This window comes from Nomascus leucogenys, chromosome 10 (genome assembly GCF_006542625.1).
Source record: "Nomascus leucogenys isolate Asia chromosome 10, Asia_NLE_v1, whole genome shotgun sequence".
NCBI lineage: Eukaryota > Metazoa > Chordata > Mammalia > Primates > Hylobatidae > Nomascus > Nomascus leucogenys.
In genome coordinates, this window is record NC_044390.1 from 65,928,221 (window position 1) to 66,000,309 (window position 72,089).

At 41.7% G+C, this 72,089-nt stretch overlaps 1 protein-coding gene across 1 annotated transcript; it reads left to right on the forward strand.

Annotated features, from left to right (window-relative positions):
- Nucleotides 1-16,418: 16,418 nt before the first annotated feature.
- Nucleotides 16,419-47,865, forward strand: FPR3 (formyl peptide receptor 3). The gene is made up of 2 exons (XM_003269855.4): nucleotides 16,419-16,593; nucleotides 45,410-47,865. Exon 2 carries the CDS (start codon nucleotides 45,420-45,422, stop codon nucleotides 46,479-46,481), a length of 1,062 nt encoding a protein of 353 aa, XP_003269903.2. The 5' UTR covers nucleotides 16,419-16,593; nucleotides 45,410-45,419; the 3' UTR covers nucleotides 46,482-47,865.
- Nucleotides 47,866-72,089: the final 24,224 nt, after the last annotated feature.

Genomic DNA, 72,089 nt, shown 5'->3' on the forward strand with positions numbered 1-72,089 from the left:
ATCCTACCACTTTGGGAGGCCGAAGTGGGCGAATTGCTTGAGCCCAGGAGTTCGAGACCAGCCTGGGAAACATAGTGAGACTTCGTCTCTACTGAAAATACAAAAATTACCTGGGCGTGGTGGTGCGTGCCTGTAGTCCCAGCTGAAGGACTGGGGCTGAGGTGGGAGGATAGTTTGGGCCCGGGAGGCGAAGGCTGCAGTGAGCTATGATTGTGGCGCTGCACTCCAGCCTGGGTGACACAGCGAGACCTTGTCTCAAAAAGAAGACGAAAAAATGAAAAATAAGTCAATCGAATTCGGGTCCCCTTTTCTTTATACCAGTAAAGCTTCATAGCTCCTGAAATTAGGCTTCTTGAAGCAGGACACCTTTCATATAGGTGCTGCAATTCTCTAAATTCATACTTGCTAGGACAGGGAGGACAGGGTCAAAGGCAGCAGGAGGAAGCCATCCCCGGCATGACTGGCTCGGGTCTCCTGGGTCTCCTGGGCTCGTGAAAACGAACTCATTAGACATCGAGCGCCATCTTGTGGCAGCTAAAAGAAAACACGAGGAAATGCAAGTCTTGCTTCACTCAGTTCTGTGACCGCACTGGGAGATAACCCTTGGAAAGCTTGATTATTTGTGGGCTAGCTCGCTCAGAATACATTTCTAAGCACATCTGTACAAGTAACCTTGTTCTTTCAATGCAGGAAGTCCCCTTCATTCCAAAATGTACGTTCCAGAGACGGTGGAGGCTAGAGATCTCTCCCGTATCTCAACCCATTCTGAGTTACCAGTCTCATCAGACGAAAGAAAATCCATGTAAATGCTTCATGATCTTAGGATGCAGGGGACTGTTCAACTGTGATTCCATTCTATCTTTCCATCTCATGCTTTCTCCAGCTCCAAACACCATCTAGTTAACTGCGTCCCAAATGTTGACCTCCACTGATGCTGTTTCATCAGAATCAGTTGGGGAGGTGTTTGTTTGTTTGTTTTCATATGGGTTAGGTCACTGCAACATCAAAGCGTCTTGATTTATAAAGTTTGGAGCAGAGCACAATAATCTGTATTTAATCACAGATTAACTTTTTTCCCTTTAGGTATTCCCTGGTAAATTGTAACGTGCAATCAGATTCCCCTGTTTTCTTTTTTTGTTTTGTTTTGTTTTTGAGTCAGGGTCTTGCTCTATGGTCAAGGCTGGAGTGCAGTGGTGCAATCACGGCTCACTGCAGCCTCAACCTCACCAGCTCAAGCGATCCTCCCACCTCTGTCTCCCGCGTAGCCGGGACCACAGGCACATGCCATCACACGGGGCTTATTTCTACTTTTTTTTTTTTTTTTTTGTAGAGAGCGGGTTTCACCAGGTTGCCCAGGCTGGTCTCAAACTCCTGGGCTCAAGTGCTCTGCCTGCCTCAGCCTCCCAAACTGCTGGGATTACAGGTGTGAGCCACTGCGCCCAGCAATGATTCCCCTGCTTTCTAGCAGTTGAATAAATACTCTCTTAACTAGAGGACATAATAAGAACTAATATTAGACCATGAGAATTAGAACTAATATAACCTCTTGGAAACATGGATATATCTTTATGGTCCACACCATAGAAAAAATGGTCTTTTTTATATGCGGTGGTAACACAGCCATTGGGAGGGAAACATGGGGAGAAGTCCTAGTTAGGAAAGCAAATTTGGAGAGTGAGGCTGTGGTCTTGAAATCACAGGTGTGGGCAAGCTAAGCTGTCAATACTCTGTTCTTCTGAAAGAAGATGTTCTCAGCAACAGTGAACAGAATTAATAATTCATCAGAAAAAGTCCTCATGTCCTTTACACCTCAATTCTTACCACAAATCGCAAACCAACTAAATCTGGATCCGATTTTTGTATGTACACGCAAAGCACATAACTGTTACTGAGAAACACAGTGAAAGAGGAAGGACAACCCCTGATACAAAAAGAGCCAATATTGACTCCAAAAATTATGACTCCAAAAATTATGTCCCTTACTCTCACTCCCTCAGGTCCTAACACTAACTTCCTGTCCCAATTTGTAGGGAAGTAGGTGCTCAGCGGTTCCTCTTGCCCAGTGTGTTCTCTTCCAGTTGAAATGGCAATCTAGGCGTAAAGTTTGGAAGATAGAGTCAAAGAATTAACTACTAATGATGGAGATTTTGTGAGACCCACACAGAGTTGGGAGGCTTGCTGGTTGATAAAACTCCTGGCAATTCATAATGTTTCACCTATTCTAAGTCACACTTGAGCTAATATTATACCAGGTTGTCTCTGTGTTAGTTATCTATTGCTGCAGAGCAAATCACTCTCAAAACAGTGGCTTAAAACAATAGTAATCTAATTTGTTATCTGTTACAATTTCTCTGGGTCAGGAATTTGGGAGTTTCTGGCTTGAGTGTTTCTGGATTGAAATCTCTCATGAGTTTGTAGTCAGATGTGAGCTGAGGCTGCTGTCATCTGAAGGCTTGACTGAGGCTAGAAAATTCACTTCCAGGTGACATAATCCCATAGATAATGAGTTGTTGCTGGAAAGTTGCTTCCTCACCACAGAACTGCTGGAGTATTCTCATAACATGGCTGATGGTATCTCCCAGGGTGAGTGATCTGAGGGGGAAAGTGTTAAATGGAAGTTTCATTCTTTTTATGAACTACACTTGGAAGGGATATAGCATTACTTCTGCCATACTCCATTGGTCAGGGCAGTCACAAGTCCTGGTCCAGATTGAAGAGGAGGGGGAAAAGCCCTCACCCCTCTGTGGGAGGAGTGTGAATTACCTGTACAGACAACATGTGGGATGAGATAAATATGTGACATAGATATCAGTGGAAAATATAGTCTGCCACTGTCTCTAGAGATCATTCTAGATAGTCAAATCACAGTAAACATTTTACCAGTCATGATGGGTATCTAGACTATGGGAATAGGAATGTAATTTCAAGCCCAGTTTTAGGGAAGGGAAAGATTTTAAAAGTTTATATAGGTCATGCTGTTGTACATCAAGTACAATTTCTTTCCAGTTGGCACCTCTTATCCCATTATTGTTACAGTCAAAAAACCATAAGAAGTAGATACATTCAGAGAAATCTAGTTTCTATCCTTGATCATTCTAACATGTTTCCTGCTTCTACAGTTTCAGTGGCAGGAATGGAAGCTGTTCCTGGGATCAGCAACATAGATTTTCACTTGCCAAGGCCAATCTGGCCACACTCACTGCTGAGTGCCCCATCTGCCCACAGCAGAGATGGACACTGAGTCCCTGATATGGCACCATTCCCTGGGTAATCACCCAGCTCCCCAGTGGCAGGTTGAACACACTGGACCACTTCCCTTGTGGGAGAAGCAGAGCCTTGTTTTTATCGGGATAGATGTTAACTCTGAACATGAATGTGCTTTCTCTGCACATAATGCTTCTGCCAAAACTATAATCTGTGGACTTACAGAATGCCTTGTCCATCATCTTGGTATTCCATACAGCGTTGGTTTGATTGTGGGATTAAATTCACAGCAAATAAACTGTGGCAATGGGTCCACATTCCGGAATTCACTGGTCCTACCATATTGTCCATTTTGAAGTAGCTGGCTTGAAGGAATGGTAGGATGACCTTTTGAAGCCTTACCCAAGTACCAGCGAGCAGGCAATATCTTGCAGGACTGAAGCAATAACCTTTAGGAAGCTATATATACTCTAAATCAGCACTCAGTATATGGTGCTCTCTCTCCCATAACTAGAATCCAAGGATCCAGGAACGAAGGGGTAGAAATGGGAATTGTACCACTCATTATTACCCTTAGTGATCCACTAGAAAAATTTCTGCTTCCCATCCTCATGACCTTATGCTGTGTTAGCTCAGAGGTCTTGGTTCCAAAGGAAGAAATGTATCCACCCAGCGACACAACAATGTTTCTACTGAACTGGAAGGTACCGCTGCCCATCACTACTTTGAGCTCCTCTTGCTCTGAATCAGCAGGCAAAGAAGGGAGTTACTGTATGGATGGGATGACTGATCCTGGCTACTAAGAAGGAAATTGATATGCTACTATATTAAATAGAGATAATGAAGAACATGTCTGGAATACAAGAGACCCATTAGTACCACCTTGTTCTGTCACTGTAAAACTACTACAACTGTCCATGTAAAACTACAACTATATCAAGCAGGACTGCTAATGCCCCAGATCTTTCAGGAATGAAGATTTGGGTTTCCCCACTAGGAACAGATAATGACCAACTGAGGTACTAGTTAAGGGAAAATGGAATATGGAATGAGGAGTGAAAGATGGTAGTTATAAATACCACCATGATCACAGAATCAGTTACAGAAATGAAGACTATAATTTTAATGAATATTTCTTATTTTGTCATGAATAAATTTGTGTGTATCAAAAATTTTTGTTTTCTTTCCTCTTTTATCTCATTATCACCTAACATAAAATGTATTAATAATAGGTAATTTTAAATCATGGTGTTTATGTTAGAGGAGATCAAAAAGAAGAGAGAAGGTCGGGTGTGGTGGCTCACACCTGTAATCCCAGCACTTTGGGATACCAAGGCGGGTAGATCACTTGAGGTCAGTAGTTTGAGACCAGCCTGGCCAATGTGATAAGACCCCGTCTCCACTAAAAACACAAAAAGTAGCCTGGTGTGGTGGTGTGCAGCTCTAATCCCAGCTACTTGGAAGGCTGAGGCAGGAGAATCCCTTGAACTCAGGATGTGGAGTTCGCAGTGAGGTGAGATTGCACCACTGCACTGCAGCCTGGGCAAAGAAAAAGAAGAAGAGGAAGAGGAAGAGGAGGAGAAGGAGAGGAGGAGGAGGAGGGGAAGGGGAAGAGGAAGAGGAAGGAGAAGGAGAAGGAGAAGGAGAAGAGAAGAAAGAGAAGGGAAGAAGCATCCACTTCTGAAGAAAGAGTCAGTGCATTTTTGGCTATAAGGAAGATAGGTGTAACATGTTAGGAGGAAAGGGGACTTTGTTCTTGCCTTTCTTTGGAAAATAAACATGATTTAAGGAAACGTGTATGGGTGACCGGATGACAAGAATGGACTGTGAGGGTTAGCTTTGTGTATCAATGCGGCTAGGTATAGTGTCCTCCTCATTAAAAATTATTATAGATGTTGCAGTGAATTCCTTTTCAGATATGATGAACATTTACAACCAGTTGACTTTAAGTAAAGCAGACTAACCTTTATAATCTGAATGAGCCTGAAACAAAAAATTGAGAGGTTTTAAGAGCAGAATCAAGGTTTCCATGAAGAAGAAGAAACTCTCTGTGGACAGAAGCATCAACTCCAACCTGGGAGTTTCCAGCCTTCCCTTCCTGATGGTCTGCCCTGTGGATTTCAGACTTACTGAGCCAGCTTCCAAAGTCTCATAAACCAATAAATCTCATATATATATATATATATATATATATATATATATATATATGTTCTATTTACCTGGTAGAACTCTGACTGATATATAATACGTTTTCAGTGTTTTCCCCCCAGAGAGGGGGGGAAAATAGGTCTACTGCTCTGTAAAAAAACTGAACATAATTATTATTGCTTTAAATTTTCTCATTTGATTCTTTACCATCTGACACCCCAGGTACTTACACTAATTATTTTTATTTATCTATGGAAACTCTGTAATTATGAACTGTGTTTTGAAACGCCAACAATGTCTACTTAATTTCTCATTGAAATAATAAGGCTTTATATTTTGCTCCATTTAAAAACTGTCATATTAGTTTTATCGCTTCTGTACTTTCTATTAAAAATCACATATTCTGAGAAAAAACAGAGGAATGATAAAACTTTAACTAATATATGTGAGTAGGTAATGAGAGGAAGAGATGGAGGTGATCTCTCTTTCTCTCTCTGTCTCCACTGTATCATTAAATTTTATTTTGTTATTGCCATCAGCATATATATATATATATATAAAATATGTTCTCTAATCTAACTGAAAAAAAAAAAAAAAACCTCCTTGTAGCACACACCTCCTCCTGAACGTTACAACCAATCTCTGTCCTCCTTGACAGCAAATACAAGGGCCACTTCCACTTCAGTTCTCTACTTCCTCATTTCACATCTTCACAACAACCCATTCTACGTGGGTTCGTTTCCTGATTACTGCACCGGGACTACTCTTATTATGGACAACAGTGACATCTGTTGCCATGTTACCGCACTGCAGGTTCAGACATTTGGTGCTTGGCTAAGAATCCAATGGGGGTAAAATCTACCATCTCTCAGGTAACAATGGAATCTTAAGCCCCTAAACACATATGACTCAGTTGACCAGTCCTTTCATCTTTAAATATATAATGTTCCTGGTGACATCACACGTGTTTGGTTTTCCTCCCACCTCAGTGACTTCTCTTTCTCAATTTCCTTGATTGGCCCTTTTCTGACTTTTAAATATTGGTGTACCCAAGGGCTCAATTCTAGACCCCCTCACCTATTTGTGTCAATGTAGTCATCCTAGGTAATGTGTTCCTATAACTTGAAATCCCACCTGTCCATTGATGACCCCTCCCAAATCTCCATCATAATCCACAACCTCTTCTCAGGATAAGTCCTGACTGGTATCTACCTCCTGGATGCCTCTGCATGTTTCCCATAAACTCTCGTTATTAAAACCCACTCATGCTCTCAAGCTGACACCTCTGCCACCTACTCCACCAGATTTTCCCCCTGCCAGTTCCTGCACCGCTGTTCTCTGCCTTCATTTCAATGTTGAGAAACAAGTGTTCCTTCCCAAGTGTTCCTCTACCAGTCCTGCAAAACTCACACCCTCGTTAACTTAAGAATTTCCCTTCTTTACTTGCTCCCTGTGTCTCCTGCAGTATCAATACTTTCTCTATATTCTATCATTCCTATTAGCACTCTGATACTCTCTAGAATCTTTTTTATTATTTTATTTTATTTTATTGTTTTGAGACAGAGTCTTGCTCTGTCGCCCAGGCTGGAGTGCTGTGGCACAATCTCGGCTCACTGCAAGCTCCGCCTCCCTGGTTCACGCCATTCTCCTGTCTCAGCCTCCTGAGTAGCTGGGATTACAGGCGCCCGCCACCACGCCCGGCTAATTTTTTGTATTTTTAGTAGAGACGGGGTTTCATCGTGTTAGCCAGGATGGTCTCGATCTCCTGACCTCGTGATCCACCCGCCTCGGCCTCCTAAAGTGCTGGGATTACAGGCACGAGCCACCGCGCCCTGCCTAGAATCTCTTACATGTTCTCACTCCTAAGTGGGAGTTGAACAATGAGAACACATGGACACAGGGAGGGGACTATCACACACCGGGCCTGTCGGGGGCTGGGTGGCTAGGGGAGGGATAGCATTAGGAGAACTACCTAATGCAGATGACAGGTTGATGGGTGCAGCAAACCACCATGGCACATGTATACCTATGAAACAAACCTGCATGTTCTGCACATGTACCCCAGAACTTAGAGTAAAAAAGAAAAGAAATTATTCTTCAACTTCACATTCTTCTACTCACTCCAAAGAGTCTATTGTACTCCAAAGGGTCTATTAAGTATGCCCTTAACAAGCTCCCCATCCCCAGAGATATGTTCTTCATCTGGATTTTATTTTCCACCAGCTGGGTCCTTGCTCTGGGAAGTTCTAGGTCCTGATCTCCTGGAGAGAGTCACTGTCATGTAATTTTCACAGCAGAAGTTACCCCAAGGGACAGGAGGAGGAGTAAGAGAACTGAAACCAGTTGGGGAACAGGAAACAGAAACCAGAGCTCCTTCTGATTTTTAATGGCCCCAAGAACACACCAATATACTACTTGTTTTAATAGTACTTGTGGATTGGGGTGGGCCCATTTAGAAACTAAAGTACCCGCCTGTGTTTCTCAACCTCAATCTTTGTGGGATGCAGAGGTTCAACCCTCTCAACATAAAGGGCCAAGGAATCTGGGTGTCCAGGGCCCTTCTCTCTCCAAGGGTCAAGGTAAAGAGAGGAGCAAGTACTGTAATGATGTCAGAGGCACTGGAACCAGAGCAGCTCCATGTTGAAAAGCGGCTGGGTGAAATGAGGCTGAGACCTACTGGGCTGCATTCCCAGACGGTGAAGGCATTCTAAGTCACAGGATGAGACAGGAGGTCAGCACAAAATACAGGTCATAAAGACCTTGCTGATAAAACAGGCTGCAGTAAAGAAGGCGGCCAAAAGCCACCAAAACCAAGATGGCTACGAGAGTGACCTCCGGTCGTCCTCACTGCTACACCCCCACCGGCACCATGACAGGTTACAGATGCCATGGCAACGTCAGGAAGTTACCCTATATGGTGTAAAAAGGGGTGGTGTAATCCACCCCTTGTTTAGTGTATCATCAAGAAATAACCATAAAAATGGCCGACTAGCAGCCCTCAGGGCTACTTTGTCTGTGCAATAGCCATGCTTTATTCCTTTACTTTCTTAATAAACTTGTTTTCACTTTATTCTATGGAGTCACACTGAATTCTTCCTTGTGTGAGATCAAGAACCCTCCCTTGGGGTCTGGATCAGGACCCCCTTCCAGTAACAGAAGAATTAGAGGGAAGCATGAAAGGCAGAATGAAGATGAGAAGGATGGAGACCAAAACCACAGAGAGACTGAAAGGAGGCAGAGAAGTTGACAGGACAGAGCATCCACACCCAGGCACTTTGCCAAGATTAACCCCATAATTTTTGGCTCCAGTGGAAGCTCATTTGTAGGTTTCTAGTGCAAAGAGGTGGTGGGCTTTCTGAAATACTAGGTTCTATCCAAGGGTATCAGAGTGGTATGGAGAGAAATGGGAAGCAGAGACAGAAATAAGGTAGTCCTCCTAAAAGCATTATTCCCAAGGCTTTGTGTCATTAAGGCTGTTTACAATTTTAAGTAGTTTACAATTTAAAATTACACCTAACAATGGCTTAAATCAAAGACAACATTTATGGTTTATTTACTTTCCAAGAATTTTGCAAGTGAGTAGTACTCAGTTACTTTCTGTCTGAATTATATCATTAAAAAGTTTATTTTAATCTTTTCACTTTTTCATCACTATTTTGGCGTTTTTTTTTTTTCCTGGAAATTGCCACCTCACGGCCCCAAGATAGCTGCCATAGCTCCTGATCTCACAACACAGCATCTCATGCCAGGAAGATAGGGATGAAATGAAAAAATACTGAAGATTTTAGATCCGAGGCAAGATATGTTCAGATTTATTTTATAAAAATTTATTTTTGGGTCCTAATAACCAGAAGCATTTTAGAAGATTCCCAAGGAAGGAAGGGTAAGAAGTATAGATGTGTCTAAGAGGCACAAGGAAACCAAAATATTTTGTGTGTGTGATGGTTGGGAGGGGGGAATTAAAATAAGGGAAATGGCAGAGAACACTATTATGCATAAAGGAGAAGGACCCAGATGTCAAGAGAAAAAAAGAGGCAAAGGACCCCACAGAGACTAATTGCCAAACACATTTGCAAGTCTTTTGAAGTCCAATTGTTCTTCCTAAAGCTGGGCTCCTGGATGCCTCTGCATGTTTCCCATAAACTCTCGTTATTAAAACATAAGAGGCTGGGTATGGTGGCTCACACCTGTAATCCCAGCACTTTGGGAGGTCGAGGTGGATGGATCATCTGAGGTCAGGAGTTCGAGACCAGCCTGGCCAACACGGCGAAACCCTATCTGTACTAAAAACACAAAAATGAGCCGAGCGTGGTGGCGCATGCCTATAATCCCAGCTACTCAGGAGGCTGAGGCAGGAGAATCACTTGAACCTGGTTTCATGCGCGTCCGTGTGAAGAGACCACCAAACAGGCTTTGTGTGAGCAACATGACTGTTTATTTCACCTGGGTGCAGGCGGGCTGAGTCCGAAAAGAGAGTCAGCGAAGGGAGATGCATTATCATTAGTTCTTATAGGTTTTGGGATAGGCAGTGAAGTTAAGAGCAATGTTTTGCGGGCAGGGGGTGGATCTCGAAAAGTACATTCTCAAGGGTAGGGAGAATTACAAAGAACCTTCTTAAGGGTGGGAGAGACCACAAAGTACATTGATCAGTTAGGGTGGGGCAGAAACAAATCACAACGGTGGAATGTCATCAGTTAAGGCTATCTTTACTTCTTTTGTGGATCTTCAGTTACTTCAGGCCATCTGGATATATACCTGCAAGTCACAGGGGATGCAATGGCTTGGCTTGGGCTCAGAGGCCTGACACCTGGGAGGTGGAGGTTGCAGTGAGCTGAGATCATGCTACTGCATTCCAATCTGGTTGACAGATCAAGACTCCATCTAAAAAAAAAAAAAAAAACCAACAAAAAAACAAAACATAGGGAAGTTTTCTTTCTTGCTATGAAATGGCCCACGATTAACAAAAATGCCTAGAAGCAAGTAAACAGAATAAGAGTCTTAAAATGAACTTTCACTCCGATGGGTCAAAAATCATCTAAGGATCATCTCAATCAGCCATGTGTGAGACTCAAAGTATGATTCATCCTGAGGCTAATTCCTCTTCAGCTGTAAGCCTGTTAAATCAGACAATTACGTGCTTTCAAAAATACAGTGGTGGGACAGTCTAGGATTGACATTCCCGTATCAAAAAGGAGAAACAGGAAGGAAGAAAGGGGAACCAGATCCTGAGGAAGTCCAAAACAATGTGGCAAATACATTTTAAGGCCTCAGTACAATGTTCTTTGACTCCATGTTCTGCTTTTTGGACACATTGGAGCTGGGGTTGGGCCACCACAGCTCTGGGCAGAACCACCATCATGGCTTTGCTGGGTGTAGCTGATGCAGCAGCTCTCAGGGGTTGAAGTCAGGTGCTGCAGCTCCCCAAGGGTGGTATTGCACACAGGTGGCTACACAGTTCTGAGGTCTCAGGGGCAGCCTCACCCCCAGGGTTCCACTGGACATTGCCCTAGTGGAGGCACTCTGTGGTGGCCCCATCCCCACTGCTGTACTGGGCACTCTCTTAATGCCATCATACTGGGGGAGGTACTCTCTGTGGAGAGACAGAGAGTCACTGGAGACCCTCTCTGGGTCTCCATCCTGGAGACAGCCCTCTCCCTGAGTTGCATGCCTGCGACTCCAGGTAGCGTCTTCCTTCATAATCTAAGGGGAGGCAGCCACAACCCCACAGCTCATGCACTCTGTGCCCTGGTGGAGATGACACCACACAGATGTAGCCTTGGCTTACAGCCTGTGCCATCCAGAGAAGTGGCCTGAGCCGCACTCTGGCGTGCTTGAGCCAAAGCTTGGAAGGCCAAGGAGTGCTATACTGGAATATGGGGAATACAACCTTGAAATTGTTTGCATTCTGTGCCTGTGATGGGCAGGGAAGATGTGAAGATCTGTGAGATGCCTTCAGAGTCATTCTTCCGTTGTCTTGATGAATACTCTCTGGCTTCTATCCATACTAATCTCCGTATCAAATGTTCACTTACCCACACCATTGGTGTTCTCCCCTGAACATATTTTTGCACTTTTTACAGGCTGAGAATTTTCCAAATCTTTAGGTTCTACTTCCCTTTTGATTACAATTGCCATTTTTTTTTTTTTGAGATGGAGTCTCACTCTGTTGCCCAGGCTGGGGCGCGCAGTGGCACGATCTCGGCTCACTGCAACCTCTGCCTCCCAGGTTCAAGCAATTCTGTTGCCTCAGCCTCCTGAGTAGCTGGGATTGCAGGCGTTCGCCACCACACCTGGCTCATTTTTGTATTTTTAGTAGAGACAGGGTTTCTCTATGTTGGCCAGGCTGGCCTTGATCTCCTGATCCACCTGCCTCGGCCTCCCAAAGTGCTGGGATTACAGGCATAAGCCACCGTGCCTGGCCTATAATTGCCATTTTTTGTGTTACTCTTTTCCTGCGTTTTACTACAAGCAGTCAAGAGAAGCCATGCCACACCCTCAATGCTCTGCTTAGATGTATCTTCCACCAAACATCTTATTCCATCACTCAGAAGTTCTACCTTCCACAAAGCACAAGGACACAGACACAATTCAGCCAAGTTCTTTGCCACTTTATAACGAGGCTGTCCTTTCCTACAGTTTCCAAAAATGTTTCTCATTTTCATGAGATCTCATCAGAATGACCTACCTCTACATTTCTACCAATGCTCTGATCATTATTGCAATCTTCTTCTGAGCCTGTAGCAGAATCACCCTTAATGTTACATTCATGGAAATGTAGAGTTTTTTCTAGCACTCACATATAAACTCTTCCAGCCTCTCACATTACCCAGTTCCAAAGCCATTTCCACATTTTTAGGTATTTCTAATTATAATACCTCTACTTCTTGGTACAAATTAGTCTTTTAGCCCATTTGAGCTGCTATAACAAAATCTATTAGGGTAAGTTATGATCAACATACATTTATTACTCACAGTACTGGAGGATAGAAAAACCAACATTAAGGCTGGGCACAGTGGCTCATGCCACCATAATCTCAGCACTTTGGGATTGCTTGAGGCCAGGAGTTTGAGACCAGCCTGGGCAACATGGCAAAATCCCATCTTTACTAGAAAAAAAAAAAATTAGGCGGGCATGGTGGCACGTGCCTGTAATCCCAGCTATTTGAGAGGCTGAGGCACGAGAATCCCTTGAACTCAGGAGGCGGAAGTTGCAGTGAGCCGAGATTGCACCACTGCACTCCAACCTGGGTGACAAAGCAAGACTCTGTCTCAAAAAACAAAAAAAAAGAAAGAAAGAAAGAAAAAAAAAGAAAGACCAAGGTTAGGGCGCCCACAGATTCCATGTCTGATGAGGGCCCATTACTCATAGACAGTGCCTTCCATATGTCCTCACATGGTGGAAGAGACAGACAAGCTCCCTCAAGGCTTTCTTATAAAGGCACTAATCCTATTTATGAAGGTGCAACCATCACGCTCTAATCTCCTCCGTATGGTCTCGCCTTTTAATACCATAACCTGGGGGGTTAGGATTTCCCATACAAATCTGGGGAGGGGAGAAACAAACATTCAGACTGTAGCAGATGCAGCAATAGTAACTTTAGGAATGTGGAATTTATAAAGAGCACTCATTCTTCCCCATTCCCCATAGCCATCCAGTCTCCAAGGCTGGTCTACTCAGCCTGGACAATCTAAGCTATGCCTCCTCTTGATCACACTACACCTGCCCTGGGTAGCTCTTCAAGAACCTTACCTTGATCTCTGGCGACATTCTCCATTCTAATATCTCTGTCTCCAATTAGAAACATTCTCAAAGCCATCCCTTTGCAGAACTACAGAACGATATTTTTCAGAAGCACACACCTGACAAGTCACTCTCCTGCTTAAATGGTTATTCATGTTATTATGAAGAAATTCCAAGTCCTTCTTGTAGCATTCAAGACCCTCCAACAGATGGCCTCTGCCACTTGCCACACACTCAGTGTTTATTGCTGTCTGCCTCATCATCTATGCTCCAATAACCACAGGTAACCTGCTATTTCTCGGTCCTTTCCTATGTGCTTTCACTCTCCTCTGCCTGGAATGTATTTTTTTTTTCTTCTTTATCTGAGTCTTTAAGACTCATCCCAGATGTTACCTGCATTGCACTTGGAAGTGACCCTGGACCCTGTCAGTCTCAGTTAGTTGTTCCTTTTGGGAAATCTCATAATGAACCAGGCATCTGTCTATCACTATGTACCCCCACTCTACTGTGACTGCTTAGGGAAATGGCAGAAGACACCATTGTGCACAAAGGGTGCAAAAGACTATGCTTAGTCACAGTAGAGTCACTCTGTCACCTCTTTACCTGGGTAGTCGGCATCTCCAGGGTAAAGCACATGTCTGTTTAAGCTCTATGTCTGCAGGAGCCAGCAAGGGAGCACCTCTTCAGAGACCTCACCTGTGCAATACGCACCACCCTTTATTATACTGATAAGTAAATTCCATTTTAATCAGGTGGCAGGTAGCAATGTGCCACTGTCCTAGGAAATCAATCGTGATTGGCCTAAGCCAATATGAAGAACTTCTTTGTCTTTTTTTTTTTTTTTTTTTTGAGATAAGGTATTGCTCATTGCCCAGGCTTGAGGGCAGTGGCATCATCATGGCTCACTGCAGCCTCAACCTCCCTGACAAGGCAGTCCTCCCACTTCACCTCCGGAGTAGCCGGAACTGCAGGTCCTCACCACCACACCCAGCTAATATTTGTTTTTTTAGAGATGGGGTCTCACTATGTTGCCCAGGCTGGTCTTGAACTCCTGAGCTCAAGCAATCCTCCTACCTCGGCCTCTCAAAATGCTGGGATTACAGGCCATGAAACACTGTCCCTGACCTTTATTTTTATGTATTGGTATTTTTGTTATTTCTTGGCCATTTATTGGTCTAGAGATGGCATGCTCTGGCAATGAAAGACAAGGAGAGGTCCTGAAGAGACTCTGGACAAGGTTTCCCTCTGTGATACAATGAAAGAGGCATGTGAATGAGTCACGTTTTCTGCCTGTCTCATGATTCTGGCTCAGGAGGGCCTGTTGATGTGATGTCCAGAACAGTGGCAGCCATTCTGTGGTCACTTTCAAGAAGGCCCTAGAAGAAAACCAATATGATGATGGAGTGGAAGGGTGACATTGAACTCAATTTTTGTTCAGACTCCAGATCTATCCCCTTCCAAAACTTTTTTTAATACTAAATTTCTCCATGGTTTATGTGCTTCAATGGTTTACTCTACCTTATCACTGAAAACATCCAGTGAATCACAGAGGAAATAGAAAATAGTTGACTCTTGTTTTGTGGCTCTCCACTGTTTTTCATGGTTCTATTCTTTGGGCTTAAGAGCAACATTCTGATGGTGTTTAAAAACTCAGAAAGAGCCCATCTCCTCAGATCAGTAGTCCATAGAGCATCTCCCTAGGAGCAGAAGGTTAGGGGGTTAATCTTGGCAATGGTGTGGAATGAAAAGTGTCTCTCATTTACCTTCCTTACCTCTCTCCATGCTCCTAGTTACTGCTTCTTTTTGTAACTCTGAGGTATAAAATACCTCAAAGCATATTTGATTTTGTTACATATTTCTGGCACAGGGCTCTTAAAACCCTTGGAATTTCCTGAGTGATAGATTATTTGTTATTCATAAACAGCCCCTTTTGATCACAGCTGAGTTTATGCTAAGGAGATGATGGCCTTAGGCTGGGACTGGTCACCAGAAAGACCAAGGGATTAGAGGGTTGGAGCTGTCAGCCCCACCTACTGACCTCCAGGAAGGGAAGGCAGGGACTGGAGATTGAGTTCCATAAAAACTTGAACAATGAGATTTGATGAGCTTCCACACTGGTGAACACTCAGGGGTGCTGTGAGAGTGGCTGCCTGAAGAGAGCATGGAAGCTCTATGCACCACCCAACCCCTTCCCTGCCACATACCTGCCATATGCCTCTTTCTGATGGACTATTCCTGAGGTATATTCCTTATATAAAGCAACAAATGTAAACAAAGTGCTTTCCTGAGTTCTGTGTGCCATTCTAGCAATTTATTGGTGTCATTGGAACACCCAATTTATAGCCTGTCAGTCAGAAGTACAAGTAGCCACCTGGGACTTGCAACAGATGTCTGATCTGATCTGAGAACAGTTTGTGGGAGTGAGCCCTTTAACTTTTGGGATCTGATGCTAAATCCAGGTAGACAGCATCATAACTGAATTTTAATTGCAGGTGGCCCAGGTGGTGTCCCCAGAGAACTGGAGAATTTTTTGGTGTGGAGAAAAACTACATTTGGTCAGAAGGATTGTGAAAGTAGAGAATCGAGTTTTTGTTTAACCGTGCATCTTTGTTTTTTATTGTTTTCCTCTCATTCTTCTCACCTTGGTAATTGTTTCTTTCACTTTCCTGAATCTCTGAAAAGAAAGGGCCTGGACTCTCAGATTTCTTGGCCTTTGATATTTGGAAGGATGAACTCCAGTCTCCCACAGAAGGCTAGAGGCGAAGGAACATTCAGACATATAAGTTTCTAAGATAAATCGTCTGAGAACATCTCCAAAGTGTCTTTTGGGAATGGTAAGAGACCCTGAGTTTGTGTCAGGGTTGATTCCAGCTCCATTGTCCCCGTGTCCTTCAACTAAGTCTCTGCTGAAGTCTGTTCTATAAAAACAGGAAGTAAGTGGCTTGGACTGACCAATTGTACTAGGTTCGACAAAGCAAACCAAATGCAGTCAGTCATACCAAAACTCCACATCACCAAACCAAAACTAATTTATCTGAACTTTTGAGAAATCAGGAGAGAGAAAATGGACACATTCCTAAAACAGGCCAGTTTCAGTGGGCATGAAAATGAAGTTCTCTCTGCTTTCATCTTTACAAAAAAAAAAAAAAGGAATCTGTGGTAACTTGACTTCAATCAATCAGTTGTTCCTTATTGCTGTCTCTCTATTCCTGCTGCACAAAAAAAAAAATGCAACATCCAAATGACCAATCAGGTTTTTGTTCTCTGTTTCTGCTTTCTTTAGCCCTCCTATCCCTATAAAACCAACTTCCCTGGCTCTAACTATCAAAACATTCATTTTATTTTATAGCACGAAAGGCTGTCCGATTCCATCTTTATAACCAAAGCCAATTAAGATCTTAAAACTAAACATATAACCTCATCTTTTGACAAGTCCTTAGAGGCTGAGTTGCTCCACAGGAATCCAGGAACTGGGCACAGGAAAAGGATCTCAGCTGGTGGTAAGTTGGGGTCTGAAAATTTAAAAGTTATTGTTGAAATGCCTGCTATATGACAGAGCCCTTCTAACTCTGGAGTAGTGTAGTCTGGTGAAGAATCCACTTCGTTAGTATGAAAAAAATGTTAACTATTTCATTAACAATGTTTAATTTGGTTACATCTTCCAGTAACATTCTTTTTTTTTTTTTTTTTTTTTTTTTTTTTGATGGAGTCTTGCACTGTCGCCCAGGCTGGAGTGCAGTGGCACAATCTCAGCCCACTGCAACCTCTGCCTCCCGGGTTCAAGCGATTCTCCTGCCTCAGCCTCCCAAGTAGCTGGGATTACAGGCACCTGCCACCACGCCCAGCTAATTTTTTGTATTTTTAGTAGAGATGAGGTTTCAATATGTTGGCCAGGCTGGTCTTCAACTCCTGACCTCGTGATCCACCCGCCTCGGCCTCCCAAAGTGCTGGGATTACAGGCGTGAGCCAATGTGACTGGCCAATTCTTTATCATATATGTAATTAAATAAAATGTATTACCAAAATAATGTCCCCAAAGGTGTTTTACTTTTTTAAAAACAGTGGCTACAAAAAAATTGTAAGTCCCATATGTAGCTAAAGTTAACACATTATATTTCTACTGGACATGTAGCACTGTAGAGATGTAGCATTGAAGGATCTTGATAGTCCTATGGAGCTTACGTACTAGTGTGGAGGGTATTCAAGAGACAAGATAAATGAACAAACAAATAAAGGAGAAAAGTATCTGGTGAGATAGGCTGTACCTGGGCATTCTGCTTTGCAGAGTGGGTCAGGTGGGATCTCTCTGAAATATTTGACCTGAAATATGAATATTCAGAACGAGCCAGGTGCAGGAAGCTCAAGACGAAGAGCACGGTAGGCAGAAGGAATAGAGAAAGCAGAAGCCCTGAGATGACAATGAGCTGCAAGTTCAAGGAATTAGAGCCCAGTGGGTGGAGCCCAGTGTGTCTCATGAGAGTGCAGAGATGAGGTCTGAGGGATGCACAGGGCACATGTGGCCATGGATAAGGGAACCTAAGATAAGGGTAACTTAGAAGTCTGGAAGCCATCGGAAGGTATTGAGAATAACATCACCATCTTATTGGACCTTTTTAAAGCTCATTTGGTTTCTGTCTGGAGAATAGATCTTAGAGGAGGGGGCAGCAGGACCAGGAAAAAGCTATTTGCAAGGCTTGTGCAAATATCCAAGCCTGACAGGGCCATGGACACTGGTCGTGGAGATGGCAATGGTTCTGGCTGTGCATTCAGCATGTTCTGCAGATAGAATGAATAAGACGTGGATGGCGTTAGGTGGTGAGGAAAAGAGAAATAAAAGGTGAGTTCCAGATCTGGAGCTTTAACAACTGAATATTTAATCTCCAAATAGATACAGAATATTGGAAGAGTGGCAGGTTTGGGAGGCAGAGAACATCAACAGCTTGGTAAAACCATGTGAGGTTTGGAGTCTATGGGACTCCCATGGGGAGAGGTTTTATCAGACTTGAGTGCCAGGGATAGGCCACGGCTGATAATTTAGATGAAAAGACAGCATAATGGTTTAATCCCAGAGACTGGATGATATCATTTATAGAGGGTGAGATACCCCAACATTTAGAGTCAAATTTAGAATAGAAAACACCGTAAATTGGACTAAAAAGAGGAAGAGAATTGAGCTGTAGAGATGACCAAGAGTGTATTGTGTGTACATATCTCTTGGATATATCTCATGGCATAAGAAAATTGTGTTTGAAAAGGGAGAAAGTGATCCAGTGGGTCCTGTGTCATTGGGATATCAGGTCTTAAAAACAGAGAAGGACTCACAGGAGTTGGCAGCCTGGGGGTCATAAGCATCCTTGGGAAAATGCATTAGGTGGAGTGCTAAGGACAGAAGTCAATATGGAGTGGATTAAGGAGAACGGCTGAGGCGAGGAAGGAAAAGGAGGAATTAGAGACATTCTCTTTGGATGTTTGGCTGGAAATTCCCCTTACAGAGAGGTCATTTGGCTAGATAGGGTTGAAGCTGGAAAGAAATATGGTTCAAAGGAGGTTTCTCTTGAAAGAGAGGGGGCGTGATTATGTGATAGAATGATCTAGTAGAAATACAATTTTCAATTTTTTTGATATAAAAAATGATCTTTTATCCCTCACCACATCCCACCTCAATCTAAGTCTTAACTTTCTCATCTGTACAATGGTTATACGAATTAAAACTAGCATTAATCAATATTCACCGTGTCTCCGGGTGTGTTCAGTGCTTACACATATTAACACATCCTATCCGCAGAGCCCATGAGAGGAGTTGTGAGGGTTAAGGGAGAAGCTCTTGGTGTGTGGATAATGTTCACAAGTAGAAGCTACTATTGCTATAAGCATCGTTCTTGTCCTGACCCTGAGCTTCATAGTGCAGGGTTCGGGATTGTACCCCACAACACAGCACACAGCCTGGTGAGGGCTAAGAGTTCTAATTTGTTACAGATTTACCGACCTATCCTAGATGATTTCCATGTCTATTCTTTTTTTTTTCTTTCTTTTTTTTTGAGACGGAGTCTCGCTCTGTTGCCAAGCTGGAGTGCGGTGGTGCAATCTCAGCTCACTGCAACCTCCGCCTCCTGGGTTCAGGCGATTCCCCTGCCTCAGCCTCCCGTGCATGTCTATTCTATTTAATCCTCCCCTGAAAATCACTCTTCATCAAAAAACCATTTCAGTTCTGCAGAGGGGAAAATGGGGACTCAAAGAGATGTCACTGATCAAGAATTTACACTGTTGAGGTGTCAGAGATAAGATTAGAGTGGAGATCTAACTGACTTCAGAGCCTGGTACTCTACACCGTTACAGTGACACTCAACTGGCAGGGGGAGGGGGTGGGGAGGTATTTTGCCCCCCAGGGGATCTTTGATAATGTCTTTTGGTTGTCACTCCTGAATGGGGAGTTGCTACTGGCATCTGTGGACAGACACCGGGGGCACTGCTAAACATCCTACTGTGTACAGAACAGTCTCCCACAACAAAGAATTAACCAGCCCTAAATGCCATTGGTGTCAAGGTTGAGAAACCCTGAGCTACACTAAACAATGTCCCTGGGAAGACCTCAGTGAAAGTGACTGGTAATGACAGGAAAAAAGGAGGAAATGAGTAAAAGAAATAGGAGAAAAAAATTATTATATGAGGGCAGGACCCTATCCTGGTGATTTTGGGAGAACGCCTTTCAATGGCAGCACTTGAGCGTGCAAAGGTAGTGGCTCTGTTCGGTCTGGTTTACAAATCTTGCTGTCTCCACTGATTGGCTAGGCATGATGCTGAAAAAGCTACAGGAGTCCCTGGGCTATGGATTCTCCCTAGTAAAAAAGGGATGATGATGGCTGCCTCACAGTGTTATTATGAGTATTAGATGTAAACAAGTACTAGATAATTGTTATCATTCTTAAAGAGGCTAAATAGCCCAGGGTGGGAAGATTCTCAGATTTTCATGATCATAGAAAATTGCTGTAGCTTGGCTGGGCGCGGTGGCTCACACTTGTAATCCCAGCACTTTGGGAGGCTGAGGAGTTCGAGACAGCCTGGCCAACATGGTGAAACCCCATCTCTACTAAAAATACAAAAAATTAGCCGGGCGTGGTGGCGGTGTCCAGCTACTGGGGAGGCTGAGGCAGAAGAATTACTTGAATCCAGGAGGCGAAGGTTTCAGTGAGCCGAGATCACGCCGCTGCACTCCAGCCTGGGCAATGGAGGAAAAAAGGGAACCATTCGGACATTTGCCCCTGAACTTGAAGTGTGCCACACCCCACTCCCACTGCCAGTTGCCACCCCCGTCAGCTCTCTTTCTGCCTGTTCTCTTCCTCCTCTGAGTGTGGCCTCCAGATGTCTCATGTACCTCCCAGGGTCTGTGAATACTAAAACCTCTCAAACTTTAACACTGTAGTCGCATCATTGAAGCCGCACCCACAATCCGACCCACGATGTGAGGTTGCCCGAAAGCAACCTGGGCAGTTGGATCCCCTCTTGATGTTCTTTTGTCCTGGCCTCTGGTGGCTGCTGAGGACGGTCACTACCAGCTGAGTTGATAGAGAAACTTGAAGAGCTTCATTTAATACCACTGGCATACCAGGCAGGCTTTTGGCTGTGTCTTGGACACAATCCCAATGTCTGTGTGTGGATGACTCACGCACTTCCTGCATCAGACAGCCCAGTCGGTCTGGCCCTGATGGCACTACTGCTTGCTGGTGCTTGATTCTGCTGCTTCGTGCAGCTTAGTACTGCTGTCCTCAGCTGTTACCTTGGAGATTCTCCAGAAATTCCAGTGGCTGTGGATGGCTGAGGCTCCAGGCTCCCCAGCAGCCGCTGGAGGACAGATCCTACTGTAATGAGGGTGTTTCCCTGTGGGACATCAGACACCCTTTCTGGGATCAGGCCCCTGCCAGGGGGCCACTACTGGAGGGCATGTTGCCCCTTGAGCCATACATGCTTCTCTGGTGACCTAGGGCCGCAATAGTGGTCCGGCCTGTATTGGCTCTAAGCTACAAAGTACTGGCCTCCAGCCAGAGTGAGCTGGCCACCTGGTGGCCCGTGGCTCGATCCTCAGCTCTACCTCCATCTTGCTGATGATAGCGCCATGGGCCACCAGGCTCCTGGGGAGCAGCAATTCTCTCATAGTGAAGTTGAAGAGGATGACAGAATGCTGGCTTCACTGGGTCAGTGAAGGGGAGCTGGGTGAAAGGATCCAGTTGCCTAACTCTAACCTGTGACACGGCAACTGCACCTGAGTCCCCAGGGCACCTTGCAAGAGCAGGTGCTGCTGAGGCCAGCGTCTCCTTGGTTGCTGCATTCCTTGGTGCTATCACTTCTCATTCTCCCAGCCCCTCAGAGATCGATCGGGTCACCCTGGAAAGAAAAGCGGCTGCCTACAAGGCCGGTGCAAGTGGAGCTCATTGTTCGGTTTTGAAGAGAGGTTAAAGAAAGACACACAAAGACAGAGTGTCTCAACAGCAAATGCAGGCATTTATGTCCAGCATAAACCTGCAGAGGTGCCAGTGCCCACCCCTGCTTACAGGCTGGGGCAATTACAGGCCTGGGTGGGAGAGGTCTGGAAGTGGAGCGTGGCCTGTTGCCTGGGAAAATGTTGATAACATGTTCCCATGATGAGGCGGTTTGGCACTTGTTCCTGCAGAATGTGATAGTGATGTTCCTTGGGCCTTTGCCCGGCAGGGTGTGATAAGGATGTTCGTGTGCCTTGTGGTCAGGTGGTTAGGCAGGATGTTTCTCATGGCCCGAAACCCCATGGAATGTTTCACTTTGACCAAGGTCTGCAAAATGGTGGGGGGCTTACAAAGTGGTGCAGTTTGGACTAACTCTAATCACCATTTTTTTTCTTTTTTGGTAACAATGTGTAAAGTGAAAACAGCAGAGTGCTACTCCATACCACTGGGACCTTGTCCAGTAAACATCCAGAGAGTGAGGATAGGAAATAAAAAGTATATAAATATTAGATGCCTAGAAATGCAAGTCACTTTAAAGATTTTATGTGAAATAGAAAAAAAGAGAGGAGAGGGACTCACTGTCTTGTAATGGGTCCTTCCCAGAGAGAGGTGACTGTCCAGTGGCACTGGGCCATTTTCCTCCTTCCCCTTTTTCTTATCAGCTAGGACAGAAACTAAGAATTTTGGCTTCAAGTGGCTAAAAGATTGATGGGAGAAAAAAGAAAATAGAAAAAAATAACAGAGAGACTGACGCTCTAGGCAGTTACAAGTCCAAGAAAAAAGAGAGAAACTTTTAACTTTAAGTGTTGAGCCCAAACCAGGTCTAGCAAACACAATGCTGGCCCTAGATTATTTATTAATTTATGAAGAAACTTCTAGATATGGTGGTGACAAAAGGAAATTAAATCCATTATATATGCATATATTTTAATGTAAATATATAATAGATAAATTATGTATACATAATACATAACCAAATTCAAACAGTTTTATAATTTGATTTGACTGGAAATTCAAAATCCATATATTAATTTTTGTAGTAAAAGTTTATGTAAAAAAAGACAAAAAGGACACTGATTGGCTTTTGTTCCTCTACAATATAGGTTCTAACTTAACTTTTAACATTAGTGGCCGAACGCGGTGGCTCACGCCTGTAATCCCAACACTTTGGGAGGCCGAGGTGGGCAGATCACCTGAGGTCAGGGGTTCAAGATCAGCCTGGCCAACATGGTGAAACCCCATCTCTACTAAAAGTACAGAAATTAGCCAGGCATGATGCTGGGTGCCTGTAATCCCAGCTACTCAGGAGGCTGAGGCAGGAGAATTGCCTGAACCTGGGAGGTGGAGGTTGCAGTGAGCTGAGATTGTGCTACTAAACTCCAGCCGCATGAATTGCTAAAAATTTATGGACTTAATAGTGGGCTCAAATTATAGTTATACACAGGGATCCCATTAAATTTACTTACTCTACCCCCCATAATCTTGAGAAGCTAACTAAAATTTTGAAAAATGAGTAGACCTCATTTTAGCTGTAGCGTCGCCTAAATTTCCCATAGTCATACAGTCATTGCTCTAAAATATTCTATGTTGGACATAGATTCTGTGACACAATTAATATCAAATTAAAATTAAAGTAAGCTTTTGGCACTTACAAATTGGCTTGATCAAATGGGGCCCCTTAGTCCCACAGTTAAGATAACTTATTACGGCCCAATAGAAGTTGAAACAGCACCTTCAAGGATTAAAATGTATTATATAAAACCTAATTAATAAAAGCGTGATTATCAACACCACATCTCCATTTAGCAACCCAAAAGTTCTTCCTGTTCCCAAATCTAAAAAAAAAAAAAAAAAAAAATTCATAAAAATGCCTTATGATGGATGACTACAGCAGATGGGCTATTGAGGGCTGCCTCAGCCCTTCAGCCCAGACCAGTGACAGAGCTACCAACACTGCTTCACCTCCTGCAGAGGTAGAGGTACAGACAATGTGAGGAGGGGGTCAGGGATATTTTTTAGCTCTTTCTCATCCTACCCTCATGCCAGTCCCAGCTTCTTCTACCCTTGAGTCACATTAAGCCATTCAAGGATGAGTGGATCAAGTTTTTAATCAAGAAAAAATACTTCCATGCCCCCTGATTTGAGAGTAAGAAATAGAAAAATGAGGCTATTGTGGGTGTCATTTCTAATTTCTGGACCTCAGCCTGTACCCTGGGGTAAGTGGAAGTGGAAAAAAACTACAAGAAAACAGAAAGAGTGGTGGGGATTTGTAAGGCTTGGATGAGATAGTATATATTAAAAGGAAAACTTAATTACTTTACCCTTAAGTATAATGTTTGCTGTCACCTTTTTGTATCTTTCTCTTTTTAATCAGACTGTTGAAGGTGTCCTCTATTCTTACTTTTTAAGAGTTTTCTTCTTCTATAGCTTAAATTATGGATGGATGTTAAATGTTTTCAAATGTATATCTGCCAATATTAACATGATTATTTTTATTCTTTCATTTACATCGTTACAAATTAGGTTGATGAATTCTTCAATGTTAAACTACCTTGTGTTTCTGAAATGAATCACGCTTCCTCATGATGTATCTTATATATTTGTAATTGATCTCCTAGATTTCTTTAGAATTTCTGTATTTATGTTTATGTAAAGATGGCTCTGTTATTTCACTTTTCTCTACTGTCCTTGTTAGGTTTTACATCCACTTATAATGGTCTCTTGAATGGAGCTGGAAAGTGATTTTCTGATTGTCTTCTGTAGTATTATATCTTTTTAAACAGTGTTACACTTAAATTTTTTTTTTAATTTTCAAAAAAAAATTTTTTTTAAGACAGTGTCTCACTCTGTCGCCTAGGATGGAGTGCAGTGGAGTGATCTCAGCTCACTGCAACCTCTGGCTCCTGAGTTCAAATGATTCTCATGCCTCAGCCTCCTGAGTAGCTGGGACTACAGGCAGGCGCCACCACGCCCGGCTAATTTTTAGTAGAGATGGGGTTTCACTATGTTGGCCAGGCTGGTCTCGAACTCCTGACCTCAAGTGATCTGCCCACCTCAGCCTCCCAAAGTGCTGGGATTACAGGCATGAGCCACTGTGCCCAGCACCAAAATTTATAAAAAGTGTTTATTAAAAACACTTTTAAAAACATTTACATGAAGTCAACTGGGTCTTGGGTTTTCTTTCTGGGAGAGATTTTAAATATGGGTTTAATGTCTTTAACAATTATTACATTGTTCAGTTTTCTTTTTCATATCTTTCACTTTTGGTAAACTATTATTTTCAAGAAATTTGGTCATTTCATCTGAAGTACGACGTTTATTGGCATGAAGAGGGGTAACAACTGTATACAAACTTCATATGGTTCCTTTCATATAATAAGAATGTAAGCTATCTGAGGGCAGGGATTGTGGTCTATATTGCTTACAGATGAATCCTCACCCTCTATGTGTAAATAGTGTCTGACATGTGGTAGGCACTCAATAAATACTGAATTAATGAATCAAAAAATAATGTCACCTAGATATTTAAGTGAGAAACATTTGATGTCTAATTAAAATTATCTCCGGCCCTCATAACATGAACCAAGTCATGTCTAGTAAATTCTCATCCTCATGTGCACAATATTTATAAATTCCCAGGTGGCTTCCATTTTCATGAACACCTTAAATTTTGAGTTTCCGCCTCAATAGAATACTCTCGCTAACAACTGCCTAATGACTTTGTATTTAAATAAATCAGCTCATAACTCAGCCCTTTACCTTGCTTTCTCCACATAAACACTCAGAAATGGTCAGTTCTGTATTGTGTAACATACTTTCCTGATGCACTGGCAAAAGACACCACTCAACATGAATATCAAGGAGTCCTGTTATCAACGTCCTCTCTCACTCCACTGCTTTACTCACTCATTTTTCTCCTTTCTCTAGAGTTCTGTGCATTTCCCAGGCAGAGCAGTTTGCCCATTTCGTTCACACTTTTGACTCCTATAAATGCTTTCAATTTCCAAAAAAAAAAAAAGTATATTCTTTAACGCCCAACTAAGTTGTGGCCATAGAAAATGAGGAACAATGAAAACAATGCAAGACAGAAAGTCAGGAGCCACGAAGGACAGCGTGTCACCTCTAGATAGGAGAGCCAGGGCTTCCAGATGGGCTAATTAATAGACTTCCTCCACTGCCAGGACAGGGGATTCTTACCTTTCCTTCCCACTGGCCTTGGTTAATTGCAGTAGAACAGTGCCCGCTACATCTCCTCGTTTTTCTTTTCCTCATTAGGAGTTTCCATTGTGGATTCCCAATTCTCATTGCATCGTGGTATACTGGGGCTTTGAAGAAGAATATTCTTTTAAGTTATGGGACACTTATCACAAAGAAACTTCAACATAAAACGTTGGGGATATCATCCTTGGGAAGGATGGCTCTACTTCTTCTGTTTGGAAGAAGAGTGTAAAGGGATCTTGAGTACCCGAAGGCATAATTCTGGCCAAGACTGACAGCTGCCTAACCAACGTTCATCACCCTTCTTCACTGCAGTGTATGCTTTTAAGGGTCTGTTGCCTCAGCATCCAGTCTGAATACAAGCTTAATTTTCTCATACAAGGCTCAGGGCTCAGTCACCCTTGACACAGTTTCCAGTTCTACACCACAGTCACGAGTCCAAGAAAAAAAAAAGAGGAACTTTAAGTACTGAGCAGAATCCAGGTCTAGGAAACATAATCCTAGCCCTAGAATACTTACTGATTTATGAACAAACTTCTAATGGGAGGGTGATAAAAAGGAAATTAAATACATCATATGTATATATGTATATAATATTTTCATGTAAACATATGACAAATAGGTGAATTATGTACATTTAATATATAACCGCATCAAAGTTTTACAATTTGATTTCATTGGGAATTTAAAATTCATCTATTAATTTTTACACCAAAAAAATTATATAACAAAAAGATAAAAAGGCACTGATTTGGTTTTGTGCCTTTACAACATAGGTACCTAACCTAACTTCAACAACAGCAAAAATGCTCAAATTGACAAAAATTTATGGACTTCACATTGGGGCTCAAATTATAGTTATATATGAGGATCTATCGAGCACCCGATTCTGTCGGCTGTTCGGGGCACCACTATGTAACCTGCCATGATCCCTGGTGGACTGAACAAACGGGGCTGAACGCGGGAATAAAAGACAAGAGACAAAAGACCACATTTGGAAGAAGGGGTCAGGGGGCACCTTGCCTCTAGTGGACAAGGCCCTGAGCTTTACATGGCCCTCTGTATTTATTAGACAAAAGAGATAGTGAGAAGGGGGGTGGAAGAAGAGGTCAGTTGGTTGGTCCAGAGTAGGCTTGCAAGACTGCATTCTCTAGATGTCTCAGTAGATAACTTCAAAGAGCTTGGCACCAGGAAGCGATTGCCCTCAGCAAACCTTCTGGTGGCAGGCACAGTGGTGAGTTCGCTCACATCCTGTATTCATGATAAACAGTTTGCTGTTTGATCATATAGCCTCCAATGGAATACAGAGTTGGTCACGTCCCATGGGCCTTTGGCTCCCTGCATATCCCCCTTTCTGTTTATGAATTAATTGAAAGAATGTAAGGCCAGGCTGGGCAGCTCTCATTCGCCGATTGGCGGTCCCTCCGATTTTACAGACTATAAACAGAAGACAGAGACAAAACGACATTATTCCAAGAACTACATATAAGATGTTACTGTGGTGCCTTAGATAGGTCCAAGGGTTGAGGCTCTCCAGGTCTTCCTGGAATTCAGTCCAATCTTCTAAAGAAGGCTGAAATTCTTGAGTTTGCCTATTTAAATCAAGAATTTTGTTTTGTAATTCACCAATATCAAAGGTGATGTTGGATGTGAAAGCTCCTTGCAAATGGGCTTTCACAAGGTCCCACGGATACTCACTTTCGTTATATTCTAAGTTGGTTACACAAATATGAGTGTGATTAAAATGACAGCGCAATTGCTGCTGCAACTTCAAGCTTTGTACTTGTTCCCCTAACCACAGAACCGTGGATTTCAACATTGCCACTTCAGTTTGTAACTCAGTGTTAATTTTATTCTGAAGTAGCCTCGCTTGGTTGGCTGTACGTGTCCAATTCTCTACGTACTGAGCCATTTGAACAGAACTGTGTAGAGAAACAGACGACATCACAACAGAAGTTATTAGTGTGACCAAGGAAACGATAGCAAAAATTATCATGCCTAAGGCTCTCCGGGCACAGTGAGTAACCTGAGGTAGAAGATGTTTCACAAAATGCAAAGCAGGTGTGGCAGCCCAAGCCTCGGACAGATTAACAGGAATCCCTAGCCCAGGGATGCGACCTAAAATCATCAAAGTAGAGATATTATGTGTTCACAAAGTGCTATGATTAATGCAGTGATATAACTGGCAAGATTTACAGGTCAATTGGGTATTGTTTACCTGGAGCTGGTCCTTCTGAGCTGCCAAAAAGACATAAGGATTAAAAACACAAACCACAAATTGAGTGGTGATATTCTTTACAAATGCAACATTAAGACTGTGTCGTGACTCCAGTCGGCCTCCTCTCCATCTTTGCACTCAGGCTCAGCTGACTCATGGCTCATACCGGAGGGACCAGGCCCATGGTTGGCCACCCTGTGTTTCTCCAGTCTCCCATTCCATGGTTGCACGCACCTTGAGGGCACCCACATGGCTTGTCCATCTCCTGTAAACACACAAGCACACCCTCTTCCCCATGTCAGTAAATCCACTGGGCCTTTCCATTGTCCTTCTTCTGGGGATTTCCATAACACTTTCAGATAAACTTTCCTCTTTTCCTCTAACACTTGCCAATGTCTTTCTGCTGGAGTCTTACCATCCATACCAGGAGTCAAAAATTTTAAAGTAAATAAGGCTAAATGTAGTTTTGATTGAGGTGGTAGTTGGCCTCCTATACCCCCTTTTTGTCTTTTCGACATGCGTTGTAATGTTTGATGTGCCTATTCTATAATGCCTTGTCCTCTAGGATTATAAGGAATTCCTGTTTTATGGGTTATAGCCCAAAGCTGTAGGAAATTTTGAAAAAGCATGACTAGTATAAGCAGGTCCATTGTCAATTTTTAATTGTTTAGGTATTCCCATATGAGCAAATGATGACAGACAATGTCGCTGTACATGACCAGCTGTCTCACCTGTTTGGCATGTACCATGCAGCATATGAGAATAAGTGAAACAAATTAAACAGTTCTGGGTCTAGTGTACTTTTAACTGTCGCAGTTTCTATGCGACTGGCTAAATTTACAACATAAGCTGAACAAGAAGAATTTCCTTGCAGGGTTTGGTAAAGATGTCTAAGTTGATAGGTAGCAATACCTAACATCGGGCGTAGCCAATTAATATCTCCTGATAATTGTTGAAAATCATTTAAAGTCTGTAACATGTCTTTATGGTTGACAACGTTGATTGTAGCCTGCCACAATCCCTGGTGGACTGAACAAAGTGGGCGAGCGTGGGAATAAAAGACAAGAGATAAAAGAGTATATTTGGAAGAAGCAGTCAGGGGGCAGCTTGCCTCTAGTGGACAGGGCCCTGAGTGTTACACAGCCCTCTGTATTTATCAGGCAAAAGAGATAACGAGAAGTAGGGGTAGGGGGTGGTTGTTGGCTAGCAGCTTGATTCACGGCAGGCTTGCAAGACTGCATTCTTAAAACAGTAGGCGCTAGATTTCTCAATAGATAACTCTCAGTAGATAACTTCAAAGAGCCAGGGAGTGAGGCCCTCCACAAACCTTTTGGTGGCAGGGCAGTGTGAGTTTGCCCACATCCTGCATTCATGATAAATAGTTTGCTGTTTGATCATATAGCCTCCAGTGGAATGCTGAGTTGGTCAGGTCCCACGGGCCTTCGGCTCCCTGTAGCTGATAGGATCTGAAGCTGTGAGCTGTAAAACCTCACAGCTGACTGCAATTAGCTCTGAGCATTGAGCTGAAATCCCAGAGATCATTATTGTTTGAGTATGTTTTGGTCCATAGACGGCGGCATGACCTTTGGGAGAGCCATCAGTAAAATAAGTCTGTCCACCTGGAATAGGTTTGTGATGAGTAATCACAGGAAGAATGAAAGAATGGATTTTATAAAACTGTAAAATTTTGTCTGAGGGTAGTGGTTATCTATCGCGCCCATGAAGTCTGCGAAAGCAGTTTGCCAGGCAGTCAACATTTCCCAAGCTGCAGCTTGTTGCTGAGAGTCTAAAGGAACAATAATTTTGTCAGGATCATATCCTGTAAGCATTTTTGATCTATGTCTGCCCATAGTCACAATTTGCGTAATTAAAGAAAGATAAACTTGCAAGGTTTTGACTGTTTGATTAGATAGAAAGAACCATTCTATTACTGTTACAGACTTATCTATAAACTGGCCCAAAAGTCCTGTTGGGGAGTAAGGGGTAGGAAGAATAAACAAAAGCAAAGGTTTTTGTGGTTGTAGCCATGAGGCATGTCTCTGCTGTAACATTTGCTCTACAAGCTGTAATTCGGCTTCTGCCTCTTTAGTTAGTTGCCGCAGAGAATTTAAAGAAGAATCTCCTTGCAGGGTTTGGTAAATAAGTGTAAGTTGATAGGTAGCAATACCTAACATCGGTCGTGGCCAATTAATATCTCCTAGTAATTGCTGAAAATCATTTACAGTCTGTAACGTGTCTTTATGGAGAACTACTTTCTGAGTCCGTACACTTCTCTCTGTAACAATAGTTCCTAAGTATTGGTATGGGGAAGTTGTTTGTACCTTTTCTGGAGCTATTTTGAGATTCCATTTAGTCAAGGCCTGCTTTGTTTCTCTGAATAACTGATGTAGGTTTTGATCGGTAGGAACAGCCAAAAGAATATCATCCATAAAATGAATGATGTAAGCAGTAGGAAACATATTCCAAGGCTTCTTTAATGCCTGTCCTACAAAATGCTGACATAGCGTAGGACTGTTAAGCATGCCTTGGGGTAAAACTCTCCATTGATAATGAGAAACAGGTTCTGTTTGATTAATAGAAGGCACAGAGAATGCACATCAAGGCTCATCCTTCTCATGTAAGGGTGTAGTAAAGAAACAATCCTTCAGATCTATTACTACAAGAGGCCAGTCTCTTGGAATAGCTGCTGGAAATGGTAAAAGTTTTTGTAAGGCACCCATCAGTTTTATGGGTACATGAATAGCTCTTAAATCATGTAGTAGTCGCCATCTTCCGGACTTTTTTGAAATAACAAACACTGGAGAATTCCAGGGTTATGTGTCCGGCATCCCATTGTTCTTTTACTAGCTGCTGAAGTTGCATCAGGTTCTCCTGAGATAGAGGCCATTGATCCACCCATACAGGTTTGTCACTGAGCCATTCTAATAGTAAGGCAGCGGGCAGAGGAGAAATATCAATGACCCTCATTTGAAATCCTGACGTCCTAGCCCTTTTCTATCTGTTTTTCCAGTTACTGATATTGGGTTAGGATTTCCTTGAAGAAATTTTTCTAAATATTTTCCCCTCTGATATCCCGTGTTCTTCAACATTTTAAATCCTGGGTTATCAAAGTTTTCATTTGTAAGTCTCATATTCCATGTTATAAGTAAGTCTCAACCCCATAAGTTGATAGCTATATTTTCAACATAAGACTGAAAAGTACATGACTGTCCATCCGGACCAAGACAAGGTAAAATCTCAGTGCTCTGTTGAACACTTTGAGCTGTTTCTACTCCCACTAGGGATGTAGAAGTTAATTCCAAGGGCCAGGATGGGGGCCAACTGTCTTTAGATATTACTGACACATCAGCTCCCGTATCCATAAGCCCATAAAATTTCTTTACTTTAATTTGTACTACACAGGTGGGTCTATTAGAGGCTATGGGTTGGGACAGATAGATTTCCCATGTAGTTGTGCTCCCAAACTCTTTATTTTCTCATTTCTCCTTTCATGGAGAGAAGCGTGTGATTTGCAGGGAATAAGCAACAATTGAGCAGTATATTGTCCCAGCTCAAAACCCCACAGATCTTGTGACATTAAAACTACTTGAATTTCTCCTTCATAATCAGAGTCAACAACTTCTGGGACAACAGTAATGCCCTGTAAGTTAAGGCAGATTTTGCCTAAATTAGTTCCACATATCCTGCTGGTAATGGTTCCCAAATACCAGTGGGAACTTTGATGGGTTTGTCTTCCCCAACTAACATTACCCATTCTTTGACTGGGAGATCTAATCCTGTACTCCTTGTGTACCTGGGGTGACGGAATCAATGTGCCTCTGGGAACCCATGCCAGAAACAGGGTTGAGGTCTGGACTGGGAATGCTCTCATTGTTTGTGGGGCCTGGGTCCAGACCCCTGTCTCATTTCCCAGCAGGGGGGTGCCATTCTGATGAAATTTTGAGCGGCACTGATTAGCCCAGTTATTTCCTCTGTTACAGCAAGGACAAAGTCCTGGCGTTTTTTCTGCTGGGTGGGGCACTGCATTGTAAGGTCCTTTCTGTCCTGAGATCTGGTGGCATTCGTTTTTAAAATGTCCAGGTTTTCCACAATTATAACATTTTCTCATTTTAGGGTTTGACCCTTGGCTCCTTTTAGATTTGTCAGCTCCTAAGTTAGCCACTGCTTGTGCTAATATTGCAAAGCGACGAAGCTCAGTTCCCACATCTTGACAAGCTCTGAGAAAATTTCCCAAGTTTTTTATACACCTCACTGGTGCCAGTGCATGTTTACAATCCACATCTGCATTCTCAAAAGCTAGAGTTAGCACTTCTGCAGCCACGGTATGAGGAGTCTGACACTTAACTGCCTCTTGTGATCTTGCAAGAAATTGCACATAGGGTTCCTGTGACCCTTGCATGATATGTAAAAAGGATTGTACTGGGACTCCCTCTTCAGGAATTGTGGCCCAGGTGCATTTAACAGCCTGTGCACACTGCTGATAAGCAGCGTCTGGGAGTGCCATTTGACTTTCCAGGTCTGAGTAAGGGCCATTACCTAATAGCATATCCTCTGTAATGTCTCCATGTCCAGCAACACGGTTCTGTCTAGCCTGGTCTGCACACATTTCTTGCCAATTTAAATTCCATGTCAGATATGCACTAGCGGACAAACAAGTTTGTGCCAAGTGTTTCACATCAAAGGGTAAAAGACGCATAGCACCAAACACAGATTCTAGCAATCCTAAGGTCAATGGGCTCTGTACGCCATTATTCACCGCTCTCGCTTTTAATTCCTTCAACAACTTAAACTCTAGTGGGGTGTGTTCATGAATAACCTGCTGTGGATTGTTTGGATCAGGCCTAATGGAAATAGGAAAAGTGCAAGGTCTAAGGGCTTTCCAGCTATGGCAGCAGAGCATAAAATTCTTTGTATTGGGGTCTCTATTTCTGCTACCAAAGGAGGTGGTACAGATGTTTCTGTAACTGGAGGAGGCGGTATAGGCCAATTTTTATCCTCCCTCTCCTGTTTTTTATTTTCAGTTGGAGCTGTGAGTGGGGACAACAGATTCTTTCAGATTTTTAGATTCAGCCTGCTGTCCCACAGAATAATAAGGAGATAATGGCAGAAGTACAGTATGAACTAAACTCCAAGTGGAGAAAACAGAAGGATCAATTTTAAGACCTTTTTGATGAGCCCATTTTAATCCTTCTCCTGCTCTGTCCCAATTTTCCACATCAAGGGTGCCTGCCTGTAGAAACCATGGGTTATGTGTAATAACGTCCTGCAGCAGCTTAGTTAATGTCTGAGAACTAACCTGAGCACCAGTTTGTTTCAACAAAACTTTAAGCAACGGCACATAATTTTTTTTTTCAGTAGACAAATTCTGCCCCATATTACCCTGATTCAGAAAACTTCCCATTTCCAGTACTTCTTTAAGGCACTGCTCCCAGTACCTCTTTAGGCACTGACCTCATATCTGCTGCCGGCCGACTCATCCCAGGGTCCCCGTTTGCCTTGTCAATTTCAGTTCCTCCGTTCCAGGAGATCTTCTTCATTCACATCCTCATAGTCCCGTGTTCAGACTGTCGCCTATTTGAGTGCCACTTGCAGGGCACCCGATTCTGTCGCTGTTCGGGGCACCACTATGTAACGTGACATGATCCCTGGTGGACTGAACAAAGGGGGATGAACACGGGAATAAAAGACAAGAGACAAAAGAGTATATCTGGAAGAAGGAGTCAGGGGCCACCTTACCTCTAGTGGACAAGGAGCTTGGCACCAGGAAGCGATGGCCCTCAGCAAACCTTCTGGCAGCGGGAGTAGTCGTGAGTTTGCCCACATCCTGCATTCATGATAAACAGTTGCTGTTTGATCATAAAGCCTCCAGCGGAATGCTGAGTTGGTCACATCCCATGGGGCCTTCGGCTCCCTGCAAGGATCCCACTAAATGTACTCACTCTGCCCATATTGTCTTGAGAAGGCAACTATATATAAAATTTTGAAAAATGAGTATACCTCACTTTACAGCCTTGCCTACATTACCCATAGTCATACCTATTGTTCTAAAATAGCCTGTGTTGGAGTTAGGTTGCTCTAAAATAGAATATGTTGGAGGTAGACATAATAAATAATACATTAAAATTAAAGTAAATTGTTTGCACTTAGAGATTGGCTTGATAAAATGGGATCACTTAGTCCCCCAGTTAAGATAGTTAATATGGCCCAATGTAGGGTGAAATATGGCCTTCAATAATTAAAATCTGTTACACAAAACGTGATTAATAAAAGGGTGACTATCCACATTGCATCTCCATTTAACAGCCCAAAGTGCTTCTTGTTCCCATATCTGAAAATAAAAAATATTATAAAGAATGTCTTACGATGGGTGACTACAGCATTAAGGGTATAGTCCCATCTATCAGGGCCCCCATATCTAACATCTAGTATTATTAAAAATTGCTAATACTATTCAATCAAGAACGGGTAAACATTTTGCTCTCATTCATTTGGCTAGCATGTTCTGTTAAGTGCTGATTTCTACAGATCCTCAGCTACAGTTGCCTCCACCTCTGAAGAAACACAATACACCTTTCCAGGCTACCTACGGGTACCCTCACAGCTTTGTCATCACACACAAGCTTTGCAGACAAGAGCTTAATGACATCCACAATCTCCATAAGCACAGATACAGCATTACGTTGAGGACATCCTCCTCCAAGAAGATTCACTTGATACACACGTTATGGTCATTTAGACTAATTTGTCTCTTAGTCCATTCAAGGTACTATAACAAAATTTATTATGCTGGATAATTTTTAAACAACATAAATTTAGGCCAGGCATGGTGGCTCATGCCTGTAATCTCAGCACTTTGAGAGGCTAAGATGGGTGAATCATCTGAGGTTACAAGTTTGAGACCAGCCTGGCCAACATGGTGAAACTCTGTCTCTACCCAAAAATACAAAAATTAGCAGGCATGGTGATGCACTGGTAGTTCTAGCTACTGGGGAGGCTGAAGTAAGGGAATTGGTTGAACCCTGGAGATGGAGGTTGCAATGGGCCGAGATCATGCCACTGCACTCCAGCATGGGTGACAGAGTGATGCTCTGTCACACACACACACACACACACACACACACACACACACACACTCCATAAATTTATTGATCACAGTTCTGGGGGCTTTAATTTAGTTAGTTTAGTTCTGGTCACTTGATGATGGACTCATCATCAAGGCTAGCAGATTCAACATCTGGTGAGGGCCATTACTCACAGTGCTTTCTATGAGTCCTCACATGGTAAAAGGAAAAGACAAGTGCCTATAGGACTCTTATAAGGCACTCATCCTACTTATGAGGGCAGAACAATCATAATCTAAAACCCCCACCTTTTAATACCATCACCTTGGTATGAGCAACCTCATTTTTATTTTTGGCCCAGGGAATGATCTAAGGATGTCATGTTTCAGTGGTGAAAGATAAGGACAGGTCCTGAAGAGACTCTGAAGGAGTCTTTATAAAGGAGGATGAGATGTTTTCCTTTTTTTTTTTTTTCTTTTTGAGATAGAGTCTCACTCTGTCACCCAGGCAGGAGTGCAGTGGTGTGATCTCAGCTCACTGCAAGCTCCACCTCCCAGGTTCACGCCATTCTCCCACCTCAGCCTCCTGAATATCTGGGACTAGAGGTGACTGCCACCACGCCTGGCTAGTTTTGCTTTTGTATTTTTAGTAGAGATGGGGTTTCACTGTGTTAGCCAGGATGGTCTCAATCTCCTGACCTTGTGACCCACCCACCTTGGCCTCCCATAGTGCTGGGATTACAGGCGTGAGCCACCTCACCTGGCCAATGTTTTCCTCCTTTATAAAATGAGACAGGCATGTGAATGAAGTCAGTTTTTCTGTTTGTCTTCATCCTTCTGGCTCTGGAGGGCCGGTTGATGTGATGTCCAGAACAGTGGCAGCCATTCTGTGGTCATTTTCAAGAAGCCCCTGGAAGACAGCCAATAGGATGGTGAAGCGAAGGGCTTAAATGAAACCCAATTCTTATTGAGATTCAGATTCTCTCTCCTTGCAAAACTTTTTGTAATAATAAATTCCTTCTTGGTTTATGTGCTTCATATGTTTACTATACTTTATCACTGAAAACATCCTTTTGGTATAGTGATTCGGGGAGAAAAGAGAAAATAGTTGACTCTTGTTTTCTGCCTCTCCACTTATCTTCATGGTTGTGTTGCTTCAGCCGGAGGACAATGTTCTGATATTGCTTAAAATCTCAGAAAGGGCCCATCTCCTCAGATTTAGACCTTTAACTCTTCTCAGATTAAGATATTTGAACTAAATTTGTGGTAATTTTGTCTATTAACTAATCCTTAGAGCTGTGTTGCATGTCCCACAAATTATCTCCCTCTGGAGCAGAAGGTTAAGGGGTTAATCTTGGTAATGATATTGGATAAAGGGTACTCTCTCATGCATCTGCCTCATCTCTCAAGGTTTTTGTTTTTTGTTTGTTTTGTTTTGTTTTGAGACAGAGTCTAGCTCTGTCACCCAGGCTGAAGTGTAGCAGTGTGATCTCGGCTCACTGCAACCTCCACCTACTGGGTTCAAGTGATTCTCCTGCCTCAGTCTCCCGAGCAGCTGGGACTACAGGCATGTGCCATCATGCCAGGCTAATTTTTGTATTTTTAGTAGAGATGGGTTTTCACCACCATGTTGGCCAGGCTGGTCTTGAACTCCTGACTCAGGTGATCTGCCCACCTCAGCCTCCCAAAGAACAGGGATTACAGGCATGAGCCACCGCAACCGGCCTAAAAACCACTTTTTTTGTTTGTTTGGTTTGGTTTGAGACACAGTCTCGCTCTGTCCCACAGGCTGGAGTGCAGCGGCACCATCTCAGCTCACTGCAACCTCCACCTCCTGGGTTCAAGCGATTCTCCTGCCTCAGCCTCCAAAGTAGCTGGGACTACAGCAGCCTGCCACCACGTCTGGCTAATTTTCGTATTTTTAGTAGAGGCGGGGTTTCACCTTGTTGCCCAGGCTGGTCCTGAACTCCCGTCCTCAAGTGATCCACCCACCTCGGCCTCCCAAATTGCTGGGATTGCAGGCGCGAGCCACCTTTTATCACATCTCATTTTATGTTAGTGAGGTTATTTAGGGCGAGGTCCCTTGATAGGCTCAGGTTAGGGCTGACCACCACAAAAATCAAGTGACTAGAGGGTTGGAGCTTTCAGCCCCACCCGTCGACTTTCAGGAAAGGGAAGTGGGGACTGGAGATTGAGCTCTCTAAAAAATGTTGGCTGGGTGTGGTGGCTCATGCCTGTAATCCCAGCACTCTCGAAGGCCGAGGCGGGTGGATCTCAAAGTCAGGAATTCGAGACCAGCCTGGCCAACATGGTGAAACCCTGTCTCTACTAAAAATACAAAAATTAGCCAGGCATGGTGATGCGCGCCTATAGCCCCAGCTACTCGGGAGACTGAGGCAGGAGAACTGCTTGAACCGGGGAGGCAGAGGTTGCAGTGAGCCAAGATCCCGCCACTGCACTCCAGCCTGAGGGACAGAGTGAGACTCTGTCTAAAAAAAAAAAAAAAAAAAAAGTTAGAGACCAGGCACGGTGGCTCACACTTGTCATCCCAGCACTTTGTGAGGCCAAGGCGGGCAGATTGCTTTATGCCCAGGAGTTTGAGACCAGTCTGGGATACACGGCGGCGAAACCCTGTTTGTACAAAAAATACAAAAAATTAGTCGGGCGTGGTATCTCACGCCTGTAGTCCCCACTACTTAGGAGGCTGAGGCTGGAGAATCCCTTGAGCCCAGGGAAGTGGAGGTTACAGTGAGCAGCGATCATGACATTAGACTCCAGCCTGGGTGACAGAATGAGACCCTGTCAAAAAAAAAAAAAAAAAAAAAAACCCTCTTGAAAAATGAGATTAGATGAGCTTCTTGAGTTGGTGAACACATAGAGGTGCCAGAAGGCTGAGTGCCTGAAGAGATGGAAGCTCCATGTACCACCCCAACCTCTCCCTTGCTATATACTTGCCCTATGCATCTATTTTGACTGTTTTTGAGCTGTATTCTTTTCTCCTTCTTTTTTGAGACAGAGTCTCAGTCTGTTGCCCGGGCTTGGAGTACAGTGGCACGATCTTGGCTGACTACAACCTCTTCTTCCCGGGTTCAAATGATTCTCGTGCCTCAGCCTCCTCAGTAGCTGGAATTACTGGCATGTGCCACTACACCCAGTTAATTTTTGTGTTTTTAGTAGAGACAGGGTTTTGCCACATTGGCCAGACTGGTCTCCAAATCCTGGCCTCAAGTGATGCGCCAGCCTCAGACTCTCAAAGTGCTGGGATTACTGGCGTGAACCACCATGCCTGGCCTAAGCTGTACTCTTTAGAATAAACCAGTAAATGAAAGCAAAGTGATTTATTGTGATCTGCGTGCCATTCTAGCAAATTACAAACCTGATGAGGGGGTCACAGGAACCCCTGATTTATAGCCCATCAGTCAGAAGTACAGGTGGCCACATGGGACTTTGATTGGTATCTAAAGTGAAGACAGTCTTGTGGGAGTGAGACCTTTAACTTGTGCGATCTGACGCTAGCTCCAGTTAGACAACATCAGAAGTGAATTTAATTGTAGAATAGACAGTGGTGTCTCCAGAGAATTGGAGAATTGCTCTGTTTGGAAAAAAGCCCACACATATGCTGTTAGAAGTATGTGTGTAAATAGAGAAGTGAGTTTTTGCTTAACCATGCATCTTTGTTGTTTATTGTTTTCCTCTCATTTTTTCACCTCGGTAATTTTTTGTTTCTTTTCCCTGAATCTCTGAAGAAGAAAGGGCCTGGACTCTCACATTCCTTGACCCCTGTTATTTGGAGGGATGAACTCCAGTCTCCCACAGAAGGTTAGAGGTGAAGGAACATTCAGACACATAGGTTTCTAAGACGAGTAGTTTGATGACATCTCCAAGGTGTCTTCTGGGAATGGTAAGAAACCCTGAGTTTCTGTCACTGGATTGATTCCAGCTCCATTGTCCTCTTGTCCTTCAGCAAAGTCTCTGCTGAAGCCTATTATGTAAAAATCACAGGACACCATTGGTTTAAACTGAGCTACTGTACTACACTCAACAAACAAAACCAAAATAGAGTCACTCATACTAAAGTTCTATGTCACCAAACCAAAAACTAAGTTGTTCATCTGGCTTTCCAAGAAATCATAAAGAGAGAGAGAGAGAAAAAATAGCCAAATGCCCAAACAGGTCACTTTCAGTAGCCATGAAAATGCCTCTGCTTTAATCCTTACAAAAGAAGTAACATAAGCAACCATGTCAGTCAATCTGTTTTGTTTTTTTTTTTTAATTATTGTTTCTCTATTCCCACTGTACGGAAAAAGCAACTTTGAAATGACCATCCAGCTTTTTTTTCTTTGTTTCTGCTTTCTTTAGCCCTCCTCTCCCTATAAAATCAAACTTCTCTGTTCTACTCATTAATAGATGCGTTCTGTTTTGAAGGATGAGGTGTTGTCTGATTCTAGAATTACAAATAAAGCCAATAAAAACTTTACACTAATTAGTTGTAATTTTGTCTTTTGACAAATCCTTGGAGCTTGTGTTGCTCGACAGGAAGCCAGGAACTGACCACAAGGAAAAGAACTCACCTGGTGGTAAGTCAGGGTCTGGCAAATTAAAAATTATTGTTGGAATGCCTGCTCTATGACAGACATTTCCTAAACTCTGGAGCAGGGCTGTGCAATGAAGTATCTACTTGCCAAATGCAGCTTTTGAGTGCTTGCTATTTTTCTCATTTAACCTTAAGTGTGCTATAAATATAAAATGTACTTCATGTCTTCTAAGACTTAGTATGAAAAAAGAATGCCATTTATCTCATTAATAATTTTTATTCTGATTAAATGTTCCAATGATATCCTTTTTGATATGTAGGATTCAAGAAAATATATTATTGGTGTTAATTTCCAAAATGTTTCCTACTGTTTACACATGGCTACTTGAAAACTATAAGACACAAATGTGGCCTGTGTTTACAGATCACATTATGTTTCTATTGGACAGTGCTATGCTAGAGACATAGCACTGAAAGAAGGTGCTACTTGTGGAGTTTGTATATCAGTGCCTAAAGTTTTACGATAGAAAATAAGTGAATGGACAAATAAGAAAAGCATCTGGTGAGATAGGCTGGACCTGGGGCAGCTGTTTTGCAAATGGGTCAAGAGGACATCTCCGAGGACAAGATATTTAAGCTAAAATATAAATATTCAGAAAGAGCCAGGTGTGGAAAGCTCCAGAGGAAGATCATAGTTGGCAGAAGGAAGAGAGAAAGCAAAAGCCCTGAAATGGCAAGAGGCTGGCATGGTCAAGGAATCAAGGAGTCCACCATGGGTCCAGCACAGTGTGTCAGGTGAGAGTGCAGAGATGAGGTCTGGGGATACACAAGACAAATCCCAGGGTGCTTGAGAAGTGTGAGTCAGAAATGTGGAAGCCATAGAAGAGTGCTGAGAAGAATAACAGCATTGTCTTATTTTTCCTTTTGAAATATAATTTGTCTGTGTCTGGATTTTAGGAGAGGGAATAGCAGGACCAGGAACAAGCTATCTGCAAAGTTTGTACAAATATCCAAGCCTGACAGGGCCATGAACATGGGTAGTGGAGATGGAGATGGCTCTGGCTGTGCATTCAGCATCTTCTGTAGATACAATCAATAGGACTTGGATTGTATTGGGTGGTAAGGAAAATGAAAGGTGAGTTCTACATTTAGAGCTTTAATAACTGAATATTTAAACCCCAAATAGATACAGAATATTGGAAGAACGGCAGGTTTGGGAGGAAGGGACAAACAACAGTTTAGTTTGGGCAATGTTGGGTTTGGAGTGTCTATGGGACTCTCATGGGGAGATATCAAGAAGTCAGTTGGTTAAATGAGACTAGAGCTCCAGGGGAGGCCAGTGCTAATAATTCAGATGAGAGAATAGCATGGTACTTTAAGCTGTGATACTGAATGATATCACCTATAGAATGTGGGACACCCTAAATTTAGAGACATTTAGAGCAGAAAACACCAGTAAATTGGACTGAAAAGAGGTGGCCAGTTGAGCTGTAAAGACAACCAAGAGTGGATTGTGTGTACATCTTATCATCTTATGATATGGAAAAAAATGTGCTTGAAGTAGAAGAAAGAGATCCAGTGGTTCCTATGTCACTGGAATATCAAGATAAAAACTGAGAAAGGTCCACTGGATTTGGTAGTCTGGAGGTCATGTGTGTCCTTAGGAGAGTGCATTAGCTGGAGTGCTAAGGACTAAAGTCAATATGGAATGGATTCAGCAGAATAGGTGAGGTGAGAAAAAAAAGCAAGCAATTAGAGACAACCATTTCTAAAGTTTGGCTAGGAATTCTCTTTACAGAAAACACTTCTCTTAAAGAAATCGGGTTGAAGCTTGGAAAGAAATATGGGCCAAGATTGGTTTCTTTTTAAAGGGAAGGGATAGATTAATGTTTACTTGGTAACAAGAAGGATCTAGTAGAAATAAAATCTCGAGGGTTTCTTTTTAGCAGAAAGCAGAAGGACAAATACCAGTTCTTGGGAAGATGAGAGACAGTGGGACGGAAAGCAAATGTAAAGAGGGAAGTCACTGGGAAAAAGAAGTCTTTATTCACAATAGCAAGGGCAGGTAAATTGAGGGTTAGGAAAGAAAAGGCTAAAAAATGCACATCTAATTGTTACAATTTTCTCATTAAAATATCAGCCAAGGCCATCAGCTGAGAGTGGAATAGTAGAGGAAGTTGGTTAGTTTGAGGAGAAAGCAGAAGGGCTGAATGTTATTTTAATGCATCAGAAATTACACGTGCTGGAGAAGCACAGATGCTAACAAGGAAGTGCTGAGTTTCCATTTGAAATCTGTAATCATACATCCAGTTGTGCCTCTCAATAACTGTGACATTGAACAAGTCACTTCCCCTTTCTGAGCCATGGTTTCCTATGGCTTATACAAGAACGATATTCGTCCCAAAGCAAGGATGTTGTAATTAGAAATAATAAAATACACATTGGTTGACACACATTGGGATTGCACCAAATAGCAGCCCTCATAATCAGTACAGGTATCATCTCCGGTTCACGGTTCTCTTCCCCACTTTATAAGTAGGGTGGATGCAAAATTTTACAACATTGTCTTGTTGGCCTGATCCCACCTGTCACTGCACATTCATCTTTTCCTCTTGTGTCAACATTTCCAAATGACTTAGAGATTATTGATACATCATACTGTCTGAATGTCTTCTAGGATATTTGGAGAGTGGGTAGAGAAAATCTGAGTCTGTTGAGGAACTAGGGAATGGGAGAGGGTTAACCATACAATTCTGTTGAAATCAGTCTGGTTGAGCTCCAACCCTGGTTCTACCCCTTTCTGACTGGGGGCTTTAAATAATTAATGTAACCAATATAAGTCAACTTCCTCATCTGTACAATGGTTATACTAATTAAAACTAAGATTAGTCAATATTCACCATGTCTCAGGGTATGCTCAGTGCTTACACATATTAACACATCTCATCCACAGAGGCTGTGAGAGGAGTTGTTAGGGTTAAAGGAGAAGCTCTTGGCATGTGAGTAATGTTCATAAGTAGTAGCCACTATTGCTATGAGCATTGTTCTTGTCCTGACCTTGGGCTTCATAAGGCATGACCCAGGATTGAGCCCCATGACACAGCACACAGCCTGGTGAGGACCAAGAGTTCCCATTTGTCACAGACACTCAGTCTAGCCTAGAAGATTTCCATGTCCAGTCTCATTTAATCCTCACCTGAAAGTTAGACTTCACCACAAAACTGTCCTTGTTCTGCAGAGGAGAAAAGTGAGGCTCAAAGAGATGTCACTGACCAAGAACCCATATTGGCGAGGTGCCAAAGATAAGAGTAGAGATCTAACTGACCCCAAAGCCCAGTGCTCTTTACTCTGTAACAGTGATGCTCAACTGGGGGGAATTTTGCCTCCCACGGGACCTTTGACAATGTCTGTAGACACTTTCGGTTGTCACTCCTGAAGGGGGAGTTGCTACTAGCATCAGTGGATAGAGGCCAGGGGTGCTGCTAAATATCCTACTGTGTACAGAACAGTCCCCCACAACAAAGAATTATGCAGCCCCAATTGTCAGTAGTGCCAAGGTTGAGAAACCTCGAGCTACATTAAACAATGTCCCATGAAAGACCTCAGTGAAAGCGACTGGTAATGACAGGAAGAAAAGAAGGAAGAGAGAAAGGGAAAGGAGGAAAAAACCATGATACTAGGGTATGACCATATGCTGGAAATCTTTGGGGAACTCCTTTCAAATGCAGCACTTTAGAGCTGCAATGGTAGTGGCTCTAAAGTTGCTCATCCTGAATTTCAAATCTTGCTGCCTCCACTGACTGCTGGACATGATGCTGAAAAAAAACCTACAAAAACCCCGAGGCCATGAATTCCCTCTGGTACAAAAAGGGGTAATGATGGCTGCCCACAATGTTATTATGAGTATTATATGTGAACAAGTGCTAGATAATTGCTGTTACTTTTAGAGAGGCTGGATAGCCCAGGGTGGGAAGAGTCTCTAATTTTCCTGGCCATAAAAATCACTGTATCTTTTACACAGAGAGATTCTAGAGTTGGGTTCATGAATATGCATTTTAACAAATACCTTGGATGTTTCTGATACAGCCCACAGACCACAGTATAAGCAAATTTGGTCAAGTGGCAAAGACAAAAGGGACACAGAGACCTTTGGGTTGAGTTGGATGCAACAGCTTCCCATGTGACCTGGTGCAGAGGCAGGGACTGTAATTTTGTGATTCTGTTTCTTAAAAGCAAGGAAATAGATCCCAGAAAGATGCCAGGATATCTTCCTATAGTGTTATTGCCCAGAATTTAGTCATGTTTCCACGAATAAAGCAATCCGTTGCAAGGCAAAAGGAATTCTAGTTAGAACAAATTAGAAAATCAAGATATGCCCGCAAAGATGGAGAAGGGATACCTTCCCCGAAAGAGTGAGTAATTGAACAAAATTGGGATTTGATTTGCAGAGAAGAAATGAGGAACAGTTATTTGTGGGGGGAGGGGGCACCACCAGCAATATCTGTCAGAATTGTTGCATAGAGAAAGGGCTTAGAAGTCAGACTAAGCTAAATTAAAGATCTTTGTCTACTGTTTCCTACTTAAGTGACCAGCAGATTTCACAATTGCTCTCAACATTGAGTCATTCCTGTGGAAACTACAAACAATAAATATTACAGAGCTATTATGTAGACCAAACTACAACCCATATGTAGCAATTAACACAGTGAATAGTCTCTGATAAGAACCCTACAAATACTAGCTAAATATTCATGCTCATTCTGTTTATCCCACAGACCTTGAAGATATACAACGAATGCTAATTCACTGCATCCCAAACAGGCAACTTTATATCAAGTAGGGACAATGAAAAGCAGAAGGGAGAAGTAAATATAGGGCCCCCTTTGTTGACTTCATCTAGCACAGAATCTATAGGATGTAATGTATTTCTGCTCTTTTTTTTTTTGTGGGGGGGGGAATGGAATCTCACTCTGACACCCAGACTGAAGAGCAGTGGCACGATCTTGGCTCACTGCAACCTCCGCCTCCCAGGTTCAAGCAATTCTTCTGCCTCAGCCTCCTAAGTAGCTGGAGTTACAGGCTCTTGCCACCACACCTGGCTAATTTTTGCATTTTTAGTAGAGATGGAGTTTCACCATGTTGGCCAGGCCAGTCTCCAACTCTTGACCTCAAGTGATCCACTCTCCTCAACCTCCTAAAGTGCTGGGGTTACAGGCATGAGTCACCACGCCTGGCCTATAGCACGTAATATAGGTCTACATATTACAAGTAATGGTTCAAAATCCTCTTCAGCTAACTCAACCCAAACCCTAAAACTTCAAATTAAATATCAACTAAAAAATAGGTCAAGGGTCCTCACAGTGGGAGGGACAGGAGCTGGGAGACTGGGAGAGCATGGGGCCGAAAGAAGTTGCAGAGCTTGCCAGCATGTTTGCATTGAGTGATGGAGGCCACAGATGTGAACCTTCTAACTCTGAGTCTTGTGCCTTCCTCACGACGCTGAAGCTGCCTATGCTCAATTTTCCATTGTCCATACACTCTCAGTTCAGTATTTCTGCTGGTGGACAGAGCCCTTTAATCTTCTTGGTAATCAGCTTGATAGGTGGAATGCATATTAATAATGATGGGAATATACAGAACTATCCTTTCCCAAAGGAACTCCGAGAGAGTGCCAATTTTACGTTATAACCATTCACAAGGCTCACTGGGGTGGGTCTCCTGGTAAGAGGAGGAGCTATAGTGGAAGTTAATCAATAGTTGTATTGTAAGATGGTGCCACAGCTGAGAAATGGCCATTGCTGAAATGTTTCAGGTGTGGGAAGATGGAAACCGACTTCTCCGTTCCTCTGAATGAATCTAAGGAGGTGCTCCCTGAGCCTGCTGGCCACACCATTCTGTGGATCTTCTCATTGCTAGTCCACGGAGTCACCTTTGTCTTCGGGGTCCTGGGCAACGGGCTTGTGATCTGGGTGGCCGGATTCCGGATGACACGCACAGTAAGCACCATCTGTTACCTGAACCTGGCCCTAGCTGACTTCTCTTTCAGTGCCGTCCTACCATTCCGAATGGTCTCAGTCGCCATGAGAGAAAAATGGCCTTTTGGCTCATTCCTATGTAAGTTAGTTCATGGCATGATAGACATCAACCTGTTTGTCAGTGTCTACCTGATCACCATCATTGCTCTGGACCGCTGTATTTGTGTCATGCATCCAGCCTGGGCCCAGAAGCATCGCACCATGAGTCTGGCCAAGAGGGTGATCATGGGACTCTGGATTCTCGCCATAGTCCTTACCTTACCAAATTTCATATTCTGGACTACAATAAGTACTGAGAACGGGGACACATACTGTATTTTAAACTTTCCATTCTGGGGTGACACTGTTGTAGAGAGGTTGAACATGTTCATTACCATGGTCAAGGTCTTTCTGGTCCTCAACTTCATTATTGGCTTCAGCATGCCTATGTCCATCATCACAGTCTGCTATGGGGTCATCACGGCCAAAATTCACAGAAAGCGCATGATTAAATCCAGCCATCCCTTACGTGTCTTCGCTGCTGTGGTGGCTTCTTTCTTCATCTGTTGGTTCCCTTATGAACTAATTGGCATTCTAATGGCAGTCTGGCTCAAAGAGATGTTGTTAAATGGCAAATACAAAATCATTCTTGTCCTGGTTCACCCAACAAGCTCCTTGGCCTTTTTTAACAGCTGCCTCAACCCAATTCTCTACGTCTTTATGGGTCGTAACTTCCAAGAAAGACTGATTCGCTCCTTGCCCACTAGTTTGGAGAGGGCCCTGACTGAGGTCCCTGACTCAGCCCAGACCAGCAACACAGACACCAATTCTGCTTCACCTCCTGAGGAGACGGAGTTACAGGCAATGTGAGGTCGGGGATAATTTTGGGCTCTGTCTCTTTCTACCCTGCGTTAAGCGGAAAAAAAAAATTCTGACAGTGTTTTTCTTCCTCTTTCATACCACCACCACCACCACAATCATCAACATAAAAGAAGTCTGTACCAAATGTGTAGGGGGTTTTCCCCACAACCAAGCAATAGACACCAGCTGGGTGTCCTACAATTAAATTCCAACACTATCTACCTGGAGCTACTGTCAGATCCCACAGGTTTAAGGGCTCATTCCCCAAGTCTGCTCCTCCAGTTGAGACACAAGTCACAAATCCAGGCTTCTGAAACTTCGGACCAACCAGCTGCAATCAGGGTTCCCACTACCCCCTCTTTGGGGGTAGAGTGCCTCATGGAACTCAGAGAAACATTTATTTCAGCTTGCTGGTTTATTATAAAATCAAGGTTTATTATAAAAGATACTATAAAGGATACAGATGAAGAGACACATAGGGCAAGGTACAGGGTTCCGTGTCCTCCCTGAGTGCATCACCCTCCGGCAACCTGCATGTGTTCACCTCTCATGAAGCTCTCCAAATCCAGTCCTCTTGGGCTTTTATGGAAGCTTCCTGATGTCAGCATTCTTTCCTCCAGTATATAGGATGGGACCCTCTCTGGGGAGGGTCTTAAGACCCACAATTAGAAAGGCGAAGGAAGATTAGAGTCCTGCTTTGGGGTAAATGAAAGGAAAGGAGAGAGATTCTGTTTCCTGAGGCTTAACACACCCAACATTATAACAAAGGACTGTAGCAAGGGCTATGGGAGTTCTGAAGCAGAAATCATGGGCCAAAACCAACACACATCTTAATACCAGATACCCTAATCCCAGTCCTAACTTCATTTAACCTTGGTCACACTGAGTCATTCCAGGATGAGTGGCTCAAGTATTTCCTCAGGGAAAATACTTCCATGGCCCCTAATTTGAGGGTAAGAAGTAGATAATGAGGCCACTGTGGGTGTTATTTTTTCATGTCTAGACCTCAGCCTATATCCTGGCTGAGGATATAGTGGAAGTGGGAAAAGAGTACAAGAGAAGAGACAAAGTGGGGAGATTTGTAAGGCTTAGATGAGATAGTGTTTTTTTAGAAAAAGCTTTATCTTACCATTAAGTAAAATGTTTGCCATAGGTTTTCTGGGGCTTTCTCTTTTTAAAGTCAGACTGTTGAAGGTTTCTTCTATTCTTATTTGTTAAGAGTTTTCTTTTATTGTTTAAATCATGAATGAATGTTGAATTTTATTCAATGCAGTTTCTGTAAATATTAACATGATCATATTATTTTTATTCTTTCATTTACATCATTATAAATTAGATTAAGTTTTCAGTGTTAAGCTACTCTTGCATTTCTGAAATAAACCACGCTTGCTCATGATGGTTTTTGAACATTTATAATCTGTCTCACAGATTTGTTTAGAATTTCTGTATTTATGTTTATGTAGAGATGGCTCTGTTATTTCACTTTTCTCTACTGTCCTTGTTAGCTTTTACATAAAACTTATGTTTTCCTGAAAGGAGTTTGGAAGTGATTTTCTGATTCTATCCTCGGGTATTATATCTTTGTTAAACATTTAGAAAAATTTGCTAGTGAAGCCAACTGGATCTTGGGTTTGCTTTTTGGGAAGACTTTTAAATATAGGTTCAATTTCTTTAACAATTATTAGACCTGGCAGTTTTCTTTTTCACATTGTTCACTTTTGGTAAGCTGTGATTTTCAAATTCAAGGAATGTGGCCATTTCATCCCAATTGCCAAACTTATGTAATCACCCAGTGGGTTCTTCCTCCCTGCTGCACAGACAAAACCAGTTTACTGAGACTGTGGTATTGCCATAAAGAAAGAGTTTAATTAACATGATGCTGGCGACATGTATGAACTGGAGTTATCAGTCAAATCAGTTTCCCTGAAGGCTGAGAGGTTATGGTTTTTCAAAGATAGTTTGGTGGGCAGGGGACTAGGGAATGGGTGCTGCTGACTGGTTGGGAAGGCAATCATAGGAGAGTGGAAAGTGCTCCTCATGCACTGAGTCTGCCTTGGAGTGAGGGGGTCACAGGACCACTTGAATCATGAGTCATGAGCCCTGGTGGGGTCAGTCAGGTGCTAGAATGCAAGTCTGAAAAACATCTCAAAAGACTAATCCTAGGTTCTACAATAGAGGTGTTACCTATAGAAGTGATTGGGGAAGTCACAAATCTTGGTCTTTACTGCCCAGGTGTCTCTGGCCACATGACATCTGGCAATAAAGGATTATAGAAACAATAATCCTACATTTTAGCAGAATTCAGACTCCTTGAATAATCCTAATCTTAGGGCCTTTCATTATTTTTCAGTCTCAGAGCCAGGGGGGTGTTAGTTAGGGTAGGCCTACTATCATCCTTGCTTCCATGTTAAACTACAAACTAAATTCTTCCCCTGGTTATCTTAGCCTACACCCAGGAGTGAACAAAGACAGACAACCTTTGAGGCTAGAGGCAGGAAGGAGTCAGCCATGTTAGATTTCTCTGTCAAAATTTTTGCAAATGTGGCTCACTTATTGGCATGAAACAGTATAATAACTGTATGGTACTTGATATGTTTCTTTCAAGTAATGAAAATGTAAGCTATCTGAGGGCAGGTATTTTGTTCTATATTGTTTGCTGACAGATCCCAATCCCCTGCAAATAAGATAGTGTCTGATATGTGATAGGCACTCAATAAATGTTTACAGCATTGATAAACAATAATATCACTTAATGTCCAGTCAAAATTATCTCCAGCCCTGATAATACGAATCAGGTCAGGTCTAGTAAATTCCCATCCTCATGTCCACAGTATTTGTAAATTCCCAGCTGGCTTACATTTTCATGAACATTTCTGATTTTGAGTTTCTGCTTAAGTAAACTACTCTGGTTAACCACTGTCTAAAGACTTCATATTTAAATAAATAACTCATAACTCAGCCTTTTACCTTGCTTTCTGCACATAAACACTCAGAAATTGTCAATTCTGTATTGTGAACATACTTTCCTGATGCACTGGCAAAAGACACCACTCAACATGAATATCAGGCAATCCTGTTATCAACGTTCTCACTCACTCCACTGCTTTACTCAGTTAATTTTCTTCTCCTTTTCCCTACTGTCTCTCCTAAAGTTATTTGCATTTCCAAGGGAGAGCAGCTTGCGCATTTCATTTGCACGTTTGACTCCTATAAATGCTTTAGAGTTCCCAGGAGGTGTATATTATTAAATGCCCAACCAAGGTGTAGCCATAGAAAATAAGGAACAAGGCTGGGCATGATGGCAGACTCTAGCAATCCCAGCACTTTGGGAGGCCGAGGTGAGTGGATCATTTGAGGTCAAGAGTTCTAGACCAGCCTGGCCAACATGTTGAAACCCTGTCTCTGCTAAAAATACAAAAATTATCTGGGCATGGTGGTGTGCACCTATAATCCCAGCTACTTGGAAGACTGAGGAAGAAGAATTGTTTGAACCTGGGAGGCGAAGGTTGCAATGAGCTGAGAATGTGCCACTGCACACTAGCCTGGGAGACAGAGAAAGATCCCATCTCAAAAAAAAAAAAAAAAAAAGAAAAAGAAAGAAAATAAAAAGGCACAAAGACAAAATCTAGATAGGAGAGCCGGGACTTCCAGATGGGCTAATTAAGAGACTTGCTCCACTGCCAAGACAGGGGATTCTTACTATTCCTTCCCACTGGCCTTGGTTAATTGCAGTAGAACAGTGCCTGCTACATCCTCTCCATTTTTCTTTTCCTCTTTAGGAGTTTTCATTGTGGAGTCTTAATTCCCATTGCATTAAGATATATTCTGGGTTCAGGAAACTGAGATTTTTTTTTTTTAAGTTATGGGACAGTTACCACAAAGAAATACTTCCCAATGTATGTCCATGTGGATGGCTCACTAACTTCCTGTGTCAGGCCTGGTCGGTCTGGGACAGCACTACTGCTTGCTGGTTTTAGATTTTGCTGCTTTGTGCAATTTAGTAGTGCTGTTGTCAGGTGTTGCCTTGGGGACTCTCCAGAAACTCTGGTGAATATAGATGGCTCTCTGAGCCTTCAGGCTCCCCTGCAGCTCCTAGAGGGCAGGTTTCATTGTAATGAGGATGTTTCGCTATGAATAGTAGTCACTCTTTCTCCAATCAGGCCCCTGGTGACAGGCCACTACTTGAGGGCATGTTGTCCCTTGAGCTATATATGCTGCTCTTGTTACATGAGGTCTTGGTAGTCGTCTGGCCTGTATTGGGTATAAGTTGCAAAGTCCTGCTCTCCAGCCAGAGTGAGCTGGCCAGTATGGTGAAACTCTACGTCCATCTCTGCCAGGGTCCGACCTGGCTGAATGACAGATGAACAAATGCACTCTGATACTGATATCCAGTGAAAAAGCAGGCTAGGGGACTGGGCAGCTCACAGACACCGAGGAGGGAGCTGTAAAGAGTCAGTAGCCATGGCCCCGACAAGCTGGCACTGTGGGCATTTATTCAGTACAGATTTAATGACAAAGGCCTGGAGTCAACACATCTTGCAGGTAATTAACATTGTCACCCCCAACAACCCAAGACAGCAGTCCTGTGCACAGATGATTAAAGACCAGGTTCTGAGGCCTAAGTAAACTAACTTATCTAGATCAATTCCTTTACACTTCCTTATTATCCATTCTGAGAAAATTCAGCTGCCTTCGGCCAAATCCTGTTCTGAAGCTATGCAAATCCCAGGCCTTCCGAGAAGGTTTGCGTCCTTTTCCTATAATTTATCTTACAACCTTTCCCACCATCCTGACCGATCTCCTACACATCTCACTGATGAGAGAGCCACAGGATACCAGGCTCCTGGGTAGCAGCAATTCCCTCATAGTGAAGTCAGAGAAGATGATAAAATGCTGGGCTTCAGTGTGTTGATAAAGGAGACCCAGGATGAAAGGATCAAGTCACCTAAGCCTAACCTGTGATACGGCAACTGCAGGAGTCCCCTTGGCAATTTGCAAGAGCAAGTGCTGCTGAGGCCAGTGCCCCCTTGGTTGCTGCGTTCCTTGCTGCTATCACTCCTTGTCCCCACCAGCCACTCAGAGGTCAAGTGGGGTACCTTCAAAAGAGAAACAACTGCCCACAAGGCCAGTGCAAATGGAGCTCGCCCGCAGACGTTTTTAGTAACAATTTATAATGTCAGAACAACAGGGTGCCAAACCCAAGGTCATCTAGATTTTCTCCTGTTATCTTCTAGGAGTTTCATAATTTTGTCTTTTACATTTAGGTCTGTGATCCATTTTGAGTCCTATTTATCTGGTGGAAAACTGACTGACACAGCATATGCTTCTAGTGTTTAAAAAAAAAAAAAAGAGGAAAGATGAAGCATTAACTAATAGAAATTAGTAGAAATTGAGTGGAAAAATGAAAATGGTCTCTCCCTCTGTCTTCTTTATCAACAAATTTTCTTTTTGTGTTTTTGCCATCAGCATATACATCTGTTCTCTAATCTACTAACTGAAAACATAAAAACCTTTTGTACCACACACGTCCTCCTGAACTTTACAACCAATTTCTCTGCTCTCCTTGACAGCAAACTCAAGGGTCACTTCCAGTTTCTTTCTCTACTTCCTCATTTCACATTTTCTCCAGAACTCATTCTAAATGGGCTCATGTCCTGATTACTGCAGTGGGACTACTCTTATCAAGGACAACAGTGACATCCATTGCCGTGTTACTGCACTGCAGGTTCAGACATTTGGTGCTTGCCTATGAATTCAATGGAGTAAATCTGTCATATATGCTCATCTGATAATGATGGGAATCTTAGGCCCCTAAGCATATATGACTCAGTTGTCCACACCCTTTTATTTTAAAATATATAATTCTCTTGGTGACATCACACTTTGGTTTTCTTCCTACCTCAGTGACTTATCTTTCTCAATCTCCTTGACTGGCTCTTTTCTGACTTTTAAATGTTGGTGTACCCGAGGACTCAATTCTAGACCCCCCTCATCTATTTGCATCAATGCAGTCATCCTAGGTAATGTGTTCCTATAACTTGAAATCCCATCTGTACATAAATGACTCCCCCTAAAAATCCATCATAATCCACAACTTCTCTTCAGGACTCCAGACTGGTATCTACCTCCCTCCTCTGCATTTCCACTTAAAAACCTATGGGGCATCATCAAAGTAAAACCACCAATTTGATTCCCCCGAAAACAGTTGCTTGCCAAATCTTCTACATTTCTTCCAAATTTAGGAAAAGTCATCATACTCTACCAAATGTCTTAAATCCCAAATATAAGTAATTATTGATTCTTTATTTTATTTATTTATTTTTCATGAGACGGAGTCTCACTCTGTTGTCCAGGTTGGAGTGCTGTGGTGCCATCTTGGCTCACTGCAACCTCCACCTCCCAGGTTCAAGCAATTATCCTGCCTCAGCCTCCTAAGTAGCTGGGGTTACAAGGTGCATGCCACCCTGCCTGGCTAATATTTGTATTTTTAGTAGAGATGAGGTTTCACCATATTGGCCAGGCTGGTCTCAAACTCCTGATCTCAAGTGATCCGCCTGCCTTGGCCTCCCAAAGTGCAAGGATTACAGGCATGAGCCACTGCACCCGGCCTATTGATTCTTTTAATCTAATCCATCACCATATCCCATTGACTCTATGTCGAAAACATGGACCAAATCTGTGTGTTTCTTTCCTGTCCACTACTACCTGACTTCAAACCATCACCATCCAGACCACTACGATAGTTTCCTAATCTTTCTGCATTCACTCTTGCTCTATAGCAATCAGTTATTTACACAACAGCCAAAGTTTTTTTTTCTAATATAAATATGATCATGCCTGTCTCTTGATTAACACCCTCCAATAGCTTCCCATCGTGCTAATAATAAAAACATCTGAATCCGCTATCTGATTCCCAAAGCCTCATATTATCTGGCTTTTGCCTGTCCTTCTGATGTTCTTCCTCAACAGTTTTTCTTTCATCGATTATGATGTAATTACACTAGTAATATCCTTATTTCTCAAACATACCAAATTCATTCTTGTCTCAGAATCTTTGTACTAACTGTTTTCCTGCTTGAAATATTCTTCCTCTTGAACTTCCATGTGACCAGTTCATGTAATTCTAATCTCAGCTTAAACGTAACCTCCTCAGAATATTTTTTTCTGAGTCCCTAAGATAACGTAGCCTCTCAGGCACTCTCCAGTCTAGTTCAGCAAATATTTTAGTTCTTTTCATAGCACTTGCTGTAACTTTCTGTCAATCACAAAATCACCTCCTTTCTCTCATTCTTCGCCGGTCTGAGAGCCTTCGACGCCTCTCTTTTTCTCCATCTATTGCAACAGCCTCCACAATCATCTGTCACTGTTCAGTGAGAAAGAGAGTGGGTAGCCAGAAAATGAGATCTGAGCCATATACAGCAGAGTTTGCTAAGCCTGAGTTAGACGCCTGGTAGCCATTAAAAGATGCAGAGCAATGTGATGATCCGCTCTATTTTTTTTTTTTAATTTGTATTGAGTCTAAAGCTTAACCGTAACTTTCTTTTTTCATTTTTATTTTTTATTTTTTGAGACAAGGTCTTACTCTGTTTCCCAGGCTGGAGTGCAGTGGTGCAATCTCAGCTCACTGCAGCCTCTGCCCCCCAGGCTCAAGTGATCCTCCTGCCTCAGCCTTCCAAATAGCTGGGACTGGAGGTGCAAACCACCATGCCTGGCTAATCAACCATAAAAATTTTTCATTTGTATAAGTCCAACTTATTCCTTTTTTACAGATGGTGCTTTTGGTGTCATGTCAAAGAATTCTTTGGTTAGCTCTTGGTCCTGGACATTTTTTAATGTTTCTCCTAAAAATGTAGCAGTTCTACATTTAACATTTAAATCTATAACCCATCTTTAATTATCTTTTGCAAAGAATGTGAGGCTTAGGTTGAGTTTCTTTTTTGTTAATATTTTTAATGTCCAATTACGCCAGTATCATTTGTTGAAAATAATATTCTTTCTTCATTGAAATTTTTACTTACATCAAAAGTCAATATTGTGTGTGGATCTATTTCTGGACTCTATTGTGTTCTATTGGTCTATCTGTCTACCATTTAGCCAATATCACACTGTCTTGATAATTGTAGCTTAATAGCAAGTCTTGACACTAAGTAGCATGAGTACTCCAATGTTCCTTTTCAAAAGTAATTTGGCTATTTTAGTTCCTTTGCCTTTCCATATAAATTTTTAGAATTAGGTTGTTAATTTTTTTAACTTGAATCACATTGAATCTATGGATTTGCTTGAAGAAGAATTGATGTCTTAATCATATTCTGTCTGCAGTACTCTCTTATTCAGTACTAATCTTTGAACTCTATCTGCCTTGTTCTTCCCAACTCCAAACTTTATTTTCTTATTTCAAACTCATTTCAAAGAGTCTACTGGGCTCTACCTGTGTTTCCCCTCCTACACTGTGGCGTGGGAACTCTCTCAAGTCAGTAAGCAAGGCAATCATGGGAATCATCTTATTTGTTTCCCCTTTTTTGGAGATTACAATGCTACACTACCTGTTGTCCAGTGTCAGAAAACCATTCTTTCCCATTTTCCCTAGATTTTTAGTTGTTTAAGGTAGGAGCATAAACCTGGTCTCTCTTATGCCATCACTGCTGGAAGTAGTTATATGTTGATTGTGTTTTAAAAAGTCATTTTTTGCTTCTGTTCATGGAGAGAGAGAGCTGTTTGCAAAAGCTAGTTCAGGCATCCAGACAAGAGATGGCATGAGCCTGTAGGTGATTCTTGGGGAGCATAAAATCAGCAGCACTTGGATTTTGCTTACCAAATGAGAGAAAAGTCAATAATAAATTTTAGACTTGGCACAATCTACTGAGAGGACAATGCCTCTGATTCCTAAAAGAAAGAAAACTGAGGAAGGGGCAGGTCAGGTAATAGGAGAACTGGGGATACTGTTTTCAGAATGTTTAGTTTGTCATGCCTACTGCTTGTGTTCACAGAAATTCCAAGAAGTTGACTGATTTTATGAGGCTGGAATTTTGGGAAGTGGTCAGGGCTGATGGTTTAGATTAAGAGGGGTACAATATATTTTTTTCTTTTAGTTTTAGTTCACATCATAATTGTACATATTTAAGGGATACAGAGTGATATGTTGATACATGTATACAATGTGTATAATAGTCAAATCAAGGTAATTAGCATATCCATCACCTAAAACATTTATCATTTCTTTGTGTGGTGAAGATTCAAAATCCTCTCCTCTAGCTTTTTGAAAACACATAATAAATTTTTTTTTCTAGCCACTTATGTAGCTAGCAAAAATAGTACTGGAGTAGGGGCAGGGTCTTGCTCTGTCACCCAGGCTGGAGTGCAGTAGTGGCACAATCATAGCTCACTGCAGCCTTAAAACCCTGGGCTCAAGCGATCCTCCACCTCAGTCTCTGGAGTAGCTGAGGCATGTGCAGCCACACTCCTTTTATTTATTTATTTTTTTTGTAGAAACAAGGTCACACTATGTTGCCCAGGCAAACTCCTGGCCTCAAGATACAGAGAATTAAAAAGCACAATCAAGTAACCTAACTGACATTTATAAACCATTTCTTGCACCTAAGAGTAGGATATTTCACATAATACCCAATGTAATTCTTTTCAAGTGCTGGGTTATAAAATAAGTTTCAATAAAAATCTAAGGCTTTAAATTATACTAAGTATATTCCATGACCATAATCTATCAAATTAAAAACCAGCAATAATAACATAACTAGCAAATGCCTAAATCTTTGGAAACTAAACAACATATATATAAATAACCCATGGGCCAAATAAATCTTAATGAAGATTAGAAAATATTTTGAACTGAAAGATAAGAGGAGTACATTTCAAATTTTGTGATTTAAAGCTAAAGGCAGTGTGCATAGGATTTTTTTTTTTAAGACAGGGTCTTGCTCTGTCACTCAAGCTGCAGTGAAGTGGCAGAATCACGGCTCACTGCAGCTTCAACCTCTTGGGCTCAAGCAATCTTCCTGCCTCAGCCTCCTGAATGGCTGAGATTATAGGCACTCACCACCACATCTGGCTAATTTTTAAATTTTTTGTAGAGGTGGGGTCTTGCTATGTTGTCCAGACTGCTCTTGAACTGCTGGCCTCAAGCAATCATCCAACCTGAGCCTCCCTTACAGGGGAATTTTTACCTTAAGTGTTTTTATTAGAGAATAAGTGTGTGAACTCAATGATCTAAGTTTACACTTCAAGAAGCTAGAAAAATATCAAATTAAATCTAAAGAAAATATAAGAAAGTACCTTTTAAAAGTGGAAATAAATGAAATAGAGGTCAATAGAAGAGGAAATATTAAAGTTAAGATATCAATAAAATGGATAAGTTTCTAGCAATACTAATCAAGAAAAAAGAAAAAATACAAATGACCAATCTTAGGAATGAAAAAAGGAACATTATTACAGAGACTAAACACACTAAAATGATATTACAAATCACTTTATACCATTATATTTGACAATTTAGATGAAATGGCCAAATTCCTTGAAAAGCACACATATGAAACTGTAATAAAAAGAATTAGAAAATCTAAATAGTCCAATACCTAGTAAAGAAATTGAATTTCTAATCAATACCCATTAAAAACAAAAAAAAAACTTCAGGCCTGCATTGTTTCACCTGTGAATTCTACTGAATATTTAAGAAAGAAGTAACATTAGTCTTACGAGAAACACTTCCAAAAGACAGGGAAAAAAGGAACACTTACTAGTTTACTTTTAAATACATCTGTTCAATACAAAAATTGTGCTTGAAGAATAAAATGATTTTTATGAAGTTAAAATTAATATTAATTCATTTTTTATTTTAACCAATATTTCAGAAAAGTTGTGTTTTCATTGACATGGCCAGACATAACTGAAATCAGTATCTTTTTTTTCTGAGACAGAGTCTTGCTCTGTTCCCCAGGCTGGAGTGCAATGGCACGATCTCGGCTCACTGCAACCTCCGCCTCCCTGGTTCAAGCAATTCTCCTGTCTCAGCCTCCTGCGTAGCTTGAATCACAGATGCCCGCTACCACGCCCAGCTAATTTCTATATTTTTAGTAGAGACGGGGTTTCACCATGTTGGTCAGGCTGGTCTTGAACTACTGACCTCAGGTGATCCACCTGCCTTGGCCTCCCAAAATGCTGGGATTACAGGCGTGAGCCACTGCCCCTGACCTTGAAATCAATATCTTAAGTAATGTTTGGATCATGCAATTTTAAAGTGACACATACTTTACACATTAGTGGTTTTAAAAAGTTTTTCTCACATTGATGTCACGGCAATAAATGGAAGAAAAAAATACCTAGTTCTTGAAAACAATAATAAAAACCTTAGTTTCTAATGATTACCCATCATGTGGAAATTTGCAGTGAAACCAAAATGAAGCCAAGTCATTTAATTTCTACTCTTCAAAAATCTCTGTATGTAGTATTTCTGGAGTATCTGACTAGTATAATAAGGTTTTTTTGCCTTTATTGTCAGACACTTCATTAAATCTTAGGGTGGTAAAAACAGTCTGAAATCATCATAAAATCTTACCGTTCAAATAAATTGTACTTATGTTTTACACTTTTTGAAATAGATATTCTGACGAGAGTAAGATAATATCTCATTGTGGTTTTGATTTGCATTTCTCTGACGATTTGTGATGTTTAGCTTTTTTAATGTACCTGTTGGTCATTTCTATGTCTTCTTCTGAAAAACGTCTATTCATGTCCTTTGCTCACGTTTTAATGGAATTACTGGTTCTGTTGTTGTTTCCACACGAACATTTTCAGATGAACATTCATTGAGATTTTATTCATAAAAGCCAAACCTGGAAGCAACTCAGATGTCTGTCAACTGTGGATACACTATAGCATATCTGTATGATGGAATGTTAGAGTTAAAAAGGAATTGCTAATATATGCAACAACATTGTGAACAAAAGTTCTCTGAAAAGGGCTTGGTGCGGTAGCTCACGCCTGTAATACCAGCACTTTGAGGGGCTGAGGCGGGTGGATCACCTGAGGTCAGGAGTTCAAGACCAGCATAGGCAACATGGTGAAACCCAGTCTCTACTAAAAATACAAAAATTATCTGGGCGTGGTGGCATGCACCTGTAATCCCAGCTGCTTGGGAGGCGGAGGCAGGAGAATTGCCTGAACCCAGGAGGAAGAGGTTGCAGTGAGCCTAGAGGGCGCCACTGCACCCCAGCCTGGGTGACAGAGTGAAACTCCGTCTCAAAAAAAAAAAAAAAAAAAAAAAAAATTATCTGAAAAGGAATGTGGAGGAAACAGACTTTATTCCAGTGAACAGTTGCAAACTACAGAAACACAATCTTTGTTGTAAAATGAAGATGTGTTCCAGGGAACAGAGGGAAGGCCCCGGTTTTAAAGCAAAAGTTTCTGCCCAGCTTCCCTATCACCTATGTTAATGCAAAGAAAGAGTGAAACTTACTTAGTTCTTATTGGTTGACACAGCTCAGTCCTGATTGGGTTAATACAGCTGAGCCCTGATTGGCCAGGGAAGGTGAACTCTGATTGGTTGCTTCAGGTGAGCTCTGATTGGTTGGTTTCCAAGCCCCAAAATTAAAAGCTGTGAGTTTTGAGGGGACTCAGAGTACATGTATAACCTCTAGACAGCAAATGGCTGGTAGGTTCTATTTTAAATTTAAGCCCAAGTAACCACACAGGATCCATCCCAAAAGATTGGCTCTTTCAAATTCACATTTGTTCACAACATGAATGCATCTCAAAAGCATTATGCTAAGTGCACAAAGTCAGACACAAAAAACTATCTCTTATATAATTCTATATGTATGAAGTTCTAGATTACAAATAACTATAGTAACAGAAATGAGGTGAGTGGCTGTCAGGGAACAGGAGGTGAGGAAAGGGGATCAATAATTGCAAAGGGTCACAAAAAACTTTGGAGTCAATATAAATATCTATTTTCAGATGATGGTTATGTGATAGTATTATTTATAGGCCATTTTCATTTATAAGTACAGCTACAAAAATCCTAAATAAAATATTAGCAAACCATATCCCAAAATATATAGAAAAATATTGTACTATGACTAAGTTGCATTCATTACAGAAGTGCAAAGGAACTGATTTATGCCAACCACCTGATTGAGCTTGGAGCCAGCTTCTTCCCCAGTCTGCAGATAAAAGCCCAGCCCAGATGACACCTTGGTTTAATTTTGGCCTTGAGATCCTATGCAGAACATTCCGCCAAACGCATTCAGATGCCTGACCTACAGAGCTATGAGCTAAAACATGAGTGTTATTTTACACTGCTAAATTTGTAGTAATTTCTACATAGCAACAGAGAACAAATACAAATATTATAATACTATTTATAAAACTTAAAAATCTAAATATTGAGTTCTTTAGGTATCCACATATTAGTACATATTTCTACAAATCAAGGAAATCACATACACAATTCTAGATAGAAATTTTTAGCGGGGTGGAAGTATTGGAATGATTAGGCAAATACACGATTGATGCGAAGATGGGACAGAAATGAAAGACTTTGTCATTTGCATATTATCAAACATTACCTTTATTAAGCAAAAAGAGCCAATCGTTAAATATGCATTTAAATGTTTAATTAGAAACTAAATTATTTGTTGTGCACATGTACCCTAGAACTTAAAGTATAATAAAAAAATGTTAAAAAATAGCCATTCTCCCTGGTATAAGAGGGTAAAAAAAAAGAAACTAAATTATTATATTTATTATATAATTATATAAATATTTATATATAAGTATAAACATAAATATATATAAATTTATATTAAATTAAATAGAATTTAAAATTTAATTTAAAAGTTTAAATATGCATTTAACCTGACCTGCTTTATATATTTAAAAAAATGAATTATCCATACTATGCAGTTCAATTTAATAACATAGTACTAAAGATAAGTTTGGTATAGATGGTAAACTGTAGATGCTTTTACTATTACTGCCTGGTTTTTTATTTACAAGCATGTAACAATTTTTGTAATAAATAATTGTTGTAAGGAGATCCTTATTTAAAAGCCTCAGAAGTTTTCAAATATGTACTCAAAGATAAATTCACATAGGAAAATGAACTATATGAAAGCAGAAAAGGAAAAGTTAATTAGATAATTAAAATTCCCACAGAAAGGTATATATTTGAATAATAATAAAAGACCATTTCCCAATTATCTACTATAAACCAGGCACTTTGCTAGCATTTCAGGCACACCATTCCAATAATCTTCAAAAGAAATTTGCAAAGGAGATACCATAATTTTTTCCTAACAGTAAAACTTACGGCATTTCAATACCTTGCCCAAAGTCATGCAGACAGTAAATAGCAAAATCGTCATAAAGAATCAGGACTAAAATGTTATTTCAAAGGATTCATCAAGAAATAAATTATGTTAGCCAGGCGTGGTTGAGCATGCCTCTAGTCCTAGTTACTCAGGAGGCCGAGACAGGAGGATCACTTGAGCCCAGGAGGTTGAGGCTGCAGTAAGCTATGATCACCCCTCTGCACTCCAGCCTGGGTGACAGAGCAAGACTCTTTCTCTAATGATTAAACATAATAATAATAAGAAGAAATTACACACACATACCCATACACATGTACCAGGTATTTATGACACAATTTTAATAATTGCTGAATCTAGGTGATGGGTACACAGGTGACCACCATGTTGCTATTCCTTCAGTGTACTTGAAAGGTTTCAGTATGAAATGTTGGGAAATATCGTTGGGTACTTAGTACAGCATCCAAATCCCTGGCATCTGAAGCAATGAAGTACCTCCTTCCCCGGCCCCTGCCATCACTGATAGCCATAACGGCCCCCAACTCCACATCGCTTGCTCGCTTTTCCTGGTTCCCCAGACACCGACTTCCACTCGACGCTGAGGACGCTCCAATCCGGACCACAGAAGCCCTCAGTGGCTAACCCCCAGCCTCAGATTCCACTGACCATTCCCCGAAGCCTTCTTACACCACAAACCTCCACAAGTACCCCATGCTGGTCGCATCCGGTCAAGGACCCCAACAGCGCCGGGAAACTCACCCTACAGCTGGAGTCACACAAACATTCGCTTGAGGACCAGCAGGTTTCCGTAGCCTCTTCACTCATTGCCGTAGCCACGCTCTTGTGCAGACTCAGTAGCAACTTCGCGGTACACAAGATGTCTACAGACTTTGAAACCAAGCGTGCATATGGAAGCAGCAGTCTTGGAAGATGCTTCTTACAGACAGCTAGATGGCCATTTTCTGGCGACTAAATTCCATCGTGCTAGAAAGGAAAGAGGCAATGCAGCTGATCTTCTACCATCCTTTTCACCACCTCCCCAGCTGCTACCAGCAGCGTTGTGCATTCTCGGGAACAACATTCAGCGTTCTCACCTGTCTACTTCAAATCTAGCAACAGCCCCTACGCCAATCACAGACAAGACCTAAGCAGAAGATGGCTGCACCTATTTTGCCCCATAGGCCCTTAAAGCAGCAGGTAAGGCGCAGCCATATTGGAAAAAGTTTTGGAATCTGTTGAACAAAGGCTAGGCAGTGGAGCAAGGAAGTGGGAGCAGGCAGAGGGTGGATTCTGGGAATGTGTTTGTTGAGGGAAGTCTTAGGAAACCAGAATTGGGTCTGGAGGAGCTCAGGTAGTAAGGGGGGAGCCACCTGGGTACATTTGGGTGTGGGATTGTGGAGAGAGACCTTGAGGGGTAAGAACTGGGCCAAAATGGTTGTGGAGCAGACACTGACAACCACAACCCATTCCAAGAGAGTATTAGTTGTACTTCAGAAAGATCACGTGTATTCTGAACAGTCATGTGAAATAGATGTAAAAGTCATGAAGAAATTATTAGCAATCAAATCTAGCATTATATGAAAAGAATGAACTTCAAGATCAGGTTCCCAGGAATACAAGGATGTTTTATCCCTTAAAAATAAATATATGTAATGTATGGTGCCAGCCATGATTGAGTAAGCCCCCTAGTTTATCACTCCCACTGGTTAGAGTTAAAACTTTTGAAAAAAACTAATAAAAACGACTTGAGAACTTTTAAAATGAATAATTGCAAAGAGATTGGAGAATAAAGTATAGAGCTGAAAACCAAGCAATGCACAGAGTAAGTTCCTTCATTTTTTTTCTGTCTATATCTCCTGCTTTTGACCTAAGGGTAAGACAAATTAGGAAATTGCCAGTCCAAACTGCACCATTTTGGAAGCCTCCCACCATTTCACAAACCCTGATCAAAGTGAAACATTCCATGGGGGGTTCAGGCTGTGAGAAACATCCTGCCTCTTATCATATTCTGCTGGGAGAAAGTGCAAGGAACACCATTTTCCCCGGGAACCGCCTCATCTTGGGAACCTGTCCCCCCAGGCCCCTCCCACCCAGGCCTATAAATTGCCCCAGCCTATAAAAGGGGGGCACTGGCATTAGGCTGTTTCCCCACTTCTGTAGGTCTTATGCTGGACATAAAGCCTGCATTTGCTGTAGAGCCACCACTCCGTGTCTTTCTTTAACCCTTGCCTTCCCTTCAAAACCTAACAGAAATTTCGCTGCTGAGGTGAAGAGCAAGGACACTAAGAAAAACCAGTCTTAATGGCCAGAAAACAGAGAAAATGAATCCACCTGAGCCAAAAAGTGTGTTGTGGGGATCTCTATTTTATTTTATTTTTTCCATTTTTCTAGTTTTTCTAGCATGGTCTTGCTAGTTCTACTGTTGAAACTGCACTGCCACAGTACTGGCAGTGACATGGACACCTAAAACTCAGGAAAAAAATCTATAGATAGAAAATATTAGGCCCGATGCGGTGGCTCACGCCTGTAATCTCAGCACTTTGGGGGGCCAAGGCAGGTGGATCACCTGGGGTCAGGAGTTTGAGGCCAGGCTGGCCAACATGGTGAAACCTCATCTCTACTAAAAATACAAAAATTAGCCAGGCATGGTGGCAGGCACCTGTAATCCCACCTACTTGGGAGGCTGAGGCAGGAGAATCAGTTGAATCTTTCTGATGCCAATCATAAGCTTGCCACATTAGTTCCAGAGAAAAACAAACAAAAAACAATGAATTCTACCATTATCATGAAATGGAGAGGGATGGAATCTCAAGTTCATATACAAGAAAAATTCAGAAAGTGATCTGCAGATACACGTCTAAGTCTGAGACATTCAGTAAAAGAAATATATAATAGGCTTGAAGGACACAGGTGTCATCACACTTGGAAAAGATTCTAGGAATATTTGAAAGCATAATAAAAGAGGTCTATAAATATTGGTAGGAGGTGAAGGGTGGTTGTATCTAATAGGCTGCAAAAGAAAAGTGACTAAGCAAAAAGGCAAGGGCCAAATAGGCAAGAATCTCAACCAGGCGGAGAAAAAGAGGCACATCTCCTATGAGTCATATATAGAAATATAGTGCTATGGTCTGATGTGTCCCCCAAAACAGGTGACTGCTAGAAAGTTAATCCTCAATGCAACAGTGACAGGGAAGTGGGGCCTAATGGGAGGTCTTTAGGTCACGAGGGCTCCACCTCATGAGCAAATTAATGCCATGATAAAAAGGGCTTGTGAGAGTGGGTTTGCTACTTTTTGCTCTTCTGCCATATGAGAACCCAACATTCATCCTTACTTGCTGTTCTATTACTGCCATGTGAGGATGCTGCAAAAAGGCCCTCAGCAGATACCAGATACTGGTACCCTGATCTTGGACTTCCCAGCCTGCAGAACTGTGAGAAATAAATTTCAATTCTTTGTAAATTACCCTGTCTCAAGTATTTTGTTATAGCAGCACAAGTGGACTATGACAGATAGTAAGAGGAGGAGAAATTGTTCATATTGAAGACCTCTTTTCACTTATACTGTAAGTCACCCTTAAAGGTTCACAGACTATGAGAAAATGTATTAAAATAACAAGGGTGCCAACCCATCAATGGCCAACTAGTACTTTGGTTCCACTAACTCCCATTGCATTGGTTTCACTCACCTGGACTGCACCAACTTGGGAATTCTCTCTCTACTATTCCTTGTTCTTCTTTTCCCAACTGGAATATTGCTTCTGGCTTGGTAGCTTGATAACCTGTCAAGAGGTAATCACAGAGAATCTGAGCAGCATTAGAGCTTGTGAGAAAAAGTTCTGTTTCAGGAAATGCACAGTATACATCTCAGCAGAACAGAAACCTTTCATTTGGAAAGTGAAATTACATATAGTCACTGTATGATTATAAAGTAAAAAAAGTTCTAAAAGTCAAAGTCCAAAATCATTGAGGATATCAGAGTACCCATAAATTGTGGCAATAGAAAAAAAGGCAATTAATTGGCTTACAGTGAGATATTTAGGAAAGTTGTCTTTACCCAATGACACTAGGTTGTTGTAATTTTCCAACATCACATCCTGGTAGAGGTTCTTCCTGAACAGGGTCTAATAGCTTCCACTCCTCCCAGGTGAAGTCAACAGCCACATCATTGAATGATGACAAACCCTATAATAACATAATCCTTTTAAATCTGGAGTTAATAAAATTCAGTCTATAAGACTTGTAGGACATTATTCTCATTATTTTTACCACAAAGATTCACAAATGAAGATTTTTCTGTGCCTAGTTTTGGTTTGCACTTTGTGAGTGGAATACATTAAAAACTATCTTTTCTTTGTGCATTCTTCATTCACTTGTTTATTCTTTCATTCATTTGCCCGATGTAAAGTGTCTTTTAAACCTTTAAACTACCTAAAAACCATCTGTAACCCACCTTAGGAGCATTTAATGTAATTCATTATACATATTACAATAAAAACAATAAAGGTTAGTCCTTCCTTCAAGTGTTTCTGATCTTGCACAGAGTAGCAAATACAGTCCTTTGCAGAAAGCCTATGTATTGCATGGTATTATGGATTAGCAAGGACTAAGAAGTATGCTCAAGCTAATATGTGAGCACAATTAGGTAAGGCCATAATTGTTCTGAAGAGGTAGACAAGCTGGTAGCATGATTAGTAGTGTGTTCTAAAGGAAGAAGTGGAAGAAATGGGGGCTTCCTTGGAAGGGGGCAACATACGCATATGTATTAAATACCATTCTGAGTTCAAAGAAATGCAAATAGCTCATTAAGACAGGAGAAGCTGAAGAGAAGAAATGCCCATTTGAAAAGCAGGAACATGTCTTGGAGCAAAGGGTACACATTTCCTTAACATACTTGATAGCCACTACACTTTTTTTTTTTTTTTTTTTACATACTTAAGTAAGTTATGGTCAGAATTGCATTTTGGAAATTGTGCTACAAATTAAATGATGATACTCATAAAGAAAAACACAGAGTTCTTACTATGTGCTATGTATCATTCTAGAAATTTTACATATATTAACATAATAATCTGCACAATAATCCTTGTTTAAGCACTATTATGTTCTTTTTCTAAAGAAGAGATTTTAAGTTTCCTAGCTGTGCCTTTTATATCTCCCACATTTCCTTAAAGATTACTGTTCACTAGGTCCATATGCTGGCACACAAAAACTGAAGAGGAAGAGGAAGATCCATCAAAGACATTTCTTCACACTTGATGCCCAGGAAATATTTACTGATATCAAGGATTTTATGTGGTTTCTCCTTCTGGACAAAGTAAATCTTGTAACTTTTAAAAATTCTCTTGTGGGCCGGGCGCGGTGGCTCACGCTTGTAATCCCAGCACTTTGGGAGGCCGAGGCGGGTGGATTACGAGGTCAGGAGATCGAGACCACGGTGAAACCCCGTCTCTACTAAAAATACAAAAAAATTAGCCGGGCGTGGTGGCGGGCGCCTGTAGTCCCAGCTACTCGGAGAGGCTGAGGCAGGAGAATGGCGTGAACCCGGGAGGCGGAGCTTGCAGTGAGCCGAGATTGTGCCACTGCACTCCAGCCTGGGCGACAGAGCGAGACTCCATCTCAAAAAAAATAAATAAATAAATAAATAAAAATAAAAAAAAATAAAAATTATCTTGTGATGGTTGTCAGTACTGCTACAGAAATTTTTGCAACTTAATTCTAGATCCTGCTACTTATATGGCAATTGTCTAATTATTAGCACCTTTCAGGACCCTATGACATGGAGCTAGATCTCCCTTCCTAATTGGCTACTCTTGATCATTTATTCTGTCTCCTAGTCTAACCACATCCCTGCCAGCCAGAGTGTACTTATATTCATTTTTCTCTTTGATTACATATATTGTTATAAACTTCTAAAAATCTACTGGGAAGTAAATAAACACCTCACTTGGAACTTTGTCATGTTCAACAGCTTTCAGAAAATGGCCAGTACTTTTAGTATCTGTTTGTCCTTCAATTCTGATAATGTCTCATCAAGGGTATCCTCAACAAAGATGAATTTCTGGACATGAGATATACTTTTTTCCTTTACAGGAGCTGCCTCATTCTAAGAAGTCAGCATCTATGAATTCAAACAAAAATGTGTTTTAAAGTAGAAGTAATAAAAAGCAAGTCCTTGTAAACAAAAAGACTTTTCTTTTTAAAATTAATTCATTTCCTATACCTAACAAATAAAATTGTATGTATTTATCAGTACAACACGTTGTTTTGAAATAAGTATATACTGTGGAATGGCTAAATCAAGCTAATTAACATATGTATTACTTCACATACTTGCCATATTTTTGTGGTGTGAACACTTAAAATCTATTCTCTTAAGCAATTTTCAAGAATACAATACTTGGCCGGGCACGGTGGCTCACACCTATAATCCCAGCACTTTGGGAGGCAGAGGCAGGTGGATCACCTGAGGTTGGAGTTTGAGACCAGCCTGATCAACATGGAGAAACCCAGTCACTACTAAAAATACCAAATTATCCGTGGTGGTGTATGCCTGTAATCCCGGCCACTCGGGAGGCTGAGGCAGGAGAATCGCTTGAACCCAGGAGGTGGAGGTTATGGTCAGCCAAGATCGCACCATTGCACTCCAACCTGGGCAACAAGAGCAAAACTCTGCCTCAAAAAAAAAAAAAAAAAAAGAAAAGAAAAGAAATAATACGATACCTTGTTATTTACCACAGTCACCATGTTGTACAATAGATCTCTTAAACATAAAAGTTCATGTCCTATCTAACTGAAATGTTTTATTCTTTCACCAACATTTCCACAACCCTCTCCCTCCCCCAGTCTTGGTAACCACCATTCTACTCTCTATTTCTATGATTCAGTAATTTTAGATTCCACACGTAAGTGAGATAATGCAATATTTGTCTTTCTCTGTGAGGCTTATTTCACTTAACATAATGTATCCCAAGTTCATCTATGTTGTCACAAGTGACAGGATTTCCTTCTTTTTTATGGCTCAAGAGTATTCCATTGTGTATATATGCCACGTTTTCTTCATTCATTGTTGTCGGACACCTAGGTTGATTACCTCCCTTCGCTATTGTGAATAATGCTGCAATGAACATGGGAGTGCAGCTATATCTGCAAAGTGCTGATTTCATTTCCTTTCGATATGTGCCCAGTAGTAGGATTGCTGGATTATATGGTGGTTCTACTTTTTTTTTTTTGAGACAGAGTCTTGCTCTGTTGTCCAGGCTGGAGTGCAGTGGCACTGTCATGGCTGACTGCAGCCCCAATCTCTCAAGCTCAAGAAATCCTCCCACCTCAGCCTCCTGAATAGTTCGGACTACATGTGTGTCCAGCTAATTAGTCCACCATGCCCAGCTAATTTTTTATTTCTTATAGAGACAAGAACTCACTATGTTGTACAGGCTGGTCTCAAACCCCCATGCTCAAGCAATCCTCCTGCCTTGGCTTCCCAAAGTGTCAGGATTACAAGAATGAGCAACTTTGCCTAGCCTATTTTTAATTTTCTGAGAAACCTCCTTAATGTCTTCCATTATGGGTATACTAATTTACATTGGCACCAACAGTGTGCAAGGGTTCCTTTTCTCCACATGCTTACCTTTTATATATTTTTTATAACTGCCATTCAAACAGGTGTGAAGTAATATTTCATTGTGGATTTAATTTCCATTTCTCTGATAATTAGTGATGAATATCTTTTCACAAATTGTTGGCTGTTTGTATGTCTTCTTTTGAAAACTTCAGGCAAGGGACTGTTTTAGGCATGTTATTATAATCTCATTTAATCGTTACAACAGCCCTATGAGGTACAGTCTAGGATTATTCAATTTTAGAAAAAAAAACAAGAAAGGAAAGACCACACATCTAGTTGACTTCTAATAGAATCTAATAAGGGTATTGCCTCAGTAATGGAGACAAAGTAATCCTAGATAAAAGACTGTTTAGGACCCACATAACAAAGTTTAAAAGCAAGCCTCAAAAGAATTAAGCCATTTTAATGTAGCTTAACTACATCAAACCCCAAAAACAGTTGAAGAAATAAAAGAAATCCAGTAAACAACAATGTAAAGTTGACAATATCTGACATCCAATCAGTCAAAAGTTACCAGACACGCAAAGATGCAGGAAATGACCTACTGCCAGGCTGAAAATCAAGCAAGAAAGACCAAAAATGTCAAAAGTGATAGAACTGGCAGGCAAGTCCATTCAAAAATGCTATATTATATATACTCCATATATTCAAGATGTTAGAAAAAAAGCAAGAGCATGATGTGGAAAATAAAATGTTTAACAAATATGATCAAAACAATTAGATATTCATCTTTGCCTCACACTTCACACCAACATTAACTCCACATGGATCACAACTACAAGAATCAAACTTCAACAAGACAACATAAAAAATATGTAAGTAACCTTGTATTAGGCAATGATTTCTTAAATAGGACACTGCATAAGAGAAAAAATAATAAATTTAGACTTCATAAATAGTAAGCAAGCTTCAGAATACCATATTATAATACCTTCATTATAAAACTTACAAGCAAAACCAAAGAGTATAATCTTAAATAATTCATATATGTGATAAAACTAAGGAAGTTTAAGTTGTTGTAAAACCAAATCAAAGGCTGTAAATATCCATTTACTCAGGCCTACTTTTATACACTAAAAAAGAAAAAATATCCATAATATGCACTTCAGTTTTAAAGTACACGACAGATACTTTGGTGTAGACAGTAAATTTAAGGTGAATTTTATTATCTGCTTTTTATTGATGATAAGCATGTAAGGATATTGTAATAAACTTAAAGATCTCACTACTGAGCATATTCCTAAAGGAAATGAAATCACTGTGTGGAATAGATAACTGTACTATATATTCACTGCAGCACTATTCACAATACCCAAGATATGGAATCAATGCAGTTTCCATCAATGGATGAATGGATAAAGAAAATGTGGCACAGATACACAATGAAATACTATTCAGCCATAAAAATAGAAAGAAATTGTGTCATTTGTGACAACATAGATGAACCTGGAGGACATTATGTTAAGTGAAATAAGCCAGGCAGAAAAAGACGAATATTGTATGATCTCATATGCAGAATCTTAAAAAGTTGAACTCATAAAAGTAGAGGAAATGGTTACCAGGTTGGGGAGATGTTGAGGAAAAAATTGAAAAGATCTCTATTCAATACCAAACATAAATTCATATAGGTACAATATATATAGTTAATAATACATAAATTAACACAATTGTTTTAAAAAGTTTTTTAAAGTCCCATTAGAAAGGTATACATTTGCATAATAATAGCTACCTTTTGTCAAGTATCTATTAATATGTATTTGGAGATGAGTCATTGGAAGGTAACTAGGGTTAGATGAGGTCATGAAGGTGGGCCTTCGATATGGAATTAGTGACCTTAAAAGAAGAGATATTGGCTGGGTGCCATGGCTCATACCTGTAATGTCAACTCTTTGGGAGGCCGAGGCTGGTGGATCACTTGAGGCCAGGAGTTCGAGACCAGCCTGGCCAATATAGCAAGACCGTGTCTCTACTAAAAATATAGAAAATTAGCCGAGTGTGGTGCAAACGCCTGTAATCGCAGCTACTTGGGAGGCTAAGGAATGAGAATCACTTGAACCCGGGAGGCAGAGGTTGCAGTGAGCTGAGATCACGCCACTGCACTCCAGCCTGGGCCAAAGAGTGAGACTCTGTCTCAAAAAAAAAAAAAAAAAAAGATATAAGAGAATTTGCATTCTCCCCCTACTGCCATATGAAAACAGATGGCCATCTGCAAACCAGAAAAAGATCTCTCACCAAAACTCATCCCACACTGGCACTGTGATCACGGACTTCCAGCTTCCAGAACTATAAGAAAACAAGTTTCTCTTGTTTAAGCCACTCAGTCTATGGTATTTTGTTATGGCAGCCCAAGCTGACTAATACATTACATGCCAGCACTTTGTCAGGGACTTCAAATGCACTACCTCACTCAATCCTCAAAACCCATCTGAAAGGTAGATATTTTCAATTTGTCATAATGGAAAAACTGAGACTTACATAAGTTGGGTATCTTACTCGAAGTCACACAAAATAGTGGTAGAATTGACATAAAAAGCTAGTACTAATTTCAAGTGTATACAAACACTCGTGTATGCACACGCACACACATAGCGTTTATGACACGATTTTAACAACTCATGAATTTTGGTTGTACAGGTTATCATATCGCTATTCTTTCGAATTTTCTATATACTTGAAATTGTTCGACATAAGATTTTGGGAAATATAATACCTCGGTGTAAAACACAGCACCCAAATGTCTGTAGAGCTGAGGCCTCCTTATGTTCCAGCCCCAACAGCCTCTCCCGTCGATGTCCGTGTTGCTCTCCACCCAAGCATCTTGCTGTTGCCTCACTCACACCTCACCAGACACCTACTTTCTTTTTTTTTTTTTTTTTTTTTTGAGGCAGAGTCTCGCTGTCGCCCAGGCTGGAGTGCAGTGGCGCAATCTCGGCTCACTGCAGGCTCCGCCCCCCGGGGTTCACGCCATTCTCCTGCCTCAGGCTCCCGAGTAGCTGGAACTACAGGCGCCCGCCATCTCGCCCGGCTAATTTTTTGTATTTTTAGTAGAGACGGGGTTTCACTGTGTTAGCCAGGATGGTCTCGATCTCCTGACCTCGTGATCTGCCCGCCTCGGCCTCCCAAAGTGCTGGGATTACAGGCGTGAGCCACCGCGCCCGGCCCAGACACCTACTTTCAAGTGGAGCATAAGACGGACCCTCCAAATACTCAAACTTGGACCCCTGAAACCTCAGATCACTAACCGCCAATCCCTGTCCTCGTCGACCACATCCTGACGGCCCCCTCCATCGGTGGCTCTCCCAGGCCTCTCTCTCTGTGACAGGGAGCAAGATGAGGAGAGGACATTTCACGAGAAACGAGAGAACGGTCTCTAGTTTCTTCCTCAATCCACACTCTAAACACTGATGCCGGCCCCAAAAGCCCTCAACAACCCCAAAGCGGCCTTAAACGGCAACCCCAGATGGTACTCATCAGAAACCACATCCCAAGTCACAGAATTCCCACAGCACTGCGGGATTCCTAAGAGCTTTAGGCAGAGTCAAATGTAACCTCACACAGGAGTCCCGTGAATTTACTCCCTGGAAGGCAAAGCTTCCATACGCCATTTCCTCTTCTGCTCACTGGGCTAGATGGCCAGGCTTTCACTTTGGAAGGCCAGGATCCATCCAGACACGGATC

Bases quoted from the DNA above. Each gene is read 5' to 3' on its own strand.
- FPR3 (XM_003269855.4), top strand. From the start codon at position 45,420: ATGGAAACCGACTTCTCCGTTCCTCTGAATGAATCTAAGGAGGTGCTC.